We start from the raw sequence: 72,089 nt of genomic DNA on the forward strand, positions 1-72,089 counted from the left end.
CCTTTTATCTTTTGGATGACCTTTTGTGGTTACCTTTGATGGGCCCTGAATGTCCTCTGTGCCCACCACGGATGAGGTCTATGTGGTGATGCTATTGTGTGCATTAGCAACGGTCTTATTCTGGATCCTGACACGGTAATCTACTAGCTTAGCCCTTGCATCATCCAGAGCAGCATATAACATGTCTGCTTCATCGTCACAATCCACAAATTCCTGCGCAACGTTGTACAAATGTGCAGACAACCCTCTGAATATGTTGTGGCTTTCATCTGAACGTCTAACGTCGTGGCTACTCTTAATGTAGGTGTTCTTGCGCTTTATGTTCTTGCTCCAACAAGGGAGAACATAGCAGGAAGGCACCTCATTCACTTTGTAAGATTAAAGTACTACAAGACAGTGGCAACACAATATACATGAACTCTCGAACGTAACATACCAGATCGTCTCATAGACTATTATTTCCTCTTCCACCTTTACCCAAGCCGAGTCACCCTGTTCGTACACAGCACGAATAGTGCAATCAAACTTCTTGCCAAACTCCGTTTGGACATCCCTAAATATCTCGTTTGTGTACTCTTGTTAAAATCGTCTCTCAATGGCTGATCTAGTTGCACATGGGATTAGACCTCTAGAATCTACAGCATCATCCTCCAGTTCCTTCTGCTCCTTGGTTCCTAGCACATTGTCGAACTCGTGGATGAACTGGACCAAGCTACTCTTGCAATTTAAGAATCCACCAAAGAATGAATCCGTACCCCCACTCCTCTGCTAACTCCTCATGGAAGCCCAAAATTGACCATTAAAAAAGATCAGCACCCACATGTGTCGGTCCTCAAATGGATCTACAAAAAAAACCCACCAAAAATAAAATCATGCATATGGAACATATTCTCAGAACAAAATACAAGAACACTACAGCATCTAAGAACTTACGACACATGATTTTACTTAAAAGACACGAACCTGATAGCCATCTGTTGTGATGTAGGTTGAACTCATTGATGAACTCAGCCCAATGATCCTCGAAATTCTCAACCAACCGAGAGTTCTATATAATGTGATTCAACTCAGCATTCAACTCTCTGAACCTAGCATAACCTCCAAGCTTATTCTATATCTTTTTTGTTATATGCCATATGCACCAACGGTGGCGTGTATTGGGGAGGACCTTCTTAATTACACCAAATATAGACTTGCATTGGTTTGTGATGATGCCCTGCGGTATAGTTCCCATGCATTTCAGCCATTGTGTGAACACCCACTCAAAACTCGGGATCTCCTCGTTGCCTAGCAGAGCACAGCCTAGCAAAAGTAGACTTACCATGGTAGTTCACACTGATGAAAGCGGCGAACGACAATCCATGCCTAAAGGAAGAACAACCACATCTAGAAACATCCAACTAATACAAAATAACAAAATAATTAAATAACGTGAATGTAAATACATTTCACCGGTTCGTGCTATATGTGGTATCAAATGACACCATGTCTCCATAGTATTCATAAGACGCTCTACACCTTGCACCCACCCAAACTGCACTCGTAAACTTATAATCGCCATCCATATTCACTGCGTAAAAGAAGTTCGGATTTAACTCCTTCATTCGCATGAAGTAATTCAGCATCTCCTTGACATCTGCGTTGACATTTGTGGATCGGAGTCTTGATGAAATGTAATTCCTGACGTCCTTCTCTGAGAAGCCCAGGTTTAAAGGCCCATCATTAACCTCAATGACGCACTTTGCATGCATTGTCAACTCCCTATTCTCGTGGTAGTGCACCGCCTTTTTAGTTGAACACGGGTGCGAGTGATTTAGTTCAACCTTCAACAAGACCCAATCTTGCTTTTTCCTGTCAAACTTTGCATATATTCTTGCTCTGCACCCCACAGCTGCAATCTTGTTCTTCCATGTGGGTGCTTTGACACGAGACCTGTGGAAACCCTCCCGATTGCAATGAATAGATTGGTTGATCGGTTGCTTTGTCATCCTGTCAAAATTTGTGGCCGGTATCTTACTTATGAAGCCAACTTTTTTTGCGTAGCTCACATAAAAATCCTGGGCCAGCTTCAAATGCTCAAACCGCATCCCAACTCTTGATATTTTGTCTTGAGCAAGGCAACTATGATCCGGTAACTGCGAATCAGTTCAAAACAGACATCATTCGATGAACACGACGATTAATGCTCAATTCAAACATGCAGTTAACGAAAAAATAACAACAAACTAGAGTCCAAACCACATCAACAAGATCCGTGTCATCACATCCTAACTCAGTAATGTCCGTACATTCTATGGCCTACAATCAAACATACACAAACTAAATAGATACTATAATAAAATATCAACTAAATATATTTTATTAATACTCTATCTAAAAATATCATAATAAAATTTATTACTATACACGAATTAAAAAAAAATCATAACAATGAGACATATACTCATACAAAGTGCCACCTGACTAGTTAGGCTTATATTAATTATTTATATAGAGAATGCATAAGTCCACCACATATAAAATATAACTACACTAACTAAAAGAGAGTCTTCTACTATACTATGAAAAGTCTCATTATTAGCTCCTATAATTTTCTTACATATTTAGCAACATTTGTTAGTGCATGCATGGAATGGGAGCATACGGATGGGGATTCTTAACATTCTAATCACATCCATGGGTAAAATTTTCTCATTTAACACTAAACATATATTGAAAACATTTCAGGGTAACATATTAAAAAGGTAATGTAACAATTTATCAGCTCCAGTAAATAAATTTCCATCTTCATCTTCTTTAGAACTTGAAGTATGGTTCATTGTAACAAGTTATAAAAACCTAACAAGCAAGCAAGCTGTAGCTAGCAAATAGTAACCACTGATCAATACATAGTATTACGACATCCCACCATTCTAAAAATGTAATTCTTTTTAAATAGAAAAAATTGAAACTAATTTTTTTAGGGGAGCATCTAATTATATATTACACTTTCACTAATTACTACATGGACGGACAAGAACACCATCCAAAATTTTGTAAAAGAATATCATTATGGGTTAAGAATGTTGAGCTTATAATAACCATCTAATTTATATGAAAATAAACATACGTCCAAAAGAACCAACATACATTGGTTACCTTGTTAGACTGTTCACCTTCCCCGTCGAACTAATTAAGAAGGTTGTCGATTGAATGCGTGGTAATGTCGTCGATGAAAGAAGCTGGTGCGAGACAAATCGGTTTGACGGAATTAGCCTCCATTGAAATGGCTGTGAGAGGTCACGTACGTATGAAATGGTAGCCGCAACTCTCCCGTGTATTAACGCGGATCAGTCGGAGACAACGAGGCGGTGATGGTGGACGCGGTGGGCTACAGGGCCTGCACAGTGCGTGAACGCGGTGACCTACGAGGGCTGCACGGTGCACGGGTTGTGTGCTGTGGTGAAAAAAATTTTCGTGGCTTGGGGGGTTGGTCGGACGTTGGCGTAAAGGGAGGTGACGTCGGCTATGGGTGCGCGGCGATGGCTGGCTTCGTTGTGGGGAAGGTCCACCGAGAATGAGAGGAAATATGGTGAGAGGAGAGAAAACGTGTAACTATTCAATATTGCAAAATCTGATTTTTTAAAATTTAAAAAATAGTTATTATTATAATTAAATTAATCAAATCATTAATTAAATTTAAGATTAATTTATTTTTTTAACCCCATTATTCATATTGTTCACCAGTATTGTTGTTCATCTATACTTTTTTTTAATAATAATAAAAACTTACTTTTTTCTTCCTCATGTAGCTTTGGAACACAGTGATGTTGACTTGAAATAACTAGTACAAATCTTAACATTTCTTAGTATTCACATATTCAATAGTTAGTTGTGGTTTAACTTTCAATCTTAAATCTGATTTTTAATTTAAATAATATTATTTAATTAAATTTTAATTAAAACACATTTTTATTTTATAAATAAACACATTCGTAATTAAAATTAATTTAAATTTTAAATATTAAATTTTTTTAATTTTCTACTTAGCTCATAAAGTAATTACTTACTTTATCATTTCTTCATTCTTTCGTATGTTTTTCTCTCTACTGTAACATTTTATTTTTTCTCTTCTTTCTGTCGTCCAGAAAAAAGATCCAATTCAAGGATATTACTCTTCTGCAGATAAATTTACTACTTTATACTTAATATTTTTTTTATTATTATTGTTGAGTCTAGTTTAAATTTGGGGCTAATATATGATGACAAACATTATTTGAGTGAAACCCCAAAGTTAGTTTTATATGTATGTTAAGTGATGCAGGCCCAACCAAATGTTGCTTAAGCCCATGCTTGTGTTGCTTCAGCATCTTAGAGTACCACAGCTCCAACATTCAGGCCCATTATTTCTATCACAGCCAAAAGAATGCACTTCATTTGTTCCTTAGTATTTCAAGAAAATTAAACAAGCCCAAAGCTCCTCATCATAACACCGTTCAGTAAATACAAGGCTATGTATCTGCTAAATGAAAAGTGAGGACAGCTGGAACAAAAAGGAAACAATAACAATGCAAGGACATGTGTGGCTCTGGGAAAGCAAGAAGGACATAAGGACATCTCCACTGTCCCAAGGACATCAGCAGAGCAACATTCGGATCATGGGTGGGCAAAACATAAACTTGCAAAGAGCAGAAGCAGCAGGGAAAATGGAGCAAAATGAAAAAAGGAGTGCATGCCAAGGAAGAAAGAAAAACAAAGGACAACAGAGGTGATGGACGGGTTCCTCAACCAGCAGAGTTAGTGGAGCATGGTGAAGAAAGACTGCATGCCTCAAAGACAGCTCTAACAGGTAACGAGGACAAGGAAATGGAAGAGGCAAATTGGAGAAGAAAGCTGAAGATATATAGTCAACCTCATTCCGATATTTGAACACAAAAAAAGAAGAGCAAAAATTCAGAGTATCATCTCAACTACTGAACTGAAATCTTTTGCTTCTACTCAAGCTTAATTTATGATTTTCATTGTTATGGCTATCTTGTGTCATTTTCTATATTGAGAAAAAGGCTAAACATATGAGTTGTAAAAGCCAAGAGAGAAGGTAAAAGTGATACAAAAAGAGCCACTAAATTCATGTGTAATTGTGTTGTTGAACTAAGATTAGTTCCCCTTGCCAAGTTAGGTTAGCACTTGGTGAGTTTGAATCTGTCTAGATTTCCCTTCCAAGTTGGGACAACACTTTAGGGTGCTAAGCTTTGGTGAAGAAAGCTTAGTGGTAGATACTAGATGAATTAGGTTGTAATTCAATAGTATTGGTGATTGTAATCCGTGGATTATAGTGAAAATTCTACCATGATTTGTGGTGGAGACTAGATGTAGGATTCACGGCATTTGAAATCCGAATCAGGATATATGCTGGCCTCTTTCTCTTCTTCCCTTCTCTGTTTTCTCTGAAGCTAAAAATGCAGGAGATTTTTTCGTTGTCTCATGTGCAGAACCCCCCTCCCCTTCTCAAGTTCAAACAGAACCATCAATTATCATTTTAAATCCAAAAATATTTTAGAATATCTATCTAATATCATCCGATTGATTGATTATTAATTATTTGTTAGTTATATTTTTCTCATTTTTAATATTTTCATGTTTTGAAGTACGGAAATAAAATATATGCAAGTGACTTAATCACTTAGTCCAATTTTCTAATTATTTAGTTTGCGAATTTGGTTATGAATGATTAACAATTAAAAAAATTAATGACTATGCAAAAGAAAAAAAAAATTGTTGTGAAAATAAAAATTCACTTTTGTTTCCATAATTGCCTCCACGTATATTGTGAAGATTTTATTTATGCAAGTGCCTATTGGTGTTAGAGATTTTAATATTGATGGGGTAAGATTAAAACTGTACTATAATGTCTATAATTTTTAACAATCTTATTTTTTTATTATTACTAGTTGAATTTTTTCATTACTTATTTGAACATTAACATTTTTAAAATTATTAAAATTATGTTCGTAAAAATTATTTTTTTTTCCAATTATAACCCATCTAAAATTATTAAGTTATACACAATATTTTTAAAACACATCCAAAATCATAAATGTAAAATTTAAATTTAAATATTAAAAATAAAATTAATTTTTTTATATCTTATTCGATAAAAACTCATCTAATATTCTTTATTTTTTTTATTATTAGTTAGATTTTTTTCATGACTTATTTGAACATTAACGCTTTTACAATTACTAAAATATATGTTCGTAAAAATTGATTTTTTTTTTCAATTGTAATACATCTAAAATTATTAAGTTATACACAAAATATTTTTAAAACACATCCAAAATCATAAATCTAAAATTTAAATTTAAACATTAAAAATAAATTAATTTTTTTATATCTTATTCGATAAAAAATAATATAATATTTCTTTTTTTATTATTAGTTAGATTTTTCATTACTTATTTGAAGATTAACACTTTTAAAATTATTAACATGTATGTTTGTAAAAATTATTTTTTTTCAATTATAACATATAAAAAATTATTGAGTTATATACAAAATATTTTTGAAACACATCTAAAATCATAAATCTAAAATTTAAATTTAAACGTTAAAAATAAAATTAATTTTTTATATCTTATTCGATAAAAATGCATCTAATATTTCTTATTTTTTTATTATTAGTTGGATTTTTTTTTATCAAATCTTGGTTCATCGACTACCTTGAGATGTGCCTCAGGTATCCAAAACTCATTTTCTCAACCTCTTAGTATTTGATTGGGTCTTTGTCTTTTAGATACTCCATCATATCGGCAATGGCAGTTGGAGAGCAGGGGTATCAAGTATTTTCTGAAAAATTGACACACTAGTTAATTTATGTTAAATTGTGTATGTCACTTACTAACCCCAAAAATTCTTAGTGTGAAACAAACTACCCTTTTAGGACCTTCTGGTCGGCCTTCTAACTTTTTTTTTTTACTTTATTATCATTAGATTCATCAAGTTTGTCAACGGAAGTTATACTAGCTGCTGATTTTTCTTTCTTTGGACCAGTCAAAGTTTACATTTTTTAATTGGCATTGTGATTTTATATTGTACATTAAATACAAGACAAAAATCTATACTCAAATATACATCTAAAATTATTAAAAAAGATTCCTAGGTATTTCATCAACACATCCAAAAGTCATGTAAAAAAAAAAAAAAATTTAGTGTTCACATCATAGATTAAACATAAAGTTTTGACCGGAAACACTTCTAGAATTGAGGGAAGAATATAAACACATTCCGAATGATATTAATCCACCTTAATTATTTCATCAACACATTTGAAACTCATATATATACGTATGATAAGATTACAAATCCAAATTTATAAAATTACACATTCAAAATTATACGTTTATCCAATCCAAATCACAAATTTTGCACACCAAATAATTGATAGTCAGCAAAAATTATAAAAAAGCCAACAAATTCTCAACACAAGTATAAAAATAAAACAACCAGACAGCATTAAAAGTCACATAATATTCTCCTGCAAACAATAATAAATCTAAATAAATACTCAATTTTGTATAAAACAGTGTCATTCAGTTTTTTATTTTAAAAAAAAGCAAGAATAGCATCATGTTGTTGCTAAATTCAATTCGTTTAGTGACATTATTTCAGCCTAATTTTTTATACTTGAGTAATTAAATAAAAAACCATCAAAATCATTAAAAAATACATAAATAAATTAGATATTTAATGTCAAATAGTAAATACACTCAAAATACACCTAAAATAATAAATAATAAATATAACGCCTTTAAATTTATACAAATACACAAACACATCTACAATTAATTAGTCATGAAAATTAAACCCTTTATATATAACAACTAACAAGCTACTTTTTAGATCTTTGGTGCACTGTATTTCTATTTTCTCTTTCCTGACTCTTATTATATTTGTCTTCCTATGTCTTCCATGATCAATTGCAAAATATAACCCTTCTCTTTGTTATATACTATGCATGTAGATAGCTAGTAGCAGCCAAGTGGCACTTTAATTGATCGATCAAAATTTCGGAGTGAAAACAAACACGTAAAAATGATGAGGATGAAAATGATGAGGAATAATATTACAATAGGATGAAAAATTCCAAAAGCTCTGCATATATATTTCTTATCTAAACATCACTTATAATTGTAATGTTAGTCATAAAAGTTGACAATTTAAAAATTGTAATTTTTTAATTTGTTCTTTTACTTAAATCAGTCTCTGATGTAAATTAAGATATTGTACATAACATATAAAATTAATGTGATTGAATAATTAAACAAATACATATTATTAATTATGAATCTTTTTCTCTTAAACACATCCAAAATACCTGAGGTACACTTCTAGCACAAAAGAATTGGCGACGCTGATGCGGATGAACGCGACGAGGAGTAAGACGAAGTGAAACTGAGGAATGAGCAGCGAAGAGGAAAGCGATGTGGAGGATGAGCGAGCAGTGATGTGGAGGATGAGCGACGTGGACGACGGCAGCGCAGAGGAATGGCAATGCAGACGAACGGCGCTGGGATGACGAGGCGGCGCTGAGGAGTGGCGACAACGAAGAGGAAGGCGGCGACGAGGATGAGCACCGAGGAGGAAGGGGGCACGAAGGAAGAAGCTCACGGACGGCGTGCACCTCTGATTCTAGCTAAGGACAGGGGCGGAGCTACATGGAGAGAAAGGGGGGCAACGGCCCCCTAATTTTAATTTTTTACATGTAAATTATATGTAAATTTCAGTTTAGTCCCCCTTAAAATTTTATTTTAATCTTATTTTATTGTATAAATATTTTTGGCCCCCTCTAATATTTTATCTAGCTCCGCCCCTGATGATGGTGGCTGATTAGAAGCTTTAAGATTTCTTTAGGATTTCTGTAGTATGGGTTAATAATTAAAAGTTTTAAGATTTACTTTTTGAATTTTAAAATTAAAATTTTGAATTTTACTGAATTTGATTTTTGGATGTGTATTTAAATTATAATATATTAGTAATTAAAAATATTAAAACTGAAAAAGAAATTAAAAATTTTAAATATCAGTTTTATTTAGTTTATATTTGAGACGTGTATTTAATTTTAAAAAGACACTAAATCTATTTAGATGTGTTTGTTTTAATTTTTTTAAATTATTACAATAAAAAATTGAATTAAATTTTTGTTTATTATATTTTATATAAATGACTCAAATTTAAAATTTATAATTTAACGTTTAAAATTTATAATTTATAATATGTAATTTAAAATTTAAAATTTAATATTTAAAACCTATAATTTAGATTTTAAAATTTAAAGAGTATTTCAATCTTTAATTCTTTTAGAGTGCATTACCATTCACCATACCTTCATTTATTCCATGCCTCACATATATAATCGGTATAATAATGCTTAACATTTTTTACTATATATAAGTGGTAATCTAACATATACCGTAAAATATAATTTATAGTATAGAAATTAGAGAAAATGACAAATTCGTTCCTAATCTTTTTTTTAGAAGACATTTTTGTTCTTGATGATTGCAAAATACAATGATGTCCCTGACCCTTCAAATTTTTGGATAAATCTATCCCCCCGTTAATCTCAGCCCATTAGCCCCGCCAGAAAGTGCTGAGTTGGCTGCCGTAGCTCTGACGTGGATGTAATGGGGGGACGCATTGGCATGACTTTCTGAAAATGAGACAGATTAGTCCCCAGCCCCCTTAAACGACGCCGTTTCTCCCCCACCCCTCCAAACACATTTTAATTCCCATATGCAATACCCATAACACCCATGCTTTCTACTCTGAATTACTGAAAATCCTAGAAGAGCAACGATCAAAGTTCCCCCCACCCCTGTTTCTCCCTCCAAAAATTGCACTACGTGGAAGAGCAATTGGTCCGTCGTGGAGTTGCTGTGGGAGGCCAACAAGGAGGGTTTCGTTGAGGGCGTAGTTGCTGTCTTCCTTAGAAGGTAAGATCGTGACCCCCTTCGTTTAAGTTTTAGTTATTGTGTGGGAAGAAAGGGTGAATGCAGTGTGTGTGCATGTTGAGAGTGTGGGAAACAGGGGTATAATGTAGTGGTTTGTTTCTTTTGAAAACGTTGTGTGTATGATCAGTAGGGGGGAACTTGTTCGGGCAAAGGGGTTTCGTTCAAAATTTTAGTAACTGTTTATGAACTGAGACGTTGTTGATCATTGGTTAATTTTAGATGGTAGACGTTTTTGTGGTGCCGATTTTTCACCATGGAGGGAAGTTTGTCAGAGGGATTGATGGAGCCCTGGTTTATGAAAATGGGAAGGAAGAGAGGTTCCCTGAGATGGACCTGGACTTTGTGAACTTTGGAGACCTTGTTACGTTGTTCAAGGGTTTGGGATACCAGTCATACAGGGAAGTATACTGGTATGATCCCACAAGTAGCGACATTGAGTCGGGATTGAACAAGCTAACTGGGGATGCTGGGATAAATGCAATGCGAGAAAACATATCGAAGAACCAAAACTCTGCTGAATTTCATATATACTTTGATCATGGAGTAGATGTTCCTGAGGTTGTTGAGGATGCTGGAAGGGATGCTGATGGGGCAGCCGATGTGGAGGTGGATGTGGATGAGATATTAGAGGAACTGAAGACATCCTCTTCATCAGATGATGGGTATGAAAGCACGGAGGATGTGCTGTACAAACCTCCACCAGCTGGAGTGGAGACCTCTAGTTCTGAGAGTGAAAAAGAAGTCAGTTGCAAGAGAAAAAGACTAACACAGGGTAGAAAAAAGATTGTCACCCCCAAGAAGCCAGCTGCAAGGGGGCAAGGGTCAAAGGGAAAGGCTAAGGTTGAACAGAGGAAGGTTCATAAAAGGGCTAGGGTGAATGTTAGGGGAGAAAATAGTTCAAGGGTTAAGGCTGGTGGTCAGGGGGCTACTCGGCCAAATGATGAAGGAGGAGGCAGTGGTAATCCTGGTGTTGAGCCGAACAATGCAGGGGTTGGGGGTTTCTACATTAGTGAGTTGCCATCAGAAATGGAAGAAATCGTATTTGAGTATGAATCCGAGGAGTTGCATACACCCATTTCATCTGATGATGAAGGTAGCAGCAGGAAATTTCCTGAATTTGATGATGACTATGCTCACGGTGAGGGGAGGTTTGAGTTGGGAACCAGATTCGCTACTGTTGAAAGGTTTAAGGAGGTGGTGAAGGATTCCTTCATAGCTGAAGGGAGGGAGCTGAAGTGGATAAAAAATGACAAGGAGAGGGTAAGGGTGGGTTGCAAGGATGAGGAGTGTCCATTCCTGGTTCATTTGTCCTATAACAAAACCCTGCAGTGCTATCAAGTAAAGACATATGTGCAAGAACATACTTGTGCAAGGGATTTAGGGAGCAATGCAGCTGACCAGCATTGGCTGAGCAAGAAGATTGAAAAGAGGATGGCAACCAAACCCCACATGAACACGAAGGAGGCAACTGACTTTCTAAGAGAGGATTTTTCATTATGTCCCCACCCTAAGATGGTGTACAGAGCAGTAGTTGAGGCCAGGGAGAAGATCATGGGCAATGAGAGGGACCAATACAAACGGAGCAGAGACTATTGTGAGCAGATTCTGTTAAGCAATCCAGGTTCGACGGCCAGGTTGGAGCTTATGCCAGTTCCAGAATCACCTCCCGTATTTGATAAGTTATACATCTGCTTGGATGCCTGTAAGAAAGGGCTTAAGGATGGGTGCAGACCTTTGTTGTACCTTGATGGGTGTTTCTTGAAGACCTACTACATGGGCTGGCTTCTAGCAGCAGTTGCCCAAGATGCCAACAATCAGTTCTACGTTGTTGCATATGGAGTTGTTAGGGGTGAGACCAAAGATGCTTGGAAATGGTTCCTGACTAATCTCCAGGAAGACATTGGTGACAGTGCCAGCCATGGGTGGACCTTCATATCAGACCAACAAAAAGTAAGCTTTAATTATGATTAGTCAATTAGTTTAGTTTCAGTTATCTACTGTTTAATTTCAACTAACATTCCTTAATGTCCTTTTTTTGGTGCAGGGTTTACTACCTGCGCTAAAGGAGGTTATGCCACATGCAAAACTCCGCAATTGTGTGATGCACATGTGGAAGAATTTTATCAATCGCTTCAAAGACTTGTACATTAGGGAGGTTGTGTGGGAGTGTGCTAGATGCACAACCATTGCAGAATTCAAGGAATGTATGGATAAGCTGAAGCAAGTTAACCATGGGGCTTGGGAATATCTCAGTAGGTTTCCACCAGAAAGTTGGGTTAAGGCATATTTCTCTCATGCGCCAAAGGTTGATAACCTCACAAATAATATGTGTGAGGTTTTCAATGCAAAAATAGTTACTTACCATACGAAGCCCATCCTCACCATGTATGAAGAAATCAGATGTTATCTGATGAGGAGGATGGTGAATCACAAACGGGTCCTTGATAACCACACTGGAAAGCTAGCACCAGTACAGCAGAAGAGGATGGAGAGGTTACTCAGTCTGAGTACTAAGTGGATGGCCGAATGGGTTGGTGACAACGATCGAAAAAGGTTTGAGGTGAGCCGGAAGGCAAGCAAGGTTGATGTGGATCTAATTAAACATACTTGCTCGTGCAACAAATGGCAACTTACTGGTAACCTTATTCTCTGTGCAGTATGAATGATTGTTAGATTCTTTTGTTATTTTGCACATTTTTTAAACTGTTTCCCTTGTCAACTCAGGCATGCCTTGCATACATGCACTTGCTGCCATTAGGAAGAGACGGGACCAGCCACAAGACTACGTGCACCCTTGGCTGTGTATGGAGTCAATCAGGAGGACTTATGCACATTGCATTCAACCAGTGCCAAGTTCAGAGTTCTGGGCCAGAACTGAATACACACAGCTAGACCCACCAATCATCAAAAGAGGGATTGGGCGCCCAAAGGTGCATAATCGGCAGAAAGACCCTGCAGAGCCAATGATGCAAGGGGGTAAGCTGAAGAAGTCGTTCTCTGTGTCTTGCAGCAAGTGTGGTGAGAAGGGCCATAATTACAAAACTTGCAAAGGAGCACCATCGAACCCAAATTGAAAACCGAAGACCAAAAATCCTAAGAAGAAGAAAGAGAGCACATCCCAAGCACTTGTATGTCTCCCTTTGTCACAGTCTGCTCCACCACCAGAGGTAAAATCATTTGGTTAATAATGGTATATTTGCTTATAAGATCCAGCAACTACTGTGTCCCTAGTGATTGTAGTTCAGACTTTAAAATGTCTTAGTACTTTAAACCTCAGGGATTTGTATGTCTTAGTAGCTGAATCTTGAAGGATTGATTTGTATTAGTATATGAATCCTGAGGGACTTATATGTCCTAACATTAAATTAATATAAATTTACCATTATTATCCAGGATCCTTCACACAGCCAACCACCGAGCTCAACAACACAGCAGCAACAACCTACTGTAACTATTTAACTTTTTGCACTTTATAAGCTGCTTAGTATATGCTCTGAGTACATACTGCTTGATTATGTTGGCATCTTATATGGCAGGTTCTGAGCGGAGCTGGTCCAACTGCGACGACAGTTGCCCCTGCTCTAGCAAGAGTTACAAGATCAACAATTGTATTAGGACCACCTGCGCCAACGGGTTCCAGTGCCAGGCCATCCACCCCAAATTTAAACCAGCCCTTCATGCCCCCAGGAAATGCTCCATCCATGGTCACCAGCACAGCTCGCCCTAAACAGCAAAAGTTCAGACCAAAACAGAAGATTTTCAGGCCACCTGCTCCACTTGCTCAAGCGCCACCACCTTCTAGCACACAGCACCAAGACGCAACTCACCAAGCCCCATCTAGCACACAGGCAGCTGCACAGCCTCAGCAGCTCCCACCCCCACAAGCAGATAAACCAACTGTCTCAGCGTCGAAGGAGTCCAACGAATGAAGCAACTCATGTCTTTTGTTATTTTGTGGCAAATATGTCCTGCGTAAACGTTTTTTTGTTTTACCCAGATATAACTATCTTTTTGTTGGGTATTAGCCAGTTTTTTTGGTTACATGTTTCTGGTTAAGTAAAAACTTGTCACTGGCTAGATGCCATACATGTGCAGACATTACTAGCCAAGTAGTCGTCCTTTTTTTTTATTGTCAGTTACAATGAACAATGTTTGGGTTCAAAGGTTTAATGCCAGTTACTCAGTGTTTAATTACCTGTGTTATTGCCAGCTTTCATTTTCTGCATTACATTGCAATATACAGGGTACAAGATTCATACATTTCTAGAAAGAATATGTTCAAATTTTTCCAAGCAACACGTAACAAAATTTATCATATTCAACCATCACTTAGTTCTTATAACGTAAAATACCAGCAATCAGGACAATTATAATCACATACATACACCATCTAACTGGATTTTTTTTGGATTCTAAAGCTACAATCCTCTTCTCTAAACAAATGATCTTTTTCTCCATGTCATGCTTCCATTCATCCTCTTCAACGTCACCTAATTCCTTCTCTGCCTGGAAACTTGAATCACTCAACCCAAGCCTTCCAATGTGCTCATCTAACCATAAAAAAAACTTGCAATGAGGTTGTCTCACCTGCACATATTCATTCCACAGATATCACCATGAAAACCTGGGTTACCCAAAACCCTAACACTAACAGATTCCCACAGTTATACATACCTTATAAAACGGACATCCGAGAAATAATCTGTTAGGGTTGCTGCTCGTCTTCGACATGAACATGATGGCATGTTCTCCACAGAAGCACTTCGGTGACACCCCATCTTTGCCATCCTTCCCCTTACGACCAGAACCTTCCGCGAATTGCTCTTCTCTTCCTACACCTCCACTCTTTCGAGAGCAACATGATACCCCATCCGATGCCATGCTCCCTTTCTTCGTTCACCATCTTCGCCCTTTCTGTGCAGACGAGGAAATAGGGTTCAAGATTTTGAAGGATTGGGGGTGGGGGAGAAACGGCGTCGTTTAAGGGGGCTGGGGACTAATCTGTCTCATTTTCAGAAAGTCATGCCAACGTGTTCCCCCATTACATCCACGTCAGAGCCACGACAGCCAACTCAGCACTTTCCGGCGGGGCTAACGGGTTGAGATTAACGGGGGGATAGATTTGTCCAAAAATTTGAAGGGTCAGGGACATCATTGTATTTTGCAATCATCAAGGACGAAAATGTCTTCTAAAATAAAGGTCAGGGACGGATTTGTCCTTTTCTCTAGAAATTATTTAAGCCAGTTGTTTCCAGGCCATCTTATTTATTTAGACGATCAAGTATTTATTATCAATGAGAAATAGATGGAACTATTAGAATTTATTATCTTTTATCATCATTTATTTATTAATTTAATTTTTTTAATTTATTTTTTTGAATCAATTAATTTAATAATATATTTTATTTATACTTTTAAGCATTGATTTGATGATCCTCTAACATTCTTGTTATAAAGAAAAAGTATATGGTATCAATATATTATCTGTTAATTTACTGTTAATAATAATTAAATATTATATTTTAAATATATGTATAAAGAGACACATCCTGAAAATACATCTATAAAGACACTTCTATTAGATACGGTCATAAAAAAGACATTTTTATTAAACACATCCACAAAAACACTTTCATTAAATATAATTATGAACAAAAAGTGGCAGAAGTTGATAGAAATACTATTGGTAACGTAGCGAGATTGTGTTATAAATTATAGGAAAAGTATGAGGAACCAATGGAATATTTATACAATGTGTACAATAGAAGTTTAGAGAGTATTAGAGATATAATCATTAGTGTTACCTTTTTCTATCAGTTGAAACTTTTGGGATGAGTGGTATCATGCATGGTATTAGAGCGTTAGATTTGAAAGGTTAAGAGTTCGAGTCTTGGTGAACCCCAAAATTAGTTTAAACTTTTGGGAAGATGTTTATTATCGCTAGTACTCGGATGGTTATAAAATTATTCCATGGAATTGGAACTAAAATAAGATCATTCTTCCTTCTTGCCGTGGTTCCCAAATCTTCAGTCATATCCATGTCTCCATTATTCGGAACTTGCCAATCGAAATAATACAAAAGTTGGGCAACACAAAGTTCAATACTTGAAACAGCGAAATACAAGCCTGGACATATCCTCCTCCCAGCACCAAAAGGTATGAACTCAAAATTGGAACCTTTGTAATCAATGGAACATTCTAGAAATCTTTCCGGACGGAAACTCTCAGCGTCGTCTTCTTCGCCACCCCAATACTTAGGATCTCTTCCGATGGCCCAAGCATTCACTATCACTTTGCTTCCTGCGGATATTGTGTACCCGTTGATCTCACAGGTCTCTCTACATTCTCTTGGTAGGAGTAGAGGTAACGGAGGGTGTAATCTCAGTGTCTCTTTGATAACCGCTTTAAGATAAGTTAATTCTTCAAGAGAACTACTACTACTCCATGATTCTTTGATGCCAATAGCTTTTCTAACTTCTTCTTGAGCTCTTGCCATTGCTTTTGGATTCTTCACTAACTCCGAAATTGCCCACTCTATCACTGCAGGTGATGTTTCAACTCCGGCACCAAACATATCCTGAGTCATGTAATATAACTAGTTGTTAAAGTCTTAGAGTAATGGTGTATATGCACTATTTTTATCTACATCGTTTATTTTTTTTTTAAATTATATAAATATAAAAAATGTATGAAAACATAAAAATAAGTTTTATACAAAAATGTAAAAAAATACAAAAACAAAAAAATACTAGAAAGGATTAATAAAATTTATTATTTTTGTCCAACAGTTAAACAATAATATCTTTAAAAGTGTGGACTGAAAATATGTTGTTAGATTGTTATATTAAAAAAATTAAATTAATGAGTGAAAATACTCAAAAAAAAAAATTTAAATAAAAAATCTTGGAAGCCTAATTAGGCATCCAATATTGTGGCCAACATTCAAAGAAAAAGAGAGCCACTCAAATAAAGATATTAAAAACGTATTTTTTTAAAAATATTTTTTATTAATTAAAATTTAATACATATAATCGATTAAAATGTGTTATTTTTGTTAAAATTAGATCAGACAAATTGATTTGGCCAAAAATTCAATAAACCAAACTTTGAACCAATCTAAATTAATATTATTTTTTATAGAGACAATAACCCTATTATAAAAAATGATTAAAATATTCTTTATATATATATATATATATATATATATATATATTTAATTTTAAAAATCCTAAATCCTAACCCTATAACGATACAGAGAAAAAAGAAAAGGATTAGAATTTAGAGTTCTCAATATATATATATATATATATATATATATATATATATATATATATATATATATATATATATAAATATAATAAGAGTATTTTAGTCATTTTTATAATAGGGATATTATAATTATTTTTTATAAAAAAATATTAATTTAGACCGGTTCAAGATATAGTTTACCGATTTTTTGGCAAATCAATTTATCTGATCTAATTTTGATAAAAATAACATGATTTAATCAGTTATATGTATTGAATTTTAATTACTTAAAAACATCTTTAAAAAAAGACGTTTTAAACGTTTTTATCTGAGTGACTCCAAAAAAAAATCTAAAACTCTTAAAAATAAAAATATTCAAAATTTAATTAAAAAAATTTAAAATTCAAACTCAATAAAAAATTATTTTTAACATATTTTATATTATAGTTATTTAACAATTTACTATAATATTAGTTTAAATTAGCTATTATAGTATTAATTCTCTAACGCTGCGTATGGTTTTAGAAATAGGACACTGAGACATAAACACAAAATTGTGTTTAACAGATGAGATATGGACAGAGACAATGTGTCCAAAAATATTGAATTAGTGTATTTTGTGTTCATTCTGACAGAAATGATACGAAGACACTAACAAGAAATACAACTTATTTTTTATTTTTTCTTTCATTATTCTTATTAATTTTTCATAATTACATTTATTATTATATTTTTTGTCTCAAAATTTTTTAATAAAAAAATGAGAATAAATTGAATTTTCATAATTCATTCTAATTTATCACCAAATAGAATACAAAAACACAGAATTTTGTATCTCTATCCTTTGTGTCTTGTTCTCAATATCTTATTTTATAACAGAAAGAAATGCAGCCTAACATTACACTTATATTAAAAATAGTGAAATATCATTTTTGGTTCTTATATATTCATGCACGAATGTCATAAATACTACGATGGAGATGATGAGTCACAAATCCTAACATCTAAAGGTGACAAATGGAGAAGTTCGCTCCACCCCGCTAAAAGCCTGCCATCTGACTAAATGGTGGACTAAATTCGTTAAATTTTTTTTAACTATTAAATATTAAACAATATATATAATTTCACAACCATTTCAATAAATTTATAATTTTTAAAAATATAAAAAAAATTATAATTTTTAAATTCACAACTATTAAAGTCTTTATAATTATAAATATGTAATAAACATAATTATAAACCAAATTTTTTGAAATAAAATATAAAACTAACATTGTCCAAAACAAAACAAACATTATCCAAAACATATAATTAAACATCTTCAAGTTTATAATCAATCAAACATAAAACATAATCCAAAATATAACTTAGAACATCTTCAATTATCTTTTCATCCTCTTGTAGATCAGTAACATCATAGAAATTTGTAAAAAATTGGTCCTAACAACAAAAAAAAAAACGCCAAATCTGGCGGTAAAGCTTGTCCCGCTCCACCAAAACCCACAAATTAGGTAGTGTGGGCTAGGCGGGCTTTTTAAGTTTGGCGGTCTCAAATTTCCAGCTCAACCTGCTTTTTTGACAGGTTATGCTGGCCGGCGCGGCAGGTTTCGACCCATTTGTCACCCCTACTAACATCCAATAAAAAGAAATAAAATGAAAATAGTTCTATTAGAGAACCAATTATGGATGAAACCAACTTTAGCTAATTAGTTAAAAAATATGTCTGTTATATAAAAAAAGAAAAAGTCTAGGGCCAACAACTTTTTCAAATTCTGACCAGTATGTAACTAGCAAGGAAAAGTGAGCCATTCGATGAAATCTTACACCAATTTTAAACCATTAAAATTATCATTTATGGCTATTTGATGGCTACAAATCACAAAAGTTGCTCCCCCTAGCATTTCTCATAAAAAATATTATATTATCCTAATTTTTTGAACTTTAAAATAAAAAATAAAAAATAGTATACTTAATTGGCTTATAGTATAGTTAGTTTGCTAGACTTTTGGAAATGAAAAATCATAAAAGAAAAAAATATATATACTTACAAAAATAATAGCTTTGACATTGTTCATTGTCAAAGGAGACTCAAAGGCAAAGGCGCCAGGATCTTCAACAAGATTTAGGAGAATAGAAAGAAGATCTTCTACTTTAGATTCATCACTACCACCATTTCTCTTATTTCTTACTTTATCCCTGATGATGTTTTCAATAATCATATCAAATTCTTTATGTAATTTTTCCGCTTCATACTGAACTCCACTTATGAGATGGAGCCATGTGTAAGATGGAAAAAGATCAAATATAACGAATAAACGTTCGGCAATCTTCCCAAGATTTTTCATCAATAAAATGAACTCTTGTTCGTCCTTGCACTTTTCGCCAAAAGTTGCCCTAGAAGTGATTGCACTTGTCATGGACACAGCTTTCTTACTAAGATTAACACAAGATCCAGTGAATTAGCAAAAGCCCATGTTATCAAATTCATTACCTCTTCTTCTCTTATTGATTTGAATGAACGGACACGTTTATGACTAAGAAGTTCCATTGAGGATATTTTTCTTAGTTGTTTCCAATAGTTGCCGTATCGCGCCGTGGCTATGTCTGTAGAACCATAGCACAAGATATCTGCACCAAATTGTCTAGGCCGTTCGGCGAAGATAGCATCGTAGGTTTTAAATAATTGTTTGGCAATTTCTGGAGAAGAAACCACCATGATTGATGCTTCGCCGAGCTTAAGGTGCATGAGAGGACCATGCTTTCGTGCTAAGTCTCTCATGCGATGATGGGTTAAAGATCTTCCAAAGAAATGGTGTATGCTACCGATTAGAGGTAGTGTCCATGGCCCGGGAGGAGGGCTTGGTGTTGTTTTCTTCGCTACCAATTTGAAAACTTGTGATATGAAAAGGATGAAGCTTATTATTAATGAAAATAAAATAAAGAAGGGTAAAGAAGAGATTAAGGATGAGGAGTGATGATGTTCCATGAGGAAATTAAATGTGTTGAGAAAGAGAGTTAGTGCTTCTATATTTATAGAGTACGAAACGGATGCATGAATAAATATGATTTGTAAAAGGAATTATAATGCTTTTTTTTATTAAGAGTTCCATTTTAATGCTATACAGTTGTGTAATAATTACAACCAACCTTATTTTTATATCCTTAATACTATCAATATAAAAAGTAGTTATTTTTGTTAATATGATGTAATTAAATTTACATATAAAACGATTTTAAATTGAGAGTATATCAAAATTAAATTCTTTTATTAAATAAAATAAAGTAAAATACTAAAATGGATCATAAAAAATTATAACGCTGAAAAATATAACCATAAAAAAAATTAAAATTAATTTATAACTATAAAAAATGAAATTTCATAAACAGAATTATCAAAATTTTAAAAATTTATCAAAAATTTTTAAATTATCTTTCTACTCTAACCTAATCATTTTCAAATTCTAATCTCACCTCATTTTCATTCTCTAACCCTAAAACAGGGAGATGTTCGTTTGGCTCGCTACACTGGCTTTGCAACTCACTCGTCGATCTCCCTGCTCCCAAAAATTCATTGGAATTGGAAGCACATGCCATATCAATATTAACCTCTTCCTTTCCCTGTTCGTTTCAGGGTTATTTACCCTTTTAAATTTTGTGTGCTTGTTCTTGGCATAACACTTACAAAACACAAACGAAACAACTGTAACGAAAAACATAGTAATAATGGCTATATCTATAATTCAACCAGACGAAAGCAAAATACCACTCAAAGAAACGTTCTTCAACTCAACATTGTGGTCAGCGCAATGGGTACAAAGTCGGTTAATTGGTTATTGCGAAGCTGCAAATCGAACAAATCAGTGTAGTTATTGACAAATTCAGAATGAAATTCGTAAAATGATTCTTCTGAAACCGCACCTGCTTCAAGTGCGTCATTAACGCAAATACATCAGCGGTGTCGGTAAATCCAATGCTATCGTTCTGGTGGCTGAGGGAGAAGACCTTTACGGAGCGGCGGAAGCGGGTGAGTTTGAGGGAGAGGGAGGGGAAGGTGGTGGTGGAGAGGGAGAGAGAGAGGGAGAGGATAGGTTTTAGGTGGGTGAGGAAGGATCTTAAACTGCGTTTGTTTTATAGAATAGGACAAGATAAGATACTAAAGATACAAAATTTGTGTGCTTTTATATCCTATTTGATGATTAATTAGAACAAATTATGAAAATATAATTTATTTTTATTTTTTTTATTCAAAAAATCTGAGACGAAAAATATAATAATAAAAAATCGGTCCTGTTATATTACCAACAGCATTTCTACCAATTTCTGCCAATTCTTATTTATAACTGTGTTTAATGGAAGTGTCTTCATGGATGTCTCTAATAAAAATATTTTTTTTATGGATGTGCTTAATAAAAATGCCTTTATAAATATATTTTTTAAATGTGCCTCTTTATATATGTGTTTAAAACATAATAATTAATTATTGTTGGTAATAAGTTGGCAGATAATATGTTGGTACCCTATACTTTTTCATAAAAAATATAATTATAAAAAATTAACAAAAATAATAAAAGAAAAAATAAAATATAAATTGTGTTTCTTGTTAATATCTCTGTGTCCTTGTCAGAATGGATACAAAATACACTAATTTAGTGTTTCTAAATATATTGTCTCTATCTCAGTGTCTTGTCTCGGTAAGGTAATGTTTGGTTAGTGGGTGTGTCTACACTATTCAGTGTACCTCTAATAAGTTGAGACACAAAATTAATATTGAGACACGAATTATTTTGACAATTTTATCCTCCATTATTTTCCTCTCCATTTCAACTTCTGTCTCTTCTCTCTTCATGGCCAACCAAACAGAATCTCTTTTTCCCTTCCTTCTTCTCCCCATTTGAACTTCTGTTTCTTCTCTCTTCATGGCCAACCAACATCCTCTTAGCTACTGTCTCACTTCCTCCTCATACTCTCTAGATTGGATCTCTGTCTTCGTCCTTCTTCCAAATTTCCAGATCTGCAACTTATGTCTCTGTTATGTCGTAAGGGAGTCTCTATCATTGATCCATCGTGCCTCCATCTTCATCTCTATTCATCTTTCTATATATTGGCCCCTTTCTGTATTTTTTTCTTAAAATAAAGTTTTATTTTTTTTGTTTTTTATTATTAATCTATGCTATTTTTTTAAAAAAATTATAGTCTGAATACTATGAACAATTTTTTTTGTTGGAATATCTCACCTTTCAATTAATTTTTTAATTTGATATTCCATTGTTTCATAGTCGCTTCAACAACTTAAAATTGACCCAAGAAATTTAAAATGAAAATCATGCCAATTAATTATTTGTTGTTTAATTAGGAAGATATGATTAAATTTGTTGTTAAAATTACTAGAATTTTTGTTATCTATATTTTTTTTATGAATAGAGATGGAAAAAAGAATTAGTGTAGCTGTTGAAAAAATATAGATAGTGATAATAGTGGTAAAGGTAGATGATGAGGGTATTATTGACTTTTTAAAGTTTAATGTGTTTTATGTATGTTCTTTGCCAAACATAAAATATGTACACATATATTGTGTGTCTATGTCTATATAATTCATGTTTCTATGTCCATATCTTATGCTATATACTAAACAAATGGAGCCTAAACAGATGCAGGTTTGGATTGAAGGGAGTGAGGTTTTAATAGTAGTGTAAAAGTGACGTCATTATTTTTAAAGATGATGTGAAATTAGAATTTGAGAGTGATTAAGTTAAAGTAGAGTAATAATTTAAGAATTTTTGATAGATTTTTAAAGTTTAGATAATTATATCTGTAAAATTTCATTTTTTATGATTATAAGTTAATTTTAATTTTTTTATGATCAGATTTGTTAGCATTATAATTTTTTATGGTCAATTTTAATACTTTATTCAATAAAATAATATTTTATGTATTTATTATTTCATACATAATGTTAACATATATTATTTTACTATATGTTGTGCACTTTAATTTATTTTATGGAATAGAATGAATACAAATGATAAAATCTTTTAGAATAAATTAAAGGTTAATTTATTATACGAAAATTTTACATGTATTAGCAAGCTAGTTTTTGCTGGCAAACTATTTATTTGAATTAAATATTTTCAACTGAAGAAATAAACTCACAATAACATCTTAGAAACTTGAAAACTTCATTAACTACTAACAAATAATGATAATTAAAAAAACTTTAGATCATGCATCCATGAGACTTGCATGACAATAATAATAATAAGAAGAGTTCTATGGTGTCGATGGAAAAAAAATCTACACCTGTAGATATAATATTATGTGGCAAGCTTCTTAAACGAACATGTTTTGGTTGGCCATAATCACAAATTCAGCTGATAGAACATTAGATAAAGGAAAAGCAGCGATTTTGCAATTGTACTGCTGTAGAAAAATTAATAAGTGTAATTAAATGCTAATTATTTTTGGGCTGTTGGGACTATTGGACAAGTTTTATTTTTTTTCTGTGTATGTGGTCATGAGTGGATTTTAGGTTTGGGTCACAATTTTTTATGCAAGTGTTGAGAAAAAAAATTTTTTGTGGGTAAAAATTAGTCAAAGATAGTATTAAAAAGAAAATGGGCTAAAAATTTTTTGGACTTATTCGGGTTAATCGATTTTTTAATTTTCAAGGAATGTGGCTAAGCTTCTGTAACTGTTGTTTTGTTATGGTGTTCTCATAAGATGGAAGGAATTGTATATTGTTAAATGGAAAAAGAAAACAAAAGGATGTAGTGCATTGTTTTGATATTTAACCTAAAAAATTAAATAAATAAATAAAGAAATATGTGACGTATGTTACTAATAAGAGAGTAAAATCATATTTAAGACAAAAAAATAATATTTTTATAATTTTTTGAATGTTATTCTTTATTAGTGTGTTGTTAGTAATTATTTATATAGCATAAATTTGCATAGTTTCAGTGAACTATAAAAATAAAGAATTTCTTTTAAACATTACGTATCTCATATTAATAATGTAAATGAAATCGTTATGAGTACATAATTTATTATAATATTTATGAAAGGCGTTCAAAAAAAATAAATACAGATATTTAACACTTTTTTTCGTTTATATTTTTATTCATCCGAATAAAGATATGAGTTTGTAATTTTTTTTCTTATTGTTCTTATTTTTATTAATGTTTTTAATATTAACAGTTACTATGTTATTGTGAACAGCAGTGGACACTCACATGAGATATGAGTGCAAGTCGTATGGGAATGTATCTTACACGTATATAAAATGGGTTTATAATGAGTTAGGATCAGATTTGAGAGAAGTTTAGCCACATTCCTTTTTAATGCTATCTTTGACTAATTTTTATCTACAAAAATTTTTTTTCTGCACACTTACATAAAAAATTGTGACCCAAACTCAAAACCCACTCATAACCACATACATAAAAAAAAAAATAAAACTTACCCAATAGTTCCCAACAGCCCAAAAATAATTAACATCTAATTACACTAATTAACTTTTTTATAATATGTAGTATAACTGCAAAATTATTGTTTCTTCTTTACCTAGTATTTTATCAGCTGAATTTATGACTATAACCAACTAAAATATATTCATCTAAAAAATTTACCACATAATATTTGTATTTTATCAGCTGAATTTATGACTATAACCAACTAAAATATATTCATCTAAAAAATTTACCACATAATATTTACAGGTGTGGATTTTTTTTTTTCATCCACACCATAAAACTTTCCTAATAATAAACCACATGGGTAGTGCTCTTTATTTATATGTCTCGTATAGTTGGATGCTTGGGTTGACTTAGAAGTTAGAATACGATACCATATGTTTCATGTTTCTTCAATATAAAATACCTACACTTTGCGTGTGTGTATATATATTATAGGTTCCTTGTGATCCCATATATATTCATGGGATATGATGCCTTCAATAGCGGTTAAAACTTAAAGTCTATGCTTTGACAAAATCAATTATTAAAATCATATTAATTTAGATTTATCTGAATTTTATTTTTTGCAAATCGTATAGATTAAATTAAATTTTGAATTTATTTTTTAAAATTAATCTAATCCAATTTAAATCGCATAATATGTTATAATATTATTATTTTATTATATTTACAATTTTATTTATAATATATTCAATCTGTTATACATTTTATATTATTTATATATTATTATTATTTAATAAATATTTTATATTTAAAATAATTTTTATTTATTTATTTTAATTAAACTATACTTTTATTTTTATTGTTATGTTATTCTTGATTTTTTAAGATATTGAGATTTATTATGTTATTATTGGTTATTTAAAATTTGATATTAAAACTTGTCATGCATATTTAATTTTTTTAATTTACAAACGTAAATCCAATTCAATCCAAACCGCTTAAAATTGGATCGGATTGGATTAGATTTTTTTTAAAATATCTAATCTAAACTGTACTGCAAGTAGAATTTATTTTTAGATCAAATGAATTTTTTTTTATTTAAAACCAATCCAAATCGCACTCCCTATTGACTTGCAATAACTAGTGAAATAAATAGGCACTACGTGCAACAAATATGATCTTAAACAACAGCCAAAAACTATTGCTATAGATCAAAAAACCATTTTCAAAACTTTAAGCAACATTTTAGTAACAATTTTTGAATTGTTCTATATGCGGTCATTATCAATAATAATAGCTAGACAACGATTTTTTATCTAAGACGATGACAATAAAAACAAAACGTTGCCCTTATTTTTCTAATAAACAACTATTTCACAGCAATTTTTAAAAAAGGTTTTTAGCGAGTTTCTATAATTATACAACAGTTTAGAATCATAATTAGATAGATAACAGTTTTACACTATTGCAATTCTATTACTAATTTAGTCTTTGTGTTACGATTTTTGACAACAATTTTTTATAGTTATATTTTTTTTATTCCCAATGATTTTTTCACGTTGGATTGAAATTAATATTTCAACTAATTTTTTTAATTTAGTATCAATAAATAACCTTAACTATTTGAATTAAATTATTAATAAAAACTCATTCTAAGGTTGATTAGAGTAGTACTAATAACGGAGATGACCGAAAATTTTTTTGCTTAACAGCACCCATGCAATATATGAAAAAGATTAAGGATTTAAAATATAAAATAATTTATTATATAATTTTTTAATTAGTGGAAATATATATATATATTGCTCTCAACTAAATTTGCATAATGTTTAATTTTTAATTCTTACTTCATTTAAATTATTTAATATTGTAGTTTTTAACTTTGTACATACAAAATTACAAAATATATAATGCAGCCTTCTAACTTCTAAACCCATTATTTCAACCTTTTTCTTTTCAAAATTAGGAGTGAGACTCGAATCTGAAATTTTTAGGGTTGTGTTTGTTTCTGAGAACATGACAGGATAAGACACTGAGAACATGATAGGACAAGATACTATAGACAGACAAAATTTTGTGTTCTTATATTCTGTTTGGTAATAAAGTAGAACAAATTATGAAAATCCAATTTATTCTCTTTTTTTTTCATTCAAAAAATTTGAGATGAAAAATATAATAATAAAAAATATAATTATGAAAAATTAACAAAATAATGAAAGAAAAAATAAAAAATAAGTTGTGTCTCTTGTTAGTGTTTCTGTGTCCTTCCTGTCAGGATGGACACAAAATACACTAATTCAATGTCTCTGGACACATTGTTTCTGTCCATGTCTCTCCTGTCAAATACGATTTTGTGTTTTTGTGTCCCTGTCTTAGTGTCCTGTCTCTGTAAACAAACGCAGCCTAGGTGAGGATAGAGAGACTATACCATTTGAACTATGGACCTGTTTGGGAAGTTTCAAAAGTAACTTTTTTAAACTTTTCACTTATAAAAAGTAATAGTATTAATGTCTGATGCAATTTTTAAAACCAAATTGCAGTTTTCTAAGAAGTTATTTAAGAGTTTATAAAGAAGTTAAAAAAAATGACTTCTCTTATAATACTACTACTTTTTATCATATTTCTATAAAATAAGCACTTTTAGAACTAAAAATCCAAACACAAAATAATTTATTTATAAGCTATTTTTAATATAGTCATTTATTGTTTAAACTATTTTTTCAAAAGAAGCTGTTTACTCAAAACGGGCCACATAGCTCGTTGGCTTATTTCAACTTTTGTTATTTGTCTTCCCACATATAAATTATATAAACAGATGAAATTCAAATTTGGAGCAGATTTTATTTTATTTACAAGGAAATTATTATTGTTTATTTGAAATTCAGCAAAATCTGTATATTTTTTCGTACCATCGCAATTTCTATATATACTTGGTTACTTTTATATTAGAAAAGATCCAAAATTCCAACACTTATAAGATGGTTAACCAAGTCAACTAAGATCATGTTGAATGATCATCAATTGAACAATTTTGCGTATCGAAATCATGTTATATACCATGTTAGAAAATAAATTTGATTAAAAAAGGTGACATTAGTCCTCTTTTCCTCTGTGAATGTCAACTATATACCTATTTAAACTTTGGCCAAATGTGTGTGTGGAGAATGAATCAACCACATGCTTTCTAGCTTCTCTACCCATTCTTTCAGCCTCTTTGGGATCTTTTATGAATTTGGCCATTGCAGAAGAAAACTCTTCTGGTATAGGATCACAAAGGAATCCTGTTTCATCATTCTTCACACTCTCCAATGGTCCACCACTATTGCATGCAATAACAGGTTTGTATGCTGCCATCGCCTCCACCGGAACAATGCCAAAATGCTCATCCTGCATCAAAGTATATTACGTATGACCAACTTTTCTTCATCCAACTTCATGAAAAAGAGTTCTTTGGTGCTCCTCAAGTAAATGAGCTTTGATCCATACACTACTTGCCACATCAGTGAATACCGGTGGCTAGGTGGACAACCACGATTTTAAATTGCAGTTGTAGTCTTTCCACAACTGCACCACCCTGCAATTGCAACCACAAACACCAACTGGCACAATGTGCATTGCATCATAATCGACAAAATAACTGCAATTGCAACAACCACAACTGCAATTTAAAACCTTGGCAATAAGGGTGACACACATTCACTAATGTGGCAAATAATGTATAGATCAAAGGAAGAAAATTTTTGGCTCAAGAAAACACCTAAATTTTTCTTTTACAATGTTTCCCAAACCTTTGGAGTGTAAATAACACACAGGCATTCCGAGAGTAGGGCATTCCTTTCAGTGGTAGAGCAAGAGGTGATGAATCTTATTCTATTAGAGACACCTTCTCTTTCAGCTAAAGCCTTAAGCTCTTCTAAGTATTCCACATTCTCCTTCAACCGTATGTCAAAGCCACCTGGAACAATTTATGACAACTGATTTTGCATTCTCATATTGCATCTAAACATGTGCTCCAACATGAAATGCATGAAATAATTATGATATGGACGGTTCAGACTTAGGACTATTGTACAATACTAGTAAGAAAAGTTTCTATTTTATGCACCTCTGGGCTATTTTCTTAGCGTGGTCTATCTTATCCTACTAGGTAGGTCGGCTACATGGATGAAGTCATGAAGCGCAGTGCTGCATAATTTTTACCCAGTTGATATTTTTTCTCTCAGCTAGATACCTGGATTAGTATCTCAAGTTTGAGTTTGAGTTACATTATTGTTACACAAACATAAGAACAGAGTAACAAGAAATGATTTAATTATATCATTAACATGTAATAAATTAATTTTCACAAGATTTGCTCATTCCTCATATTTCCAGCTCAAGATTTGAATGAATCCACTTCTTTGACTGTGTGATATTAGAAAAAAAAAATTTGTGCCATTCATTTCTAAAATACCAGGTCAAAATTATGAAAATAAATTAAGTTTCATTTTTTTTTTTTGCTGTCTATTCACTATCCAAGAGAAAAGTATATGACCTAATAGTGCATAACAATATGAAGCAACAAATCTTTAACAATACATATTAATTTCTTCTCTTAAACAATATTTAAGAACTTACAATACCTACTACTAACCAACTCATTATAAATAAAAGGTCAACAATGATGCCAGACAATATGTTGATGCCGTTTCTACATCAATTATGAAATGAATGAATTGAAACCCTATGACAAATGCTACCTAATACAGGTGATTGAGAAATTGATGCCCCATAATTTACAAAACATGATACAACTCCAAACACCATTGTGCAGAACAATAATCTCTTTACTCACAGAAACAAACTCAACACATAAGCTAACCAGCATAGAGATAAAATAATTCTAGAACCTCACACACAGCAAAGATAGTTTTCTTAACAGTCATTTATATATTGCAGATACCAATATAGCACACTCCAGTCTAAGGCATATAATCCTAAATATAGTCCCAAGGATAATGCATGTAAAATCAACCATGATATCTATGGATCTATCATCAGGAGTACAAAAGTCATATGCAAAAGATGCTCACCTGCAATAGTCAAAGAAGCTTCAGGCGAATGAAGCATAGCAAAAGCTGAAATTGCTAATTCTATGTTCTTCTTCCTTTCAAAGCGGTTAATGGAAAGAAAGTTCAGCCTGCAACAACATATACAACACAAAACTAAGACTAATATATTATATAATATGATACAAATGGCTATATAGGTTTCATTAGTCACGTATGGCAGAGATGAGGATGCTGAGATAGATGAGCGGTCAGACACGTATGGACAAAATAAAAAATGAAGATATAAGAGAGTTGGAATAGCGCCTATTGTAGAAAATATGGTAGAATCTCGTCTCAGATGGTTCGAACATGTGGGAAGAAGATTAGCAGAGCACCCTATTAGAAGGGTGGATGAGATAGAAGGTGAACAGGTGGCGAATAGAAGAGGAAGACTTAAAAAGACCATACATGAGGTGATCAAAGAAGATCTACGTGTCAACAGTCTCACTGTAGACATGTTACATTATGGGCGCAATGCGTCGTTGGATTCATGTAACCGCCCCACCTAGTGGGACGAGGCTTTGTTGTTATATGGGTTTCATTCAGAGCCAGCTCAACATTTCAACAATAAAAAAAGCAACATATATCTATAAACATGTCATTTACTTAAAGGAACTGGGTTCTTTGAACTGATCCACATTAACTGCAGGGTACAGAACAGCTGGTCGAATCCCTTTGGCATTGAGATGTATAAAAGTATTCGCGAAAGTAGAAGCAGTGAAGTTGCTGTTAACAAGTATCAAATCAGCCATTCCTGAAATTTGAAAATGTTTCATAAGATCCATAATTCAGTACATATGTGAGTAAAGAAGTTCAGAGAAACAGATCAAACAGGGACACAAGGTTCAACCAGTTGTGACTTCTTCTACATAGTCTATCGGTATCCGATACAACTTCCGGAGGAAAGTGGTATGTTGAGCCAGCAACAAGTCGGGAAAATGACAATAGAATACAATCTACCAAGGAAACAAACAAATGAATCACTATGAATATGTCAAACCTCGAAGTTTGCACACTATTCTTTGGACTTATTTGTTTCTACCTTTGCTGATCTTTTAAGTTTTAAGATGGGAATGACTACGGAGACCTGATCAGCAATTATAACATCAAACGAAGGCCACAAAAATAGCATACAGAAAGCAACAAATAGGCACCGGAGGTAAGCACACAATGCATGAAGACGGTAGAATACATGCCGGGGAAGAAAGGAACCATACACGGTAACTGGAAAGGTACCTGAAACACAATCACAAGCCAAACCATATCTCAAGGGCAACACAACAACTCTGCCATGAAAGTATAAGTAAGTTTGAGACACATAATCAGCCAGGAGCAACCCTTAGAAATAGTTTATCATAAACATGTAAAATTGTAAATTAATGATCGATATGTATGAGAATGTACCATTAAAAATACTGTTACATAGATTGAAACTGCTTTATGCATCATTTCAAGCAGGAACCTTGGGTTAGAAAATAATTTACTTTGAAGGATAATGCAATAAACCAGGACTAGCTACGAAGTTCCCAATCCCGTGTTTGTTTGTGTGTGTGAGAGAGAGAATCACCAGAAATAGTTTCCTCAAAGCATCGATTTTTATCATGGTGTGCAGCAAAAATATGAACTTTATGGCCATGGGATGCAAGCTCAACAGCTGCATCCACAATCAATCTTTCAGCTCCACCTACCAAAATAAGATTATAGAAGAATCGAAGTCCAATCAATTACAAGTATTCACCATAAAACCAAATCAAATAAAAGGAACTTAAGCCATGAAATTGTTGATCATAAATAGAATTATTAGCGTTTGGAGGATAATGGGGCTAAATACCTATGCCGAGATCAGGGTGAATAATAGCGATGTTGAGCTCTGAAGTTGCTTTACCCTTTGCCATGGTGGTGAATTAGATCAGAACTTTGCGATAAGAGAAACAAATTCCAGCAATGGTTGGGATTTCTGGCGAACGGAGAACGAAAGGGTTGTTTCGCCGTTGAAGTGTTGCTGGACCAGCAGCTAGAGGAGGAGAACGGTGCGTCGGAGACTCTGAAGCATAGTTATCAAAATCGAACCGATCAAGCTACTGAGTTACTAAATCAATTGCTGGGTCAGTGGTTCAATCAGTTGATTCAATCCTACATAAATAAAAAATATAAAATAATCAATAGAATCTATATAAACATAGACAAATAATAATACTATAAGCAGACTGAATAATTGCATTTGAATGTCAAACTTAAAAACTATAAATAGGTCTTGAACCATATGCATAATTATGGGTGTTTAGTTTGCGGTTTGTTTCGGTTTTTCAGAAAAAACCATTCAAACTAATCATACATAAATATTTGATTTAGTTTGATTCAGTATTTTTTGTGAGACCAACCGAACCAATTAAAAATGGATTAATTTGGTTCGGTTTTTCGGTTTTACAAGAAAAAAAAGTTCTGCAGAAAATCTTTATACTTAATGCCATCTTTACCGCTTTTTTCAAAACAAAACAGCAAAGAATCATAAGAAGAAAAAAAATTCAGCATAAAAAACAGTAAAGAACCAATAATTAGAGAATAAGAAATTAAATATATGTAGTCTATGCATATGTAGCATAGCTTAAGAGGGAATACAAACACCGAACAACAGGAGAGCATACCAATTTAAAGTTTCTATTCCTCTGCATAAAATATATTTTCTTGTCAATACAATAGCTGAGCCCATAAGTATGCCTTGTATGTTCTATTTCCCACAAAGTTGCAAATAAGAACATTTATCCTTTAAAATTGTGAAATTGCTCTCCTTATTTGACCTGCAGTATAGAAAGTGAGTAATTGAGGATTTGGAGACAACGTCTTGCTGAAGTTTAACTATTCGACCACGAAGTATTACGAATGCAATTATTATAGATTTAAAAAGGGAAAAATCTGAAGGGATCAAGTTCCCTTGCCTCTTTTATGTTTTGTTATGAAAAGTAGGTGGCTAATGAAGAAGAAAACCGCCAAACCTACATAGGATTTCAATATAATTCTTGCTTGAGTATAATTAGCTATGTTCTTTCAATTTATATTTTGTGGAGCAGATCATGTATAGAAGCTGATGTGCTTGTCACTTGTGTTTAGTTTATATTCTTGTTATGGTTATATTTTAGGACAAAAAGTATCTAATGTGATTTATTAAAACAGCCTGGCCCCTCTGTATCATCATGAATTCCTCACTTAATTAATAAGGAAGGTAATATTCTGATAGATCTGCATATTCAAACATGTCTTTGGAATATTTATCTTCATACCCAATGTCATTTTTACCAAACCGAAAAAAAACCCTGCAAAATTTTATGTTTTTGGTTTTTTGGATTTTCGATTTGTTAGGTTATTAGATGTTTTTTGGTTTCCATCAAATTTTGTTTGGATGGAATCGATTTTGAACATTTCTATGTATAATATTTAGAATAATCAGAAACAACGTTTATTCGAATTACCTACTAATAGCCAATGAATTATATCTCAAATGACATAATTTTTCCATACTCACTTAGAGGTTGCAGGTTCGAATCTCTCTATCTTTAGTAAAAAAGAAAAAAAAAACTTGATACGAAAAAAACTTAATCCGCATAACTTAATTCACATTTCTATGCCGTGGATGCATGCACGACACGTGTTGGAGGAAGAGTGTTGAACGGATTTTAGATTTAGGGTTTAGAGCCTTTAAAATGAAAAACGGCGGAGGAAGAAGAATAGAAGGTTTAGAATTTAATTTTATAAAAAAAAAATTGTTCGTGATTTTACGTTACCTGAAGAATATATTATTAAATATTTGAATCATCCTCAATGAACAAGTTTTTTTTTTAATTTTACGATAAATGAATATATTTATTTATATTTTATTTATTTTTGTTTGAATTTTATTTTTTTATCATTATTATTAAACTGTTATTATTATTACCGTTATGGCTATTATTATTGCAATATTATTATTATTATTATTATTATTATTATTATTATTATAATAATGTTTATGATAATGATAATAATTTATTATTTGTTTTTAATAATTTATTATTATCTTTTAATAATTTATTATTATTTTTCATGATAATAATACTGTTTAATAACTGTTATAATTATTTATTAATATTTTATTAACAAAGTATTTTTTTAAAAACAAAAAATGATGATACGGATCAGAAGATTATTATTATTATTATTATTATTATTATTATTATTAGTAATCAGGGGCGGTGCTAAGTACAAGGAAAAGGGGCAATGACCCCCTAATTTTAATTTTTTACATGTAAATTATATGTAAATTTTAGTTTAACCCCTTAAATTTTTATTTTAGTCTTATTTTATTGTATAAATATTTTTTGCTCCCCTCTAATATTTCTTCTAGCTCCGCCCTTGTTAGTAACCGTATTATTATTATTATTATTATTATTATTATTATTATTATTATTATTATTATTATTATTATTATTATTATTATTATTATTATTATTATTAGTGTTTTCGGTTTATCGAAGTAGTTATTATGATTAGTATAGTGTTAAATGTTTATAATAATGTCTATGATAACATTTTATGATACTGTTAGTTATGCTGTTCGTATTATTATTATTTTGTTGTTATTATTAATTATTTGAATACATTATTAATTGTTATTGTTAAAAAATTATTAGTATTAGTATTAATATTATTGTGTTAGTTATTGTTAATAGTTAAGAAGTAATATGAATAAATATTGAGTTAATAGTTAAAATCGTCTCCGAAAGATATCTTGATCTCCATTTTCATCCCCAAAAGATAAATTTAATCAAAATCGTCTTCGAAAGATTTAAAATTAATCATGTTAATCCCTCCATCCATTCTATCATTAACAGTGTTAAATTAGAGCCCCAACCCAACGATCCAACAGCTTTCCTTCTCCTCTACCCGTCTCAGCCTCCATGCCAATTCCAACAGCTGTTGCCTCTTCGTCGATGCCGTTCTTCCAGTAATGGTCTTTATTCCAACTTGGCGGTGTCCATAGAAGAGCACAGAGGAAGACCAACACAAGCAGAGCAGATCGGTGCAAGTTGCAGTGGAGAAAGAGACCACGTTCCACCAGAAGCCAGCAGTGATGATTGAGGAAGAGAATAGAGAGGAGTTAGAGGGCGCAATCACAGCGATCTCTGCATCATTGGGTGGAGGGTGTTCCGCAAAGCAGCAACTACCTATTCCCAAAATGCCAACCTCTCAATCGGATTCAAATGCTTAACATAAAACTAACTAATATTTTGATTACCAACAACACTAGTCCCTGCAGCATTCTCAGCACCACGTTTCTGCTTGTTAATGTCTTCCTTTGTGTGAGACGCATGTACCAAATCAGAAGGCACGGTGGTCTTGTAGTTCTTATGATTTTCTTTGGTTCCATCTGTGGTGGCAACCACCCTGTCACCACCCCTGGGAGACTTGGAACAAATACCCCTATATATTATATCAAAGTTTCAATCTTTGAGCAACTAGAATTTTGGGATTGAAATCCCAAAAAACAAAAAATGGGTATAAAATAGCAAGTGTATATGTTCATCTAAATCAGGAATCAATAGAGAAGAATGGTTTCAGTGTTGGTGGCGAAAAGAATAATAGAAAGGGAGGGAAGAGGAGGAGAAAAGGAATTCTGGGATTGGAACAAAGAGAAGAACTGCGGGCAAGAACCAGCAGCATCGTGGTAGAGGAACGTACAAGGACTGACGGCGACGTGGAACACCTTGCAGGGTAACGGCGTGGTGGAGCTTCAGGTAGAAGATGAAGAAGCTGTTGAATGTGGGAAGAAGGAACACTGTTTTTTGCTGGGTTTGGGTTTGGGTTGGATTGGAAGTGGGTATGATCCGGATCTGGTTTGGGTTGGGTTGTCAAGCTAACTGCCACGTCAGCAAACTTAACGTCGTTAGTGATAGAATGGACAGAGGGATTAACGATTAATTTTAAATCTTTTGAAGACAATTTTGATTAAATTTATCTTTCGGGGATGAAAATGGAGATCGGAGTATCTTTCAGAGGCGATTTTAGCTATTAACCCAATAAATATTATTTTCACTTTGCAGGCAATCAGAAATTTGTTGCTTAGAAAGCTTGATCCGTCGGATACCTTTAACGAGAGAGCTGCGTCGACACTAGGATTAACTGGGTTTCAACACATTTCGCGAGTTGGTGAAATGAGAGGCCATTCTGCATTCCTAAGTGCCTTGGTGGAACGATAGAGGCCAGAAACCCACACGTTTCACCTTCCAGTGGGCGAAGTGACAGTAACGCTAAAAGACGTGACACATATACTTGGCCTCCAGGTTAACAGGGAGCCCGTCACGGGTAGATCGGATAGCAATCACCAGCTTTTGGTGGAGAACTGCATCGCTTGTTTTGGTTGGCAGCCAGGTCCGGACGATCACGTCTTGGGTAAGGTAAATCTTGCATGAGTCCGGCGGTGCAGAGATACTAAACCGTGTGACACGCAGGAGTCTATTGAGCGGTACGTCAGGGCTCACATTTTCTGCGTAGTTGGTACAATGGTATTTCCAGATAAGTCTACCACGTCTTTGAACTCAAAGTTTTTGCCTTTACTTCGAGATTTCCACCGGATTCGACAATACAGTTGGGGAGTAGCTAGTCTGGCACATCTATACAGATCATTCTGTCGTGCATTACGGTACAACGCAATAGGCACACTATTTTGATTCCCATCTTGTGCAACCGCAACTAGAAGTGCACCTTTATATTTTTCGTACAGGTGTGTTCCATCAACCTGCACCAATGGCTTGTAATGTTTGAAAGCTACAATATACAGATAGAAGCTCCAAAAAATATGATGGAGAAATCTTACACCTTGAACCTCCTCATTCTCATGGTAAATGGGGAGCGTTTTGATTTAAACACTAGACCTTGACATCTTCGCAGTCATTGCCTTCAACCAAACTGGCAGAGTTTGGTAAGAAACTTCCTAATCACCAAAAACTTTTGCGACAGACTTCTACTTTGCCAACCAAGCCTTTCCGTAACTTACAGTATAGTTGAACCTAGATTGAACTTCTGCAATAATAGACTTCACCTTTATCGACAGGTCTGCTTTGACCAACGGCCTAATAGCATCTGCAATTGTGTCTTGAGTTCAACTTGGCATGATCTTGTGAAATCGTGCCCATTGTGCACGTGTGTTTGCCATTATATATCTTGATCTCCTAACAAGCTTTCTTTCGAATCAAGCTAGCTCGGATAAGCCAATCGCATCCTGCACCATAACCCTTGTATTTCGCATAGAATGTCTACGGCTCAGACTCATACACAGTGTAATCAACTCCTCTAGAGATAGTATAGCTTTTGATTGCAGATATCACCAACTTTTTAGAACCAAATTCTATTCTGACACTAAATCACTGATGGTTATCAGTGTCTAAGAGAAGGGGGGTTGAATCTTAGGCTCCTTTTCTGCTGAATATTACTTTTTGCTTTTTCAAAGAAACTTAGGAGATATTTTTGCTTTTGTCTTGTAACGAATTGAAAGAAACTTTAATTTTTGTCTCCTGAGTAACAAAACCAGAAGTGAAGTAGAGAAGAAGAAGTGACACACAGATGTATCCTGATTCAGGTACCTAGTCCAATGTAGCCTACATCCACTCTCCATCACAACAATGATAGAATTTCACTATCTTTCAATAGAATTACATTCACTAATTCTTCCTAGGATCTACCCAATCCTATCTGGGACAAATCTAGATTCTAACCCAATCTGAACTTGACTAGACCTCAATCTAGCTTTCAAAAGCAAAGTGCTAACCCAACTTGTAAGGGAATCCCCTCAAGATCATGACAATAAAACAAAAATACATTCAAAGGATTTTTGAGATAATTATGGCTTTTTCTCCAAGTTTAACTCTCTGTCTTTTTTCACTCATTGGATTTTTCTTACAAAATCTCACATTTTGCCTTTTACCAATGAAACACAGATAGACTAAACTAAGAAAAAAAATATTCAATGAAAACCATGAAGGAGAAGAATAAACAGCTCAAAGAGTTATAGGAACCCAAACGTGTGCTCTCACTCCTTGCTCCAATCCTTGGCCGTTCACCCCTATTATATAGGGGTGAAGCTTCCAGGGCTTGAAACCTTCCTCAGCACATGTTGGTTCTTTTCTCCCAATATACAGATGCAGCAGCGGCGTTCACAGAGGAGAGAGAGGGTAGAAGCAGTGACATGCAACTATACCTTCAATCTTCTCTTTCAACCTTTTTCTTCAAGAATCTTAAATCTGAGTCGTGGGTTCTTGCTTTGGCTCCAAGTTTGTTTATTGACCGTAGATTCCAAGCAAAGCACCATTGACTTCACCTTCTTCGTATTTTCCAGAACGGTTCTTGTGACCCAGTTGGTTTCTTCAATAATTCTTTTTGTGATTCTCCTTTTTGAAGAAATCTTCCCTCTTGTAGTCTTGAAGCATGCTTGAAATTGGTAACAACCCTTTTGTTCTTCACCGAACCCTAGTGGCAGAACTTTTCTATTCTTTCTTTCTTCTTTGTTCAAAGAGTGATGTGATAGATGAGGAAGGAGAGAGAAGAGAGAGTTTGGCTTTTCGGTGGATGAAGTGAATATAATGAATTCAATTGAAATGAAATAATGTTATGTGATGGTTCCAATGAAATGGAATTTAAATCACTTAGTTACTGTCTAAGTGAATGAATAGATTTAAATGTTGACCACCGTTAGACTTTGGTTTTATTATGGGCTTGCTTTCTATCTTTCATTATTTGACTAGAGGCTTGTTTGTTTCATCCAAGAATTATTTGTGATTGTAGTAATTATATATCCTTGAAGTGTGTATTTGGGCTTGAGCATTTGCTTCTTGGACCAATTGTTTTTTTCCCCTTTTTATTTTTGCTTTTGTTCTGATAAGAAACATTTGTAATGGAGCAAATAACCTGTGGGTCATGATTGTATGTAGGTGAGCCATATGTCATTCGTGCTTGTTTTATTTCTTCTTGGGCCAATGTGATTAATTTATTTTCTGCACACTAAACAAAATACATCACACAAACAATTAAATAATAGCCCAATAATGTTTAGTCATCATCTTAATCATAGTTTAATTCTCTAAAGTAGTCAACACTCATCATCTTCCATTGCAACGTTGCTTTCACTTACGATATGTGCACCACCATTAGTCAGAGAAGGCAAATAAAATACACACTAGTGGTAACTTGAATTAATAATCATAACATACCCATATTCGCATACTCAGAAAATTCTGGGGCATGCATGGCTTCGAGATCCAGAGTCCGCATAAAAGACGGAACACCAAAGGGTTACCAGTTAACAATCGCATCCGTTTCATTTTGCCCCGCTGGATTGCCTGCCAAGTCTCCGTCATCGTTTTCGTCATCGACTTCATAGTTGGCTTCGAACTCCTCTTCACTGTCGTTGTTATCTTCTTCCCAATTTATATCCCCGAACTCATCAACATTGACCTCCTTGCCAACCGCATCCAGTCCCGATTGCTGTTCGAACTCAACGTACAGCTCTATCATCGGCACGTGAAATCGAGTTTGTTGATAAATATAGAACATCTGCTGCATACTTGCGTCGTCATTGATGGCCATTATTTGACACTATATCAACCCACCAAATACTTGTACATGATTTCTGTATAAAATGTTGCTCACCCTTTTCGAAATGTGACTTTGTATGTCATCACAAAGATCATTTTGCAACTCTACAAAACTCATGGTGTATGGAATAGCAAATAAAAATGGACATTCACAAACAAAAGTCACTCCTTTGTATGTGTTTGGTATAATTTCACCGTTATAATACACTCGCAAATTTGCAATATCTTCCATAACTTCAACCTCACATAACTCGACTTTTTTCACACAACTAACTGCCAAAAAAATTCACAACTATGACATATATGCAAGAAAGAAGATTAGGAGGAATAGAAGTAGAGTGAGGAACTTTGAATGAATCCTGCTTCGTATTTATAGGCAATACTTTTGTTTAAAATATTTTTTCTTCACAAAACGCAACCTACGTTTTATGCTTTCAAAAATAATTTTCTGACACTTTAAAAGCGCAACCTGTATTTTGTGGCTTTAAAAAAAATCTGACACACAAAAAACGTAAGCTACGTTTTATTTTTTCAAAAAAAAAAAATAAATCAATAAACGCAAGCTGCGTTTTGGGCCAAAAGAAAAAGATTTTTTTGAAAACTCTTAAAAAAATAAAACGCAGGTTGGGTTTGTTTAGTTTCATAAACAAAAAAAAAAAAATAAAAAACAAATGAAAAAGGTAAAATGTAGGTTGCGTTTTATATTAACACTATAAGAGTAAAATTTTTTTGTATATGTCCATTTCATTGTAGTACACAAAAATTTTTTTCATATAAAAAAAATTAACCACTTAAAAATTGGGACTTAGGTTTTGATTTGACAAAAAATTGAGGAAGAAGGAACTTTTAGAAAGTAAAGATTTGAATGATAATATGTCGACATTACTCGCACCAACAATAACATAGAATTGAAAATTAACGATATATTTTACATACTAATATTTAGTTAAAAATGTCAAATAGATATAATTTTTTATGATTATAAAATTTATTTAAATTAATCATGATCAATTTTAACAGTATATTAATTTTTTATAGTTAAAAATAACTATTAACTCTTATAAACTAAATAATTGTATATTCTCATCAGTGTCAACCATTTCATTGTACTCTTGAATTGCACAAAAATTCCAGAATGTCAAGTGTTGGTGTATAAGTAATGTCACACAATATCCATATCTGGAATTTCTTTTTTTTTTTTTTCAATCTATACCACAAAATCTCACGGTTTAAAAAATCTAAAAATTAAGATGCATCTAAGAGTTAGAATTATATTTCGTATTTTGAAAGCGACAAAAATTAGTGTTCAATTCAAGTAGAACTTTTAATTTTTGTATTTGTTCTATTTATACATCAATACTAATACGCTCCATAAAAATAAAAAATACAGTACTCTTTGAAAATTAATTTATTAATAAAAGTAAAAAAAATAAAATATTTTAAATTGTAAATTTGACATATATTATATATTATCCATCATTAACTCTCTTTCTCCTTTCTATTTATCCTAAGTCCCTAACTAACGTGAAACTGTAATGCCAACCACCATCACTAGTCAATGCTATGTTGTTGTCATCACCGCTTGTACCACCACGCCTTCATTTGTGTTTCCCCCATTTAGGTGTGACTTCTCCTAAGAAGCAAGTTATGTTCATGCAATATGTTTGTGGTGCTTTATTTTAAAAGATTTTTTTTTTATATTTTGTTTGTATTGGAGATATGAGCAACCCTAAAAGGTTGTTAACTTTTTAGAAATAAGATTCTCTAATTAATTCTATTGTATAAATAGAAGATTATGATTCTGTTGTAAAGAACAAAAAAATAACATGATAATTATTCTATTTTAATTTTTAATTTAAATCTCTTGTCAATTTCTCTCTTTTCTGTATTCTTTCGTTTCTGTTAATTTGGATGTAGAAAAAAAATAAAAAAAATAAAAAAATAAGAAAAAAGAAAATAAGAAATAAAATAAAAAAATAATTTTTTGTGTCTTATTTAAATAAAAAATAAATAAAAAAATATTTTTATTTAGATGAAAAAAATAAAAAAAAAATTATAAAGACATAAAATTACATTAATATTTTTATCTATATTATATGTAAATATTTACTAATAATAAAAAATAAATATATAATTTTATTAATATTTGTCACATTTTTTTTATTTTCATTTCATCTTTAGAGTAAAAATATTTTAATAAGTCTCATCCTATTTTTATTTCACTCTATTTTTTCTTCTCATTTAAATAACAAAAAATTCATTTATTTATTTATTTATTTTCAAATTTTCCCAAACAATGTGTTAATTAGGATATTACATGAAAAGCACCCATGAAACGGGGCATTTTTTGCTTGACACTTTCTTTAATGGGACCATTTCATGCCTGGCACCATGAACTGGCCGTGCCCAGCCTAGCGCCAGGAAAATGACCACGTTAAAAAAAAATAATAATAAAATGTGAGTGATGTTAGTTTACAGAAATTAATTTGGTTATGGATAAAAGATTAGTGATAAACTTATATAAGGATGTATGGTGTGTTGTCCACAAATGTAGATCTGCATTGATCAGAGACCTGCAAAACGCAGGTAACATTTGTAGGTATTGGATTAAAAAAAATGCAGGCCCTGCAAAATGCAAGCTGCGATTGGTGAGAGAAGGAACCAGCAAGCGAAACGTGTCCTACATGCCGACAGGTCCAGGTGTTGACCAACTTGGAACTGCACAAAAACGCAGGACAGAGCCAAATGCAGGTTGCGTTTTGCAGGCTCCCTAGCTGCATGCGCGCCATGTATTCTCGAAAAGTGTTCAGTTTAGTCCTTATAAGCGAAAAACGCATATTGGAAGGGAAGCAAAATTAAAAAATAGTTACTGAAGCAAAGTGAGAATTGAGAAATAGTTGAAGGAGAGTGAGGAAGTAGTTAACTATGAAAGAGCTTGCTGAAGAAGAATAACTGTACGGTATAGGGGAAAAAAATGGTGCGTGACTATACCAAACCAGAAGATCATATTATTGTGTATTTGGATCATCCTCAATTTGTAAGTAATTTTTTTAATATTTAACAATAAATATATAGATTTATTCAAATTTTATTTATTTGTGTTGTAATTAGTAGTATTGGGATTATTAATATTATTATAACTAATATTATGTTGTTATTTATTTTTCATTACAGTTTAATTTTTTAATACTGTTATTATATTATTATTGTTATTAATAGGCAAATTAATCTCTGTTTTGTTAGTGACGTTGTTGTTGTTATTGTTGTTGTTGTTACGAAAAAAAACTTTTAACACATCACAAAACACAGGCTACGTTTGGGTTAAAACAAATAAAATTTTTGTTTGAAAAGTCTGCAAAAAGTAAAACGCAATTCACATTTGTTCTCTTTTTGAAAAAAAATAAAAAATAAAAACAGGCCAAAAGTAAAACATATCTTATGTTTTACACCTAACACTATAGTAAGGAAAAAATTTTTCATGCATCCAAATTTTTCACTAAATTTTCATCTAACGGCTCTCAGATATCAACTTAATGTGAAGTCGCTTGAGTTTTCACTGATTTTTAAATATTCACATTTTTTGCAAGGTGCGTATAAATATAAAAATAGTCTAATCAATTAAAATTAATATTATAGTAACTCCAAACATATTCATTATTTACCACTTAGTAATGGATCCATGGACTAACTTCGATCGCAACAAGTTAAATATTAACGGACTAGACCAAATCCACTGGTGTGTAAGATAAATGGATTGTTCTACTGCTTTACTTTGTGAATCATTCCTTCTGTTTTTTTTTTTTTTTTCACTTTTTATGGATTGAACCATGAATTAAAAAAGTTCACTAAAAATACAAAAAAAAAAAAATTGCAAAATCAGACTTTCACGAGTTACACTGATAACATCTTTCCACGGTCCTACTCATTTTGGACTTTCATGATCATGAACAAGAGCTGAATTCTCGAAGGCTACATTTAGAAAGAAGACATAAATTAAAAATAGAAATTGAATTAAATTTTCGTATTATATTTAGTATAAAATATATTAGACAGAATTATATCTTAATATTATATTTAATTTAAAATAAATATAAAAACTAAAAAATAAATTTAAAGTTTAAAAATTAAATAAAATATTTTTAAAAATATTAAAATTAAAATTTTATATTCTATAATATTTAATCATTAAACATAATATTTAATTTTAATTTTTCAGTCAAAATCTTAAAAGTCAAACATAGCTGAATAAAACAAAGTCGTACCCCATACACAAAAACGTACATAAATTTAATCATCATAAATAATGTATTTATATATATCAAGGTTCTTAAAATCGGACCGGACCGGTCGGTCTGACCGGTTTAACTGTGAACCGATAGTTTTTACGGTTTGGTTCAACACCAAAAACCGGCAGAATCAAAATCATTTCTAAACCGTTGAACCGGTCGAAAATCGGTCGATCGAACCGAACCGGAACCCGGCCGATTTTCTTATTTTGCCCAAAAATGCCAACGCAGGCGTTTAGCATTCAATCGAACACCCCAGCCCTACCAACCCTAACTCCCTCTAATTCTCCAACAGCGCAGCACACTCCCTCTCTCGTCCCTCCCATCACCCTCGAGCTGGCGGTTCCTCTCAACACCGGCGAGCTCAATCCCTCCCTTTCGTTCAGCCGCCGAACTGCTCCTGACGCTGTCGCCGGTTGGAGCTTCGAAGCTCACTCGGTCCCTCACTCAGCTAACGTCTCAGACTCTCAGCAGTGGAAGCACAGTCGCCGGGCTTGCCTCCTGCCTCTGTCGCGTAGCTCTGTTCCTCCGTCGCAAACTTTGCTCCTCCGTCGCAAGCTCTGTTCCTGCCTCCGTCGCCAGTTCTGTTCATGCCTCCGTCGCCAGCTCTGTTCTTCTAGGTATTTTACTATTTTTTTCACTGATTGTTCGGTCTTCTTCTTGGTTTGAACTTTGAAGTTCTGAAATTGTTGTTCTTTGGTCTTCTTCTTCGGTCTTCTTCTTCGATTTTTGTCCATTTTTAGTGTGACTGTTTTCAATTTTTGGTCTTCTTCTTCTTTACTGATGGCTCGTTCCCTCTGTTAGTTTGTTACTCTGTTTTAGTGTGACTGTTTTCTAATTGCTCAATGGCTCGATTGCTCTGTTAGTTTACTGATGGCTCTGTTAGTTTGTTATCTGGCTTATACTAGTTGCTGATGGCTCCTAATTTTTTTGCTGGCCTCTCGTAGACTGTATGGTTCTGATTCAGTGATTCCAGAACGCCTAATGTTAGATGTTTTTGTGTTTTGCTGCTTTGTATTTGTTAATTTGTTGAATGGCTGAATGCTTTGTATTTGATAATTTGTTAGAATGTATGGTTCTGAATTCTGATTCAGTACGCCTAATGTTAATGAATACTTGTATTTGAATTCTGATTCATGATTCCAGAACGCCTAATTTGTTAGAATGTTGATGAATACTTGTATTTGAATGGCTGAAATTCTGCTTTGTATTTGAATACTTGAATGGCTGAATGCTGTAGGCTGTAGGCAGAAATCCCTTGTGTTGAATGGCTGAATGCCTGAGGCAGATATGGTCTTGTGTTGTGGTTAAGAATATGCTGTTAATTTCCATTGTGTTTGGCTCCTGCTTTAGGTTAAGAACATGGTTGATTTTCATTGTTAATGTTTGTTGCTGTTTTGTAGTTGCTGTTTTGTAATTGCTGGTTGCAGGTTTAGTGTGATTATTGGTTAATGTTTTGTAATGTTTGGTGCTGAAGGCTGATTGTTGAGTTCAGATATAGTTGTTTATTTTGACTTGGGTAAAGAGACTTATGGTCATTTATAGTTGCTGGTTTTGCTGGTTTTGGAATGTTGAATGCTGGTTTTGCTGAAATATTTTGGCCACTAGAGCTTCTTTGATCAACTTCTGCTGAGAATATGCTATACACAGGTCTAGGATCACTTGATCAGAGAATCTTGACTCCCCACGAACGTAAGATAATTGGTGAAGGTCTCTCCCATGCCATAAGATTCTATCACACCTTGAGAAAAAAGCATGCATTATTTTGATTGTTTTGTATTTCCATTAACCACTTCTCTGATTGTTTTGTATTTCCAATAACCACTTCTCTGATCTTTATGTTGACATTTAATATTTGATATTTTTTATATTATTTAACTTGAGTTTGTATATTAATAAGAGTATATGAATTTGATTGATGACATTTAAGGTAGTTTTTTAAATTTGAAAATTATTTTAATATTTATATTAGGGTAAAAAACCTTAATAAGCCAAGTCAAGAATCATGTAACGTAAATACGCCAAAGCAAAAATCGTTTCAGCAATAAGCCAAATCATATTTTTATATAATTCGAACCATGCTGGTTCGAATTCCATTTCTACATAATTCGAACCAGCTTGGTTCGAATTATACACAAATACATGTATACACGTAATTCGAACCAGCTTGGTTCGAATTACACACAAACACAGGCACACACTAATTCGAACCAGCTTGGTTCGAATTACACACAGTAATTCATGGTATAATTCGAATTATGCTGTTAAAAAATTAATAATTTATTTAAAAAAATTTATTAAAAAAATTAATAATTTAAAAAATAAAAAATATATATTTTTATTTCATACGTTAAAAAAAGCTAACAAAATATTTAATTACGAGACTTCTTTAAAATATTAATGAGCTATCAATTCGAATTCCATACAATACTTTTCTGTCCATTTTTAATAGTTCATGAATATTTTTTAATAAAATTTTTTAATAAATTTTTTTAAATTATAGTACAAAAAATATTTTATCCTATGCAAAACAATTTAAAAAAAATGGCTTAAAAAATGTTAGGAGTACTATAAAAATTTGTAATGTTATAATAACTTAGGTAAATACATGCATGTACTCAAATTTTAAATAAAATACTCTACATAGTCAATAATAATTTAGAAATGAAAGAAAATATTTTATTCCATACAAAATAATTAAAAAATATATTTTATTCTATACAAAATAATTTTAAAAAATGGCTTAAAAGATGTTATGAGTACTATAAAAGTTTGTAATATTCTAGTGATTTAGGTAAATACATGATAAAAATAATTTTTCTTTAATTTCTAAATTATTAGTGACTATGTGGAGTATTTCTTTAATGTCTTAAGTCATTGGGACATTACAAATTTTTATAGTACTTCTAACATCTTTTAAGCCATTTTTTAAATTATTTTGCATAGAATAAAATATTTTTTTATGATATAATTTAAATAAATTTATTAAAAAATATTCATGATAATTTTTTAATAAAATTATTTAAATTATATGGTGAGATATTACATGATTCGAATTACGCATAGGGAAGTTCGAATTACTCTGATTCAAATGATATGGTGAGCAATTCGAATTCTATAGAATACTCTTCTGCCCATTCTTGATAGCTCATGAATATTTTTTAATAAATTTATTTAAATTATACCACAAAAAAATATTTTATTCTATGCAAAATAATTTAAAAAATGGCTTAAAAGATGTTAGAAGTACTATAAAAATTTGTAATGTCCTAATGACTTAGGACATTAAAGAAATACTCCACATAGTCACTAATAATTTAGAAATTAAAGAAAAAATATTTTTATCATGTATTTACCTAAATCACTAGAATATTACAAACTTTTATAGTACTCATAACATCTTTTAAGCCATTTTTTAAAATTATTTTGTATAGAATAAAATATATTTTTTAATTATTTTGTATGGAATAAAATATTTCCTTTCATTTCTAAATTATTATTGACTATGTAGAGTATTTTATTTAAAATTTGAGTACATGCATGTATTTACCTAAGTTATTATAACATTATAAATTTTTACAGTACTCCTAACATTTTTTAAGCCATTTTTTTAAAATTGTTTTGCATAGAATAAAATATTTTTTGTACTATAATTTAAAAAAATTTATTAAAAAATATTTATGAACTATTAAAAATGGACAGAAAAGTATTGTATGGAATTCGAATTGATAGCTCATTAATATTTTAAAGAAGTCTCGTAATTAAATATTTTGTTAGCTTTTTTTAACGTATGAAATAAAAATATATATTTTTTTAATTTTTAAATTATTAATTTTTTTAATAAATTTTTTTAAATAAATTATTAATTTTTTAACATCATAATTCGAATTATACAATGAATTACTGTGTGTAATTCGAACCAAGCTGGTTCGAATTAGTGTGTGCGTGTGTTTATGTGTAATTCGAACCAAGCTGGTTCGAATTATGTGTGTGCGTGTGTGCGTGTGTAATTCGAACCAAGCTGGTTCGAATTACGTGTGTGCGTGTGTTTGTGTATAATTCGAACCAAGCTGGTTCGAATTATGTAGAAATGGAATTCGAACCAGCATGGTTCGAATTATATAAAAATATGATTTGACTTATTGCTGAAACGATTTTCGCTTTGGCGTATTTACGTTACATGATTCTTGACTTGGCTTATTAAGGTTTTTTACCCTAATATAAATATTAAAATAATTTTCAAATTTAAAAAACTACCTTAAATGTCATCAATCAAATTCATATACTCTTATTAATATACAAACTCAAGTTAAATAATATAAAAAATATCAAATATTAAATGTCAACATAAAGATTTATCAATCAGAGAAGTGGTTATTGGAAATACAAAACAATCAGAGAAGTGGTTAATGGAAATACAAAACAATCAAAATAATGCATGCTTTTTTCTCAAGGTGTGATAGAATCTTATGGCATGGGAGAGACCTTCACCAATTATCTTACGTTCGTGGGGAGTCAAGATTCTCTGATCAAGTGATCCTAGACCTGTGTATAGCATATTCTCAGCAGAAGTTGATCAAAGAAGCTCTAGTGGCCAAAATATTTCAGCAAAACCAGCATTCAACTATATTTTAGGATGTTTATTTATAATTTATTCATTATTTTATTTTAAAACGGTTTTTTCGGTTGAACCATCGATTAAACTGGTTAGACCATTAAACCATTAAACCAGTAGCTAGAGCGGTTTGATGGCCGGTCCGATTTTCCGAACCTTGATATATATACCCAATTAGTCTGGCTTATTACTAAATTTAAAGGCTCTGCAAAGAATTCAAGCATATCTTCTTCAAACAAGCAAGCTTTTAAGATAATATAAAGGTTTAATTACTTTGTTAGTTTTTATAATTTTATAAAATTTTTAATTAAATTTTTATATTTTTTTAATTAAGTTCTTACACTAATTTTTTTTTAATTAGGTCCTTTTTGATAGTAATTGGTTTCATTATATAGAAATCTAATTAAAAAAAAATTAGTACAATAACTCAAATAAAAAAAAATATAAAGAATCAATTAAAAAAATATTTGGTATAAAAACTCAACTAAAAAAATATATAAAAATTTAATTAAAAATTTTGTAAAATTATAAAAATTAATAGAGTAATTAAACCTAATATAAACTAATCAAAGTCTATTTCCAAGTAAGATTTTTAATTCCCCACCATATGAATCCCCATATGGATGAAATCGAAGTTAAATTTAAGTACATAACTGATAATAACTACCGCATTCGCAATTGAATATTTTTTTGTAGGGTTGCTTAGTGTACAGATTAAAGTTCATATAGATATACAGATTTATTTTCATTTTGTTTCACATGCATGTCGACACGTGTTGTCCTTTGTTGCAATATGCAACTGGCGCAGAGGAGGTGACGAGAGCTCATGGAAGTTGCGATAGAACCGGTTTGGTGGGGATGTAGTCAAACGGAATTTTGAACATCCCGCGTTCCGTTGGAACGAGGCTCATGACATGGGCCTTGTTTGGGGCAAAAAAGAAAACAGATAGCAAGCATGCACTTGGATCTTCGCTTTGCACGCTGAGCCATCACCGCACTTCTAGCCACATTCTCACTAAATGTTGAAAACAATTATCTCCATTATCGTATCACAATGACCCCGTTAGGTATATTTTTCTTATTTAAAAACGCATTGCACCTTTTTATCGTACATTTGACATATACTAGACTTATGTTATCCTAAGGAAGACATATATAAAAAGTATGAGTTTTTATGCAAATAGAGATAATTAGATAAATTGATTAAAATTATAATCCACATGTAGGGCTTGAAAACACCAAATTCACTGTTCTAATTTTTTTTTTGTGGTGTTTGAACGTATAATTTTATTTGGCACGAAATTATGATTAAATATTTAATGCGCAAAGAATAATTTTTCGGGATAAGTTGGCTTAATTTTTTTAAGTGATCAATTACGTTTATATTTCTTAATAGTTGACTTGCTCTTTTAGTATTAATCAATATTAAAGGTGGTCCATAATTTCTTGTTGAAGCCTGTAGTTCACAGTGCATGATATTTTTATAAAATAATGCTACCCCATGTTATTTTTTAAACAATTTCCACCGTAAACAATTATTTAGATCACTAAAAGATATAAGAATATCAGATACAAGACTTGGTTTGATCACTAATAGATCAAATGTACAAAGTCAATAATTTTATCCATGAACTACTGTTCGGTAGGTCGGGTACCGGACGGTTCGGGTTGAAACCCTGCGGACAACGTTTCGAATAATGGAGGGGCTCGTCTGGTCGTGATTCCCTAGTCCCGAATGAGCGAGGTCCCGAGTACTTCGAATGGAGAAGGGGGGTGCCACCTGCAAAGACACTCCGACGCTCTTGTCAGAATATGTGCAGGCGGTGAGGGAAAGGTGTGTCACGTACCTTGGGGGGAGAGCCAGTCTCCCCTTATATATATATGTCAGTAGTGGGCCCTTGCAGTGAGCTGGCCCACACCCTCAGAGATGTTGTCTCATGGCTGTGTGCGAACCGTACGGGACGCGTGTCCGGGTCGGGTGGAGGACGCGCCATTGGGCCGGCGAGAGATCGGGTCGGGCTGACCCGCATGAGATTTGGGCCAGGCCGTAACAGTGCCCCCGACGCGTCAGCGATGGCCGTGGGGCCATGGGTGGCGCGTGATGTCTATACTCATGCGTTGTTGCTGGGTCGGCAGATCGTGGGAGGGACGCGTCTCTTGTGCGCGTGTCCCTTGATCTGCTGTGGCATTTGTTTGCCGTTTCGGTTTCCGCGCTGGGCATTTAATGCTCATAATGACTCGAAAAATCCTGTGTGCAAAGACTATTTTGCCCCCGCTTCTTTTCGCGCTTCTTTGGGGGTGGTTTTTAAACAGTTTTCTTCCTATCCACCTCCCACTTTTATCATTTCTATCTTCTTCTCTCCCTAACATCCAAAGCTTCCTGCGTGAACCCCTTCCTGCTTCAGCTCCCAGCCCAGATTTCCTTCATCGTTCCAGGTAATTTTCTGGTTTCTTTCTTTTGATGTCCGCGCTATGCTCTGTTGTTTGTGTGATTTATCATTTGCATCTATTGCATGGCTGATTTTATTTTGTTGAGAGGTTTTTTCAGTGTTGGGATAGGTGGGTTAGGGTAGGGGTACCATTCCAGGATAGTCTTTTTTGGGTGGTTTGTGAGGTAGGCGTAGGTTTTTGGCCGTATCTGGTCATGATTGAGTTGAAAAGGTGTAGTTTTTGAGTTTTTTCGGGCTCCCGACCTCTTAGACTAACGGAGTGGTACCCCGCTGTAGGTATGCCTCGCGTTGTCTCCCGGGCTTCCGGATCCGCTGCGGCTTATGACCCGTATGCTTGGGTGACTGACGATATAAGGAGTTCGCCCAACCAGATGGGCTTGGAGGAGTTGACGGAGTTCCGGCAAGCCGGTTACCTGTGTGGGGGTACTGACGAGGAGGCCAACTATGAGTCCATTGTCCCGCTTCCTCGCGAGCGTATTTATGAGCTCAATTTTCATTCTCCTCGCGTCCCCGATTGGATCTGGTTTTACAAATCCATGTTCACACAAGTCGGTGTTCGGATCCCGTTTTCCGATTTTCAAATGGCGCTGCTGAATCGGATATCCGTCTGTCCGTCTCAACTTCATCCGAACAGCTGGGCTTCTATCCGCTGCTTCGAGATGGTCTGCGAGTATTTAGAGCTGCCGGTATCGGTGGACGTCTTTCTTTTTTATTTCAACCTTACCAACCCCTCCAAACAGGGGAAGGCGAGAAAAGGGTTTCTTTCTTTCCGTGCTGCCCAGGGTAGGAAGATTTTTAGCCTTTTTGAGGATTCCTACCATGGTTTTAAGGATAAGTATTTTAAGGTTCGTCCCGTCAAGGGTCGCCATCCCTTCTGGTTGTCGTTAGAGGGGGAGCGCCTTATCCAGACTTACTGGAGCTTTGGTGCGGGGTCGAATCCTTTTGTGAAAGTATCGTACAAGAGGTTGTCGGCTGTAGATAAGAATATAGCGAACGTTCTTCTCGCTATCTTTGAAAAGAATCCTGTGAATCCCCATCTTCTTATGGGTGAACGGGAGGCCGGCCGGAGCTATATTCGTGAGTTACCCTTTTTGTTTGTCTATGTTTCTTTATCGTTGTTATTCGTCTTTCCGGTTTGACGACTAACGTTCTTGTTCTTTATTCGCAGTGGAAATGTCTGCCACAGTGACCGGTCTCGAGAACCTGATGAAGACCTTTTTTGAGGCTAGTGATGATGAGAATGCCGAAGAAAAGGGGGCCGGCAGGTCGGAGGGTCCGTCAGGGGAAAAGGAGGGTCAGGCTTCCCCTGCCCAGGATGAGGAGACGTCGGGAAAGCAGGGCCTAGGGGGTCAAGTTTCCCCTGCCCGGGAGGAGGGACCTGCCGACGGGAAGGCGACCCTCTCCCCCCATCCAGATAGCGACGTAGAGCTTATCCATACTCCCAAAAAGCGAAAGATGTCTTCCAGCCCGGAGGGGGTCCTAACCGTAATGGAAAGGAATTTTGATGCCTCCAAGTTCATTGACTCCCAGTTGATACCCGGGACGGAAGAGCATTTTCATGCAACCGAGCTGTCCGGGCAGGCGAGGTGGATGTATCGCACCTTGCTTCGTGGGGCCGTGATAGCTCGGAAGGCTGAGTTTGAGCTATCTGGGATGGAGGCGCTTCGGAGGAAGCTTGAGTCTTCTGTTAAGGCGAATAATGACTTTAAGGCTCAAGTTGAGCTCCTCCAGGGTCAGCTGTCCGAGATGGGGGGAAAGCTTAATGCTGCCGAGGAGAAGTCGTCGTTTGTTGCGGAGAGGCTGAAGGCGTCTGATGAGACCGTGGCTCGGCTTCTGGAGCGTGAGATGACATTAGAAAATCAACTGAACGCCGCTCAGGGTCGAGTTGTCGCTTTGGAAGAGGAGCGGGAGCAGGCTATCTCGGAGGCGAAGGCCGCTAAGGCAGAGGCCGTTGATCTTAAGAAGAAGCTTAAGGTGGCCAAGGAGCAAGGGAAGAATGCCATCTTGATGACCGAAGATGCCCTGAAGGCCCAGCTGAAGATTGCTGCTCCTGATTTCGAGATCTCGTCAATTGGTGTTTTCAAGACTATCCAGGACGGGAAGATTGTCGATATGCCGAGGAAGTGAAGTCTTGTAACTTAGGATGTTTTGTAATGTATTTGTCGAACAACTTGTTGATGCTTTGTCGTTTTGTTTGCCTTGAACAATTTTACGTGTTCGTTGCGCGTTTTGACGCTTTGTAAGTTATCATCGTTTCATTGCTATGATTTCTTGCTTGTTTCATTATTTCGTCGTGTTGTCGTTTTCGTGTTACCGTTTATTTTGGGCGGGCTTATGTCTTGTGCCCGTCTTGCCATTTTCGTATTTGGTAGCAGTTCGGACCGGTTCGGTCGCGTAGTCGTTGAATTGGTTGGGGCCTATGAGCCGTCTGGCTCCCGGGGTGATCAGTCCCGGGGTGCCGTTTTAGATTTTGGTCACGAGGGACAGATATCAAGTAAGAGAGTTTAAACAAAACATTTGAACAAGTAAAAATTACTCGACAATAAGTATTTGACAAGGTAAGTAAACAAGTTGAAATAACATGTGGACGGGGCGAATACTAACTCTCTGGCTAGGCTATTTGGTCGTTGAGCCGGTGGGTCAGGAGTAGAACCTCTTTAGGTTGCTCGCGTTCCATGTTCTGGGTATTTCCTTGCCGTCTAGTTTTTCGAGTTTGTAAGCGCCCTTGCCGAGTACCTCCCTTACCCTGTAGGGGCCTTCCCAATTTGCCGCCAGCTTGCCTTCTCCTGGGGTCGGGACGCCGATGTCGTTGCGTCGTAGGACGAGGTCCCCTTCTTCGAAGTCTCGTTTGAGGACTCGTGCGTTGTAACGCAGGGCTATTCTTTGTTTCAGCGCCGTTTCTGTTAGGTGAGCCATCTCCCTTGTTTCTTCGATCAGGTCTTTCTCAACCGCTTCGCTCATGCCCGCGAGGAGTAGTCGGGGGCTTGGTTCGCCGATTTCGACCGGTATTACCGCGTCGACCCCATAGGTTAGGCGAAAGGGGGTTTCCCCCGTGGCACTTTGCTCGGTTGTCCGGTAAGACCATAAGACTGAGGGGAGTTCATCGGCCCAGTTTCCCTTCTTACTGTCTAGGCGCTTCTTTAGCCCAAGAAGGATGACTTTGTTAGCGGCCTCTACCTGCCCGTTTGTTTGGGGGTGTTCTACTGAGGAGAACTTTTGCTTTATCCCCAGGCCAGAGAGGAATTCCATGAACTTCTTGTCGGTGAACTGGGTTCCATTGTCCGAGATAACGACCTCTGGGATGCCGAAACGGGTTATCACCTGCCTCCACATGAACTTCCGGCAGTTGGAGGACGATATGGTGGCTAGTGGTTCAGCCTCTACCCATTTGGTGTAGTAGTCGATAGCTACAATGAGGTATTTGACTTGTCCTGGGCCGACCGGGAAGGGTCCCAGGAGGTCGACTCCCCATTGTGAAAAAGGACGTGTGGTCGTTAGCGAGCTTAACTCGGAGGCTGGTGCTTTGTGAAAGTTGGCGTTTTGTTGACACTTTGTGCATTTTGTGACAAATTCCTTCGAGTCCTTCATCATTGTTGGCCAGTAGTATCCTGCTCGGACGAGCTTCCTTGCTAGGGCTTTGCCCCCGATGTGATGTCCGCAGCACCCTTCGTGGACTTCTCTAAGCACGTAGTCCATTTGGTCGGGGTGCAAACACTTCAATAGGGGCTGGCTGAGTCCCTTTTTGAATAGTTGTCCTTGTATGATTGCGTATCTGGCCGTTTCCCTTCTTAGAGCTTTGGCCGCCTTCTCATCTTCGGGTAACTTGCCGAGTTCCAGGAAGGTGGTAATGGGATCTAGCCACGAGGGGCTCGCTCCCGTCAGGTGGAGGGCGACCGTTGGTTCCTTCACCATGCCCTGGATGAGCGACCGGTTACCCGATCCTGACTTTGTGCTCGCTAGTTTCGACAAAAGGTCTGCTCGTGTGTTCTTTTCTCTTGGAACGTGCTGGATAATGACCTCCTGGAACTGGCTCATTATTTGCTTAACCTTTTCCAGGTACTTTTGGAGGAGGGGGTCCCGGGCTTGGTAGCTTCCGTTTACCTGCGAGGTGACGACTTGGGAGTCGCTGCATACTTCGACCCTCGTCGCGCCGACTTCCAGAGCCAGAACTAGACCGCCTAGGAGAGCCTCATATTCAGCTTGGTTGTTTGACACTGGGAACTCGAACTTGGTCGATTGCTCATAGATGACCCCTGCTGGGCTTTCCAAGATGACCCCTGCTCCTCCGGACGTTTGGTTGGAGGCTCCGTCCACATGAAGCCTCCACCGTGTGCCCGTTTCCTCGGGAGGATTGCCCGTTACCTCCACCAAGAAGTCGGCCATTGCCTGTGCCTTGATTGCATGTCGAGGTTCATACTGTAGGTCATATTGTGAGAGCTCGATGGCCCAGGTCATCATCCTTCCAGCCAAGTCAGGTTTTTGCAGTATTTGCCGAATCGCCTGATCTGTCCTCACAACTATTCGGTGACTCTGGAAGTATTGTCTTAACCTTCGGGAGGATACTAGGAGCGCCAGCGCCAGTCTTTCCAGTTTGCTGTACCTCATCTCTGGTCCCTGGAGTGCCCTGCTCACGAAGTAGACGGGCTGTTGTGTCCTCGCTTCTTCTGTGACGAGGACCGCGGCAAGCGCTTCCTCGGTTACTGATAGATAGAGGTAGAGTGGTTCTCCGGCTCTGGGTTTCCCGAGGACTGGTGGTGCCGCCAAGATTTGCTTGAAATGGTTGAATGCTTCTTCGCACGCTGGTGTCCATTCGAACGTCATTCCCTTTCTCATTAAGTTGAAGAAAGGTATGGCCTTTGCTGCCGATGCACCGAGGAAACGGGACAAAGCTGTCAATCTCCCAGCGAGTCTTTGGACGTCTTTGATGCAGCCCGGACTTTTCATCTGAAGGATAGCCTGGCATTTTTCGGGATTGGCTTCCACTCCTCTTTGAGTGATCATGAAGCCTAGGAACTTTCCGGCCTCCATGGCGAACGCGCATTTGAGTGGATTAAGCCTCATGCCGTGCTGTCGTAGGGACGAGAAGACATTGTTAAGGTCACTCAGGAGATCGTCAGGTCGGGCGGTTTTTGCGAGTATGTCATCTACGTAGACTTCCACTGTTTTGCCCAGGAGTTCGCTGAATATCTTATTCATCAACCTTTGGTATGTGGCTCCTGCGTTTTTTAGGCCAAATGGCATGACCTTGTAACAGTAGATGCCTCCTGGCGTTATGAACGCCGTTTTTTCCTCGTCAGGTCGGTGCATCGGTATCTGATTATACCCTGAATAGGCGTCCATGAAACTCAGATATCTGTACCCTGCCGCTGCGTCAACGAGCGTGTCAATATTAGGTAGGGGGTAGCAGTCCTTGGGACAAGCCTTGTTGAGGTCAGAGTAGTCTACGCACATTCTCCACCTCCCGTTGTGTTTTTTAACCAGAACCACATTCGACAACCAAGTCGAGTAATCTAGTTCCCGGATGAATCCTGCTTCTAAGAGGCTGGCCGTTTGCTTGGCTACCTCGTCTGCCCTTTCCTGCGACATTTTCCTTCTTCTCTGGGCCACTGGTTTGGCTCCTGCCTTTACGGCCAGGTGGTGTGACATGAGCTGGGGGTCTATTCCTGGCATGTCGGCAGGCGTCCAGGCAAAGAGGTCGGCGTTAGCCCTGATCATTTCCATCAAAGGCTCCTTTATTTCGTGCGGGAGGTTCTTGTTTATGAATGTGAACTTATCGTGCTCCTCGCCGACTCTGATCTTCTCCAAGTCTCCTTCTGGCTCTGGTCTGGGTTTGTCGTCTACCCTGGCGTCCAGGTCGGCCAGGAAAACTCCTGACGCTTCCTTTGATTTTTTTCTGAGAGAAAGGCTGGCATGGTCGCAAGCGACTGCCGTTTCCAAGTCGCCCCGGAGGGATCCCACGGATCCGTCATCGGTGATGAACTTCATCACCAGTAGTTTCGTACTGATGGCTGCCCCCAGATCGTTAATGGTCTTTCTCCCCAGGATGATGTTATAGGCCGTTGAATCTCGTAATATTACAAAGTCAGCCATGATTGTCCTTCGTCTTTGCCCTTGTCCCACAGAGGTCGGGAGTGTGATGATCCCATCTGGCTTTATGAAGTGGTCTCCTAACCCTACCACACCGTGCTGGTGGGTCGTCAGGTCGGAATCTCTCAATCCCAGGGCATCGAAAACGTTTCGGAACATGATGTTTGAGTCTGCCCCCGTGTCTACCAGGATTCGTTTGACGAGGCCGGTTCCGACCCTAGCCGTAATGACCATGGGCGGACTTTCCGGCGCTTCGTCGAACCATTGGTCCTCCGGGCCGAAAGAGATAGGTGGGAGACCTTTAAGGCCTCTACTAGGTGGCGCGGAGATCGCTAAGACCTTGGCATCTTTCTTCTGCGCCGATTTCGACCTCGGGGCGGTATTCCTGGCCGTCACCACATTTACCACCGTGAGACCGTGGTCGTCACCCTCTGGCTCCTGTCGTCGTCTTATTGGTCGGGATCTGTCCTCGTTGTCGTTGTCCCGGTTGCGTCTCCTTGGTTCCCTTATAAGGTGGGAGAAGTCGGCGAGTTTGCCTTCCCTGATAGCTTGCTCGAGGGCGTCCTTTAGGTCAAAGCAGTCTTGGGTCTTGTGCCCATAACCCTTGTGGTACTCGCAGTAGAGGTTCTTGTTTCCTCCTGTCCTGTCCTTCAGTGGTCGGGGCTTCGACAGTATTCCCTTTTCTGCTATCTGTTGGTAAACTTCAGTGATCGAGGCCGTAAGGGGGGTGTAGTTGGTGAACCTCCCAACTCGGGGGAACGGTTTGGATTGTTTGCTCGGACAGCCGTCCTTGGCGTGTTCCTTCGGTCTTTCTCTGGCGTCGAAGTGCCGGGATTGGTTGTAGGCGGGCTGCCGTTTATTGGCAGCCACGACTCGGCTGACTTCCTCGTCGTTAATGTATTCTTTGGCCACGGATTAGATCTCTTGCATCGTCCAGACGGGCTTCGTGGTGAGGTGCTTCCTGAAATCCTCATTCGACAGCCCGTTTGTTAAGCACAAACTTGCCACTGAGTCCGTCAAACCGTCGATTTCCAAGCACTCGTCATTAAAACGGTCCAGGTATTTCCTGGTCGGCTCTCCGGGTCTTTGTGTCACCCCCAGAAAATTGATTGGGTGTTTGGCTTTGACAATCCTAGTTGTGAACTGAGCCAAGAAGGCGCGGCTGATGTCGGTAAATTGGGTCACCGAGCCTTGCGGGAGGTTGTTAAACCACCGTATTGCCGGGCCCGCTAAGGTGACCGGGAAAGCGCGACATCTGACCTCGTCTCCCACCCCTTCTAGGTTCATTCTGGCCTCGAAGGCCGTCAAGTGTTCTAGGGGGTCTTGTGTTCCGTCGTACTTCATGTCTGTCGGTTTGTCAAAATGTTTTGGTAATCGGACCTCGAGTACAGAGCGGTGGAAAGGGGTCGCTCCTATTATGACAGGTCCTCGGGCAGTTCTTCTCAACTCATTGTTCTCGCGATGGGGTTCCTCGTTGCCTCTGTTCGACGCGCGCCGCCTTTCGTGCCGAGCGTAGATGATGGGGTCGCGACTTCTTCTTCTGGGGCGTATCCGTTCCTCAGTGCTCTCCGACTCGCATTGGGGGCTCGGCGTGCGCCTCGAACGGCTTCTCGAACGGGAACGGGTGGGGCTCCGCTCTGGGGAGCGTTGGTCGCGCTCTCTCTCTGCTAGCCTGCGCTCTAAGTCTTGCATTCTGTGGCGTAGTTCTTGCATTATCCTGGCGTGGTTGTCACCCGTCCCCCCGAAGGGGCGTCTCTCGTGAGTCTGCGTCGCATCCCTCGTGGGCAAGCGTTGCTGCTGCCGGGATTCCGTCGCGACGGCGCCTCCCCCGAGTATGGGAGGCGCTACCTCGGAACCAGTCCCAGTCTGGACCAGTACGAAATCCATGAACGTCTTTTCCCACAGACGGCGCCAATGTTCGGTAGGTCGGGTACCGGACGGTTCGGGTTGAAACCCTGCGGACAACGTTTCGAATAATGGAGGGGCTCGTCTGGTCGTGATTCCCTGGTCCCGAATGAGCGAGGTCCCGAGTACTTCGAATGGAGAAGGGGGGTGCCACCTGCAAAGACACTCCGACGCTCTTGTCAGAATATGTGCAGGCGGTGAGGGAAAGGTGTGTCACGTACCTTGGGGGGAGAGCCAGTCTCCCCTTATATATATATGTCAGTAGTGGGCCCTTGCAGTGAGCTGGCCCACACCCTCAGAGATGTTGTCTCATGGCTGTGTGCGAACCGTACGGGACGCGTGTCCGGGTCGGGTGGAGGACGCGCCATTGGGCCGGCGAGAGATCGGGTCGGGCTGACCCGCATGAGATTTGGGCCAGGCCGTAACAACTACATATAAAAAATCCGAAATTTGACTTCAAGATATATATTATCAAATGTATGAAATTCTAAGAAATGTGTTCAGTAATCAACAGAATTCATAAGAATCATATATCCAACTCTATTGTACAAAAATTGTTCTAATAAAATATTTATTTATTATCTCCTCTTATTTCGCAAGAGGATTTTTCTTTTTGATTAGAATAATCGACCTGGTATTTTAGTATTGCAAAAATTCAATTCAAATTTCTGTCTTATAACTCAGTTAAAAATTATGATATTTCTGTCTTCTCATATTAAAATTAGTTGAGTTTAAAAAATTCAATCAGAAATAATGATATTTTTGTCTTCTCAAAATAAAATTAGTCGAGTTTAGAAAACAGACCCAACTGATGAACAAATATTTTTATAAAATTACAAATTGTTTAATTTGTTTAATGAATTTGGTCTGGTTTGTGAGAAATATTATTTGTTTAAGATATATTTCTATATATCTTTAGTAATATTTTAAAAGCAATCAAGTTTTAACAAATTATAATCAATAACTTACAATTTACTTATCATTAAGTACAGTGACGGATCCAGAAAATTTTAATAGTGGGGACAAAATTTATATAACATGATAATAATTTTTATAATAAAAATAATATGTATATATAAAAAATTAAATATTAAATTATCTATTAACTACTATATATCTATGTACAAATACATGTATTGTTTAACTTATTTTCAATGTGTATTTTATATTTTAATATATATTTTATACAAATAATTATTTTTATGTATATATAGCAGGATTATTGTTATGATTATATTTTGTTATTGTAAAATATGATTAGTCTTCAAAATATCTAATATACAAATTAAAATATTAAAATAGTAATTTAAATAATAATATATAATTTAAAATTCTATTCTTTTAGATTTTATATTTTTAAAAAATTAAGTAATTTTTCTCTTAACACTACCATCAAAATTTCTCTTTTCTTTCCATATATATTATTAAATAATTATTTAAAAATCCACTTCTTAGCACAATTAGAAGCCGACTCTTATTGATATTCATAGTTAAAAAAAGTTCTTTCAATTAATATAGTTGCTACGCAAAAATTAAAGCTAATTTGAAAAGAAGATAAATAATATTCTTTTGAGTTGATTTTTAAAAAAGAACACTAATTTCGTTTAAATATGAGAATTGATCATTCTAACGAATATCTAATATAAAATTTTTAAATTGACGATTAAGTACCAAAAGTTGAGTAAAAAGTTATTGTGGGATCAAATTTAATAATCTAATGGGGAAATAAATATTATTATCATATACTATTAAAAAAAATTTCAAATTGTAGTGGGGCGCTTGCCCCCACACCATTGAACTTAGAACCGTCGCTGATTAAGTAAGTATATAAAATTCTAGTCTTTTTCTATAATAAAGATTTTTTAATTTTATTTTAATATTGATCTCAATATTTTTTATTTTAAAACTAATTAATTAGTTTATATTTATAATATCGTATATACTATATATATTTATTGACAAATAATATTAATAAATATCATAGAATTATAAAAAAATCATACTATAATTGATACAAATATTTGATATGTTTTTATTTATACATATTTACTTATATTTATATTAATAATTATGAATAACAAAAAATAAAATTAATTTAAATATATCTGAGTATAAAATTAAAATAATATCAAAAAGAATTAATTTACGTTTTTATCATATAGTTAATAATTAGCATTTACAATAAGAAGGAATAACATAGCTTATAGCTTAGCACTAAGGAAAGCATGTAGAATAAAGAAGACCCAAGTTCGAATGACATCTTCATTAATTTTGGAGTTTTCTCCCGAACGTATCAGTTGAACCAATTTTAACCAATTCTAAAAAGTTTTCACCTGCTTTGACCGGTTCTAACCGACTTTGACCGATTCTGTTCCGTAAACTGTTCCAAGATTGGACCGGACCAGTTGGGAGTCCGGTCCACTGGCTTCTGCAGTCGAATAGGCCGGTCCGGACCGATTCTTACAACTATGCCACATCATTTAACCTTTCTTGCCTTCCACCAAAAGCCAAATAGTCTCTTTTCTCCCGGCTCTCCTTCTCTTCGGTCACGTCATTCAACAATGAAGAAAGAAGAAAACGGAAGGTGCAGAAGCTATGGTGGATTGCAGAACAAAAGGCGTGTTCCCGCATCTATGCAAGAAGAAAGGGCTAATACCAAGAGGCTAGTCACACTACGGTCAGAGCACATCAAAAACTATTTTTCCTCATTTGTGCTGCACCCAGGATCTAAGAAGAAATCTGCCAAGTCTCAAGTACAAATCAAGCAATGATGAAAAAATCAAAGTCAAATCCGGACAGTAGAAAATCCACGGTCCAAATCCAAACTTCGGGCGAAAGCAAAACTCTACGGGCTAGATTATCGAAACTTAAAGAAAAATGATGAGAGAGAATGGGTAAGATGCATGCAACAGATTTGGATCTCTCTCTCCTTACTGACGAAGCCGCTGTAGCTCTGATGCAGGAGAAGAAGATAGTATGGGTTTTGAACTTGCTTCAACCTTGGAAGCTCCACTCTTCTATAATAAGGGTGAATGACCAACGGTTGAAGGCAAGAGAGTAAGAACAAAACATAGAATTCAGTTCTCATCGTTGCCTTAGCTATTTGAGTTCTTCTCTTTGATGGTTTTCATTAAGTATTTCTTTTTCTCATTTTGGCCTGTCTGAGTCTCATCGGAAAAGGCAAACATGGTGAGGTTTGTGAGAAACTGCCAATGAGAGGTAAATGGTAGTGAGTTACACTTGGAGAAAAAGCTGTAAGACGTTTCAGATTTTCTTTGTACATCTTTCTATTTTGTTTCATGATCTTGTGGGGATTCTCTTGCAAGTTGGGTTAGCACTTGGCTGTTGAAAGCTATGATGAGTCCTAGTCAAATTCAAATTTGGTCAGAATTTGGATTTGTCTCAGATAGAATTGGGTAGATCCTATTTAAAACATTGGTGTATGTAATTCAGCGAAAAAGTTAGTCAAATCCCATCAAATTTGTGATGGAGACTGGATGTAGGCTATATTGCATTTAGTAGTTGAACCAGGATATATCTGGGTGTTACTTATACTGCTCTACTCCATTTCTGTTTCTGTCGCTCAGGAGACAAAAAGAAAGTGTCTCTCAATGCAACACGAGACAAAAGTAAAAAATATCTCCTAACTTCCTTTGAAAATGCAACAAGTAAGATTTAGAAGAAAGGGAGGCTAACATACAGCCCCCGCTTCTCTTAAGCACTGAGAGCCAGCAAAGTTTAATTTTAGAGTAAACTACCATTTCTACCCACGAAAGTTTTAAACGCTAACAAATCTACCCACAAAAAAAAAAAAAGAAAATTACCATTTGTACAAACATGAGTTCCATATAACAAAATTATCCAAACGTTGAAAAATTATTTTAAAACCCCAAATTACCCCTTTCCTAACCCTAATCTCAACCCCCTTCTTCCAAATCTCATCCATTCCTTTATTCTTTTCAGAAATTTCATCACCTCCTTCATCAACACCACCACCATCTCCACCGCCACCAACTGTCAACCTCACTTTTCTCTTTCTCCACAGCCATAAACAATGATAGTGATGATCCTTTGCTTCATTCCTGCAACTGCTCCTCTTCTCTACGCCTTGCGTTCTTCTCCTCTTCTATCACAAACATGCCGCCACTCATTCCTCTTCTCAACCACCTCCACTTCGATGACCACCACTCTTTTACTATCTCCTACCTCTTTTCAAAGTCCACGGTTTCTCACTCTCCCAAATCACCACCATCATGTGCAAGATTCCTGTGTTACTCACATGCAACCCCACCAAAGTGATCTTACCAAAGTTTCAATTTTTAGCATCCAAAGGTGCTTCTCCTTCTGACATTGTATTGAAAGTAATGGAGGAAGGGTGGTGATGGTAATGACGGTAATAGTATTGATAGGATTTGGGATTGGAGTAGAAGTGATGATGAGAAGTAAAATTAAAAGTTAGAGTGGAGTTGTTGTTGTTTATGGCTGTGACAGTGGAGAAGGAGGAAGATAAGGCTGACGGTTGGTGACGGTGGCGGTGATGATGGTGTTAGTGAAGGAGGTGGTAAAATTGATGAAAAAGATAAAGAGAGGATTGAAATTTGCTGAGAGGGGTATTGAGATTAGGGTTAGGAAAAGGGTAATTTGGGATTTTTAGGTTATTTTTCAACGTTTGGATAATTTTGTTATATGGAACTCATGTTTTATGGGTACAAATGGTAATTTTGTTTTTTTGTGGGTAGATTTGTCAGCGTATAAAACTTTCGTGGATAGAAATGGTAGTTTACTCTTAATTTTAATATACTGACAATGTAAAATATTTTGTATAGTCGTTCAATTGCATTCTTACATTTACATGACTATTCATACTATTAACGTAAAACATAATTATTTTTTCTGATATGTCACTATATAATTGAATGCACATGTAAAACTATTAATCGTAAAATGCTACTATTTTATTCTTTTAGAATTAAATAAAAAGTTATTTCAGTATTGTTAATATTAAATTTGAATTCATAATTGCTAACACAATCAATGAACCTCAGTAATAATTTAGTATTTTTTAAATTAATGCTTAACAAAAATATGTTAGTGCTTTAGGAATAAACTAAAAGCTATATTAATTTTTTAAAATTCAATCTTTGAATATTGTTTTCTTATTTTCAAAAATAATTATAAGGTGTTGTAATATTTTTAAAAAGTAAAATTTAATATTTTCATAGGCATATTTTTAAAATATATTTCATGTGGCATTTTCATATTGCCTGTTTTCTGTATTATTTGTTATCATGAGAAACTACATACGATAACATTTTTTTCATCATTGGAAAAGAATCAATTTTCTCAAAACAATTACCTAATTGGATCAATTTATTATTTTTTAGGTTCTATCCCCAGCATTGAAATGGAAGTTTTGAATTTATCATCCAATTTCCTCTCTTTTATTTCCGGTTACAGTCCACTATATCAAAAAATCCTAAGCAATCAAACAACCCACGGCTAGTGATAACATTTCAGGAATGAAATAAGGCCTAACAACGACAAGCCCATTCATCACATCCCTTCAACGGGATTCTCATGCTGACCTGGTTTCCCCATCCACCGGCTTAGCTACAATGTGGAGCCTTTGTAAACCAGTTCTGCAACCTCTGCAAGCTGTTTAGAAAGGTCTGCGAGCTGCTCCCCTAACTACCAGCAGAGTTCCACGTGTCAACTTCACATCGAACAAAAGAGCATATCTTTATCTTCACATCTGTACGCTATAATTTTTCTTTCTTGTAATGTGTGTTATAAATTCTCTGGACTTTCAGCAGAAACATCATATACATACATTAATTGATTAATTAATGTGTACTAGTGTTTCGAGGGTTACCTGAAACTGAAGGTCGATCTCGGATGAGATCTGCTGTTATGACCGGAGCTGTCGTGTCTGACTTGTTGAATCTGGTGGAGCTGCCGATCCTTGATCACCAGAGGGTGGTGGTACCTGCAAGAGACTCCGATGCTTAAGTTAGCACGTGCTTTAGGCAGGTTTTTTGTAGAATCAGAGTATGAATTATACCTGGGTGCTCCAGTGTATTTATAGTAGTATGGAGTGTCCTTTAAGATAAGTTAGTTATCTTATCTTTATCTTTTTAGGGGAACCGCCTTATCTTTCTAGGCTTTGCCGCCTTCAGAATGGGCTGTGTTCCTTCGTTTGGGCTTGCTTGGAACTCTGTGGCGATTTGGCCGAACTCTTTTGAGGAGAGGTCGGTCGCTCTTGTCTTCAATCAGCCCAGGTCGCACAGCTCGACCCGGGGTATGAACAGTGCCCCTGCTTGAACTCGATCTTACCCTTGAGGTCATGTCTTTAGACTTCGACCCCTTTGAGGAAGTCGTGCTCGAGCATTTTGTCTTTAGTCAATCTCCTGTATAACTCCTGCTGGGATTTCTTCAATGCGAAGCGTTTTCTTCCTTTTCTTTTTTAATTGCAGCACGCGTTGCGCTTTCTTGGGAACGTGCGAGGGTTTAAAAGCTCATTAATTCCCCTTTGCCGTTTCCTTTCCCTCTTTTGCATTTCATTTTGAATTTTAAAGCATCATTTTTCAGTTTCTTCTCTCCTTTCTCTTCGCTCTTTGTTATTTGCTGTGGTGCTTTGTTCTCTTGTTTTCACGCCCCCAAGCCTTCCATTTTCTTTTGCCTGAAAGCGATTGTTTGGCGCAGATTTCGTCGTTCTTTCGACTTTGAGTAGTTATCGTCTTCTTCTCTGTAGGTTGGTCTTTCTTCTTTTTACTTCGACAATCGTTCTTTCTGCACGCTTTCACTGTCGTGTATTTTGCAAAGTTTTGATTTTTTCTTGAGTTTGCCTTGAAAAGTTTGAGTCTTTCTGCAAAAGATTGCATCTTTGTGCCTGATTATCGTTGTGATGTGCGCCTTTCGTGTTTCTGGTAGTTTTTGCTTCCTTAGGGCTTTTTGGCTTGTCGCTGTTCCTGTCTCTTTTTATCCTTGCATGACCTCTTCTTGTACAAAGCTTTTGTTGAACTATTGGTAGAAAAAGGTTGTAGCTTTCTTGATGATTTTTTGCGTGGTCTGTGATGATGATGGCCTTTTGCTATTTGTTTGGAGCGATGCTACCAGAAAGGAATTGATCTCTTTGTATTTTTTATTTTGAGAGGTGTTACGGATGGTTTAGGACATAGATTGTCAACTTTCCTTTTCTGAATTTTTTCCTTGTTGTTGCCTCCAAAGGGTGCCCCATTGATTAATGGGCTTGACTTCAAAATTAAAAAGAAGATTGTTAACCAACAATTTATTGACCTTGCTTAGTTGGTAAACAGTGTCCAACAGATTGAAAGGTTACAAAAAGAAAAAGAACAAGAAGATGAGAGCGTTTTTGAAGAAGAAATAGTAGCTTTTGTTGGTTGTGTGATGTATTCTAAGTTGAAGGTTGAAAATAATATGCTCGCAGCTGGAACAAAAGACATGTTATATTCTATGTGTCAATTTCTTAACATTAACGAGGAAAAGGTATTCCCAAAAGAGGGAATTATTAAAAACAAGTTAAAATTTTCTAACAAGACACTAAATACAAAGATTTGCAAAAATTTTTGCGAATTGAATTCGAACTTTGCATAATTTAAGGGTTTATTGTCAATGCGATGAGAAACAAGAAATTCAGTTTGATACTAACATGCTCAGAGTAACATTTATATACCCTAAGGTTGGTGAAGATTTGTTAGAATTTCTGACTCGACAAAGGAAGTCGAAAATAAATATGACTATGTGCTTTAGGCGCATTGCAAAAGAAAAAAACAGTAGTCGACAGACAGTCAAAAAGAAAGTGTACTTGTGAAAGTTAATATAGGATTTGTTTCAATGAGTTAGCGGAGCTTTCGATCCATTCATTCACACACTCACTCATTCTAAAAATTTCTAGTCACATTGACATACGAAAACAAGAGTTACGAGTCCATATCAATATTAGGAGACTCCATTTTTCTTTTAGTCATTTTCAATTCTATTTTTTCATTTTTTTATTTAAATTCTGTCATTTTCATTCAAGCACTTGTCAATTTCTACAAATTTTAATATAAGTCTTACAATTTTTAATTCTTTATTTTTTGCATTTCGTTTTTCTTACTTGTACTTTTCATAATTATTATTTTTGTTTTTACACTTTTATTAGATATGATCTCTAAATCCTAATAGCAACCCACAAAAAAATCGTATCTACTCTTTGAATTGAGATTTTAATACAAGTTTTATCGCCATCTCCTGTTAAGCAAAATGCAAGCAAAACAATTGTAAAAGAAATTTTCACTATTATTTAATTAAATTTATTTATTATGACAAGTTATAAATAAGTAATGCACATTTTTTGTTTATGTTATATTAAAAGTGGTATTGAAAAACAAAATTATTATATATATTAAAAATTAATCACAATATATTTATATATATCTTTTGATATTTAATTACATATTTTTTAAATAATATAATAAGTTACGAAAAAATTAAATTTACCTAGTAGAATAACGAAATCTACAATAAATAAATATTTACATTTGTATATAATTTTTTTTATAAGATGCCAAATATATATTTCTATATACGATAGTCAATTGGTGCTGATTTTTGAAATATATAGCTTAATTGTATATATTATATTATGTGTATACAAAATATTATTCACTTATGTAGAACATAAATTAAAATACAAAATATAAAAAAATACGAAACAATATATATATTTTAGACACAAATAAATAATAAATTAATTTTAATATATACATAATATTTTTGATATTGTGATTACAAAAAATTATATTAATCTAAAATTATTTGTCATATCTTTGATAATATCAAAGGTGATGATCATATAAATTTTTCATAATATTTATCTATATATTTACTTAGATTTGATTCGGTAAAATTTTATTTTTTGAAAGTAGATAATTTTTAAAAAATTATAACATTCATATTTAATAAATTAAATTAAAAATAATTTTTAATAAATATAAATAGTCATAATTATGTTTAATAAAATAATTTTTAAAATTAAAAATACTGTAATAAATATAATATACGAATAAAATTAAATATTTATTAATATGTTAGACTTTTTTATTTTAATAAACATAAATAACTTTAAAAAGTTCTTTTTTGAATGTTTTCAAAAACATTCTTAATTTTTGAATATAAATTCATAATTTTTTTACCAAACATAAAATATTTACTTTTAAAACTCTTGAAAAATGTTAACGAAACTAAGGGTGTTCATGGATCGGATTGTAGCCGCAGATCTGCGGTAAATATCCGCATCTGATCCAAAAATTATGGATACGATCTGATTCGCAGACTAAATATCTGCAAGAATTGGATCGCGGATATATGTTCTACATCCGCATATTATAAGAACCGAATTTTAATTAATAAATTAATTTAAATAAAATAATAATTAAATTGTCCAAAATAGGTTAGAAATTTAGAAATGTTAATTTGAAAATTTAAATATTATATTTAGACTCAATAGATTTTTTTGAGTGAGAAAATATAATTTTCTACGAAAAATTGCGTAAAAACGCGTACCGGTAAATTAGCCGGTAGTACCGACTCAAGTCTGTCAAGTACTGTGTAAGAATAATAAAAATAGTAGAAAAGTTTAAGAAAATACTTAGAATTTAAAACCTGACACTAATCTTAAAGGTTTTGACCCAAAGTGGGGGCAAACGGACAAAAAACGCTAATGGGTTGGATCGAACCCAAGCCCAACTTATATAAATACCCTTTAATGAGCATTCAGCTTATTTCCACCCTAATTTGAAGAAAGGAGCGCTAATGTGAAGAGAGAAATAGAGATTGAGATTTCACTATTCACCCTCATCTTTATTTGCTTGTATCTTGAGTTACGGAGTTCTAATTGATGAGCCGTTTGCGGTCACGTGAAGCTCTGGTCAAGCTCTTCAATTCTGGATAAACAAGTTGGTAAGGAATTTGACTTCTCTAGCCCAGTTCTCTCTTCCCAATAAATTTGAAACTTTGGTTATGGTGAATGAGTGATTTTTGTGATTTTAGGTATTTAGGTACAATCTAGCACTTGATTGCTATCGGGTTTTGTCCCAATCAACATCGGGTAAGGTGAGTATATTCAAATCCCTTGTGATTTTGTGTATATATAAAACCCTAGGTTTGATTTGTGAAATTTTGTGTATTTGCTAGCTTAAATTGGTTGTATGAAGTATATTGGTGAATTGGTTGCTTGGAAGTGGACTTGGTGGTTGAGCTCATTGAACTTGGTTGAGGATTTTGGCATTTTGTGCATATTGAAAATCGGTTAAGATATGATTTTGGTTTTCTCTATGTAATATGTAATGTTTCTGGACACTTAGGATAGTAGACCATATGATAGGATTGAATTGATTATATGGTTGCTTGAATTGTGATCGTGTTATATGCATGTTGATGGAAATTGAATAAATGGTATGGTTGAGATATAATTGTGGTGGAATGTTAATATGATGATGATAAATGATAGATGATGATTGTAAGTATGGAATATTATTGATGAATAAAGTTGTTGAGATTTGATTGAGGAATGGGTGAATTGAATGATAAATTAGGTGTGAAAATGATAGAGAAAATAGAATGTTAAGTGATGAAATATATGGATGGGATTGTGGGTCTTGAATAGTGAGTTTTGACATGATTTAGAATGTATATAAATTTGTTTGGTTTTGAAAATTTTGGAAACTAGAGAATTTGCAAAACTTTGTTTTTACTGAATTTTGGCGGATCATAACTTGAGCCTTAAACCTTAAAATTGAGTGATCTTTATTTTAAATTAAAGATAATTTTAAGAACTTTAAAATGATATAAAGTTTGAGGAAAATAGAGTTTTGTAGAGAAGGTTATGAACGTTTGAAAATTCTGCAGCTTTAAATTTTTCTAAGTTTGCTAAGGGTCGTGTACGCGACACAGTGCACATGACGCAGGCATTCTTCATTGTCTGGGAGTCTCGCGTATGCGGGCACTGCACGCGTACACGGAAGTCCAAATTTTTATCCTTGCTACGCAAATTTTCACACGCGACGCGAGCATTCCATTTGGTTTTGGATACTCGCGTAAGCGAGCAGGGTGCCGCGTATGCGGACACCCAATTATCTATACATGCGTACGTGGGGCAGGGGTTCGTGTACTCGAAATCCATGTTTTGCTGAAAAATTATGTTCTTCACCTTTTCAAGGATTCTCTAACTTTCTAAACTTCTTTAATTACCATTTAAGATTTCTATCTAGTAAATAGGTCCTAAGACTATTAGAGGTGAGTTAGTAAATTAAATTGATGAATTTCTATTATAAGTTTACAAAACGGTGATTAAGCTTGGAAAGTTCAGTGGATGGAATAGCTTGAGTGTCTTGGTGGAGTGTTGAGGTGACAATGAATTGATAAACATGGATGATTATGATTAATTAAATGAGTATAAGCGAAATTATGCTATGAGCAGTGATCTCTGAGATTGAGTATGTGATTGTGATATGTATTGTTCTCCGTCGTAGGTGCTGTGGTAGTCTCACTGCCTATGTTCAGATGTGAAGGCTGTTGCAGTCTCCTGCTCACGTGACATGCATTGAATTGGTAAGTCGCTATGCGCCTCGGATAAGGGTTGTGGTAGTCTCCTGCTCTTCGAAGTAGCGGTGCTGGCATAGGGGCTGAGGCAGTCTCCCTCTTACGTTGAGATGTGAGGATTGAGGCAGTCTCCCTCTCACATAACCTTTTTGCCACCGGAGTGAACTCAGACACTATAACCCAAAAGAGTGTGCCGGACATTATAACTCATGGGGAACAAGATAAAGTGCTGGGCACTAGAAAGAGTGAGCAGGGAACTATAACCCTGGTCGTGGTAGAAAGGCGACATCCTGGAGATGTGTCGGGTTGGCATTTTGAACCGACAAGTGATATCACGAGCCAAATAGGATAGACATTCATCGTATGCATATTTTACATGCTTGCTTGCTTTGATTACTTGGGTTATGCCTATTTGAATAACATGTCTAAATGTTAGTTGATTTACCTGCTGTATATGTATACTATTTGTGCTTTAGTCGTTTGCATTATATGTGTTTTACTAGCGTTGAGGACGATCGGTAGGCGGTGGCGATGGGATCACACGGAGGCTAGGTTGGTGAAGGTTGTGGGATAGCGGTGACTAGTTTAGTTAGAAATCCCCTAAGTTAGAATACCCTAATTATGGTTTATATTTTATGTTTCGTTAAACTTGAATATCTGTATTGATATGAAGTTCTAGAATTGCCTTTGGCATCCCGGAACCTTATATCTTACATATTGGATACTGTTACCATACTGAGAAACCCGAGTCTCATATCATATGTTGTTGTTGTTTTTCAGATACAGGTCGTAACCCACCTCGATGAGTTGCAAATGGTGACAAAGCAGAGGATCGCTTCTATCTTTTATATTCTGTTTATTTTTTATGTAGTTTCTCTCACTCTTGTATAAGGAACTTGTTGCCTTAGTGGCATTACTTTGAGAGATAGTATGTTGCTGTTTTAAATTCTAAAAATTCTGTTGTATTTCAGTTCGAGCTAACCGACCTAAACTCCGCAGGCTGTGTTTAGTTCTCTTATATATATATATATATTACTCCTAGTGTCTTGTATCCCAGGCTCCTTTTTCTTACCTTTATACATTTAGTTATCGTGAGTGACGTTGTGTGCATTTTATTTCTATTTTTATGTCCTTGAACTATATTGATGAGTTTGGAAAACTCTTATTTAATTTTGATGATGAACAAACATTATTGAAATATTTAAATACAAAATTATTAATTTGATCTTAATTCACATTTGCTTAATTAATATTTTTGTTGTGCAGATTTTATGTTGGGCCGAAAAATGAGTTTCTAGTTTAAGCCCAATGATCAGCCTTGCTACATGTCTCTCATACCATGAGGCTGAATTATTAAATGGGCCAGAATAAATATTATTGTTGCAAGCCCAAACAAATGCTTTCTTATGTGCTCTATGCTTGATTCGAAACAAATTTTATCAGGAAAGCAAATGTTATTAATTGGGCCAGCTTTAATTTCAATACTACAAGCCCAAGTCTTATTAGTGTTGAATGGTTCCAAGCCTGGTCCGAAACTAAGAAAGCAAATAGGCTTCATGCTTTCCAATGGATTCCATTGCTTTCTAAGAATGGATTTCAAAACTTAATAAGCTAGCCTTGGAAACATGAGAGAGAACTTGACTTTGATTTGATAGGGAATCATTATGATTAATGCTATACGCTACTCAAAGCAAGGGAAGTAAAAGCAATCTATCAATATGTTTTAATTTCATTTAATTGCTTTTACTTTAACTTCACATTCTCTCTCATCTCTTTCTTC

General features: G+C 34.9%; 1 protein-coding gene, 1 long non-coding RNA gene and 1 pseudogene across 3 annotated transcripts; 1 reads left to right on the forward strand and 2 right to left on the reverse strand.

Annotated features, from left to right (window-relative positions):
• Nucleotides 1-15,900: 15,900 nt before the first annotated feature.
• LOC112762936 (premnaspirodiene oxygenase-like) lies at nucleotides 15,901-21,389 on the reverse strand (annotated as a pseudogene).
• Nucleotides 21,390-27,631: 6,242 nt separating this feature from the next.
• On the reverse strand, nucleotides 27,632-32,765 carry LOC112765901 (uncharacterized). 2 transcript variants are annotated; one of them, XM_072222533.1, is made up of 9 exons: nucleotides 32,388-32,765; nucleotides 31,574-31,875; nucleotides 31,310-31,426; nucleotides 30,785-30,978; nucleotides 30,593-30,698; nucleotides 30,349-30,496; nucleotides 29,725-29,831; nucleotides 28,441-28,607; nucleotides 27,632-28,039 (listed from the first exon to the last, which is right to left on the reverse strand). In XM_072222533.1, exons 2-9 carry the CDS (start codon nucleotides 31,635-31,637, stop codon nucleotides 27,746-27,748), a joined length of 1,197 nt encoding a protein of 398 aa, XP_072078634.1. In that variant the 5' UTR covers nucleotides 31,638-31,875; nucleotides 32,388-32,765; the 3' UTR covers nucleotides 27,632-27,745. The 2 variants fall into 2 exon arrangements, with proteins under 2 accessions (XP_072078634.1, XP_025667547.1); XM_025811762.3 differs by lacking the exon at nucleotides 32,388-32,765 and having other exon boundaries at nucleotides 31,574-32,363.
• Nucleotides 32,766-43,881: 11,116 nt separating this feature from the next.
• On the forward strand, nucleotides 43,882-45,572 carry LOC112766871 (uncharacterized). Its single transcript, XR_003184594.3, has 2 exons — nucleotides 43,882-44,268; nucleotides 45,299-45,572. It is a non-coding gene; the product is annotated as an uncharacterized lncRNA (long non-coding RNA).
• The last annotated feature ends 26,517 nt before the right edge of the window (nucleotides 45,573-72,089 follow it).

Source organism: Arachis hypogaea, chromosome 17 (genome assembly GCF_003086295.3).
Source record: "Arachis hypogaea cultivar Tifrunner chromosome 17, arahy.Tifrunner.gnm2.J5K5, whole genome shotgun sequence".
Classification (NCBI taxonomy): Eukaryota; Viridiplantae; Streptophyta; class Magnoliopsida; order Fabales; family Fabaceae; genus Arachis; species Arachis hypogaea.

Coding starts and splice junctions, on each gene's coding strand:
- LOC112765901 (XM_072222533.1), bottom strand. CDS start 31,637: ATGGCAAAGGGTAAAGCAACTTCAGAGCTCAACATCGCTATTATTCAC. Junction 30,497..30,592: donor TGTAGAAGAAGTCACAACTG/GTTGAACCTTGT, acceptor TTCAAATTTCAG/GAATGGCTGATTTGATACTT. Junction 29,832..30,348: donor AAAGAACCCAGTTCCTTTAA/GTAAATGACATG, acceptor ATGTTGTTGCAG/GCTGAACTTTCTTTCCATTA.